The sequence below is a fragment of the Microtus pennsylvanicus genome, chromosome 11 (genome assembly GCF_037038515.1).
Source record: "Microtus pennsylvanicus isolate mMicPen1 chromosome 11, mMicPen1.hap1, whole genome shotgun sequence".
Taxonomy (NCBI): Eukaryota; Metazoa; Chordata; class Mammalia; order Rodentia; family Cricetidae; genus Microtus; species Microtus pennsylvanicus.
The window spans coordinates 62182497-62251049 of record NC_134589.1 but is presented as its reverse complement, the minus strand read 5'-3'; the positions used below and the strand labels follow the sequence as shown (position 1 = coordinate 62251049).

Sequence of the window (68553 nt, the reverse complement as noted above, 5' to 3'; positions counted from 1 at the left end):
ATTGGGTTCTACTTAAACACCCCAGATGACCTTGAGCTCACTGCTTTGCAGAAAAGTTCTTCCTCATCTGCATCCTCACCTTACGTGCTAAGGATGGGGACAGAGCATCTCCCACTAACAACTGCTCCAGCCCTTCCTGTCTTCTCTTTCCCAAAGCTCCCGAAGAAAGTACCAATTTGTGGAATGTGCACCTCTGTCCCAGGACCCTAAAGCCATAGAGCCTGTGTGCTGCCTTTATTGGCAGAGGGGAAAAACAGGGCAGTGCCAGCCCAGCTCAGCCCCAGATTGGATGCCACTCTCTTAGGGCTTACCTGAAGCCTACTAGCCACTCAGACCTTCACAACCTACTCCCCAGCTCTTGTGGTCAGAACAGCCCCCATAGTCCTGAGGCTCCATCATCCCCCAGCCCCAAACACCTAAACCATACACACCTTTTGGGCCCCAGCCCTCTCCAATACTTTAGCTTCCAACCATCCAGCAGCCTCAACCTTTCTCCTTCCACAATCCGCAAGCAGTTCTCGAAGTCCCTTCCATAAAGGACCCTCATCCTCCCCAAGGCCCTGCTAGTCCTGCAGCACTTAGCCAGCCAGCTACCACACCCACTGCTCAGGGACCAGCCAGGGCTCTTTATCCAGTCCCAGTCCTAAATCCCTGGACAGTCCCAGATCTGTCCAGGAAGGACCATGTCTGGTGAGGCTACAGATGATACACAGCCACACTTGGGCACCTGTGAGCCTCAGGGATGGCAACATTCTGACCACCTCAGACTAGAACAGATATGTGACAGAGAAGGGCTCTGTAGTTCACTGATGCCCACCCTCCCTCCTCACAGCTACCACAGAGTTAGTACCTGCTCCTGGGAAGCTTTGAGGCAGGAGTCCCCCAAGCATTCAGCACTGACACTCCAGACTAGGGCCTAGGAGGTAGCAGCAGCAGGCATGGACCACCATCAGGAGTGGCGGCTCCAGGCCTCTTTATGTAGCGAGGGCCTCTCCCCTCAGGGCAGGAAGAGGGGGCAGCCAGCAGGACAACAGGGTTCCTGAGGAAATGCCCCCACATCCTCACATCTGTGAATTCCCTCTTGGGACTACATGTATGCAATCAGAGACACACACCCTCATGTGCATACACGCATGCACACATGTCTATGTGTGTGTTATATATGCAAACATTCACTTGCACATACAACATACCCTCATATGCATATGCACACAGGTGTACATTCATAGACATTTTTATACCCATATGCATACACATGCATTTAGATACAAATGTATATACAATGATGTGTACACTCATGAATACGTGCACACATGCTGGCACACATATATTCATATATACTAACACTCATATACACTTATTTACCAACTCAACCACACATGCAAAGAATCAAGACGTAGACAGAAGAGCTCAAGCACATGTGATCCCTTACACATGCACACTCCCACGTCAAGAACGAACACATCCACACAAGCATATTCACAGGCTGCTACACCTCAGGGGCCACTCCTTCTACTTCTCTGCCTCAGACATGGACACGCAGTTGGGCTACATGGTGCCTTCTCAGGCGTGGATTCAACTCTCTTACCTCAACTGCAATCTTAGCCCCTACTTGAAACCTCAATCATAGGAGCCTAAGGCAGGATCTGGAACCAGGAGTTCCCCAGTAGAGCTGCTTAGCAGTATGTGGTATTTAATAACAGATCTGTGGTAAAGCTTTGGTTGGCAACTTGCCATTTCTCTGGTATACCTACTCCTGTCATTGTAAGATGAGTACAGGCAACAACAAAGACACTGTAGTTTAACCCTGGGCTGACTTTGGCCCTGGACAGACAGTGGGACTTTGCTTTGGAATGACCTATCACTTGGTGCATGCATGCAAGCACAGCTATTAACTCTCAGGCACAGCACTAAGTGCTATGGTTGAAGAGCTGACCTGGAAAAACCAGGACCCTGTGCTCAGGCCGGGGGGGGGGCAGACAACTTCTAAACTTGAACCTCTAGCCTGTAATTTTCCTGCCTAGCCCTGGCGCTGGAACACAGCAGGCACCTCAAACTACAGAGGGTCAGACCTCTATGTCAATCTCTCCCCCAGTGTGACCTCTCCACCCTTGGATTACTTTATCTGAGTTGCTGTCTCCTGCACATCTTGGGTTTAGCAGTAAACCCTGAACCACCCACACTTGCCACCTGCACCACCACTGTCTCTCTGGTCCCAGCTGCTTCACTCTTCTTATAAACCTGGCTCCATGCCCACTGAGTACCTTAGAATGCACACTGAACAGATTGTCCCTGCTGCCCTTCAATGGCTTTGGAGCCTGTCGTGAAACTCGCCCTGTAGACCAGGCTGGCCTGGAACTCACCAACATCCGCCTGCCTCTGCCTCCCAAGTGCTGGGATTAAATGCATGCACAATGGCTATTTATTTATTTTGGGTTTTTCAAGACAGGGTTTCTCTGTAGCTTTGGAGCCTGTACTGGAACTCACTCTTGCAGACCAGGCTGGCCTCAAACTCACAGAGATTCACCTACCTCTGCCTCCCCATTGCTGGGATTAAAGGCGTGCTCTACCACCGCCCAGCCTAGATTTATTCATTATGTATACAGTGTTCTGCCTGCATGTGTGCCTGCAAGCCAGAAGAGGGCACCAGATCTCATTATGGATGGTTGTGAGCCACCATATAAGGTTGCTGGAAGAGCAGTCAGTGCTCTTAACTGCGGAGCCATCTCGCCAGCCCTCAATGGCTTTTTTTTTTTTAAGACAATGTTTCATGTGGAACAGACTCCTTATTCATTGACTTGTAAGAGTTAAGGTGACCTTGAACTCTTCAGCCTCCTCTATCTGCCTGCAACGTGTTGGGATTTTTAGGCGTGTACAATGCTCAGCTCCTTCAGTAACTTCTGGCTAGGGCACTTATCAGGGTCTCACTTAGCCACTGTGCCAAGTGCCCTGCCCTTTCCTCAGTTGGCTCCTGCTATACTCTCTGCTGTGCTAGTGCCCATACCTGCTGCCTTTCCCTGGTTGTACAATCACCTGGCCATACAAGTTTTATAAACACACACACACACACACACACATTTGCACCTATGCACACTCATTACTCCAGTCTGCCTATCAGAGGTTTCCCAGTCACTATAGGGGTTAATTTTCTGATATATCTATGTGCTGGGGACTCCAGGATGCATCTGTGTTTAGCTTGGTGAAGGCGGGCTCTCACAGCGAATACTCACAGATACACCATGAAAAGCTGTGATGTGCGTACGTGCTCTGGTTGGTCCTCTGATGGGCCCTGGCTGCAGAAACACCTGAGTAAAGCACTTTCTTAGATGGGTAGGATCATGCTGCCTATAATTCTAGTACTTGGGAAGCATAGGTAGAAAGACCAGGATTTCAAGGTTACCCTCTGCTACATGGTGAGTTTGATGCCAGCCTAGACTACACTGAAACCCTTTCTCAAACCGCAGTCATAAAATAAACAAAGAACGTATCTAGGTCCCAGGCTCTAACTTCTCATCCAATAAGAGGAAGTGGGAATCCCTGGGGAAGTGGCTGATCAGATGGCTAGGTAAGGGGATGAAGACTGTGGGGCAAGCTCACACACTCATGAACATTGGTAAGTGGATTGTGGTTATAGATACCCTGGATGACAGCAACTGCATCCATGTATCCAACACAACCATCAGGCTGAGGAGAGGAGAAACATCCCCTGCTTCTGTGCAGAGGAACTGCCAACCACTCTCAGAGAGTCTCCACAGGAGTAGGAAGCGCACACCCCACTCCAGGGGTTGCAGCCTTGTATCAGATGACAGCATGAAAGAGGGACCTGTGCCTTTGCAGTGACACCTGAGGGCATCATGGCGTGAGTCCTGTTGATACCATCTAGAAAGACAGCCCATCACTCTCAGTGTTCTTTCCAAAACCCATAACCCAACAAGAGCAAGAGAAAACACTGAGCAACTTCCAAGAGGGACACCCTACAAAATACCCAGGTGGTATTCAAGTAGCCGTGGGCAGCTAAGACAAGGAGGCTGTCTTCCAAGAGGTGGCCCACTGTTGGGAAGGGCCAAGCGACTGTAGCAAACACCTGGCCTGTGGTCTGTGGCTAGCACAGAGGCAGCACCAGTTTATTATGGTGACATGCTTCATATTAATGGGGCCTGGGATACAAGGTCCTCTGGGAACGTTTCTGTACTGTTATCCTCTCTGTTGTGAATTTAAACATGAAGACACGAGGCTTCAACAGAGGTGTGGAGCCATCTCCAGCACTCACAGCTTGTTGAAGGGGTTCATTCAAGCAACTCCTGCTCCAAAGCAGCTCCTACATCTTGATCCAGAATTAGACTCTGTGGTGGTGGTGATGTGCTTCACCTTGAGCAGGGGGTGGCCCCGCCACACACACACACTACATAGCTCATTCAGCCCGTCTCTCTTGGGAAGTCTCTCTAGAATAGAAGTGGTACCCTCTACTGTAAGCAGTCCTTTCACACATCCAGCCCTTGGTCCTGAACTGACCAGAGCCCTGAAGCCAGCATGGTATGTGGCCCAGGGTGTTAGTAAACATATGGCCAGTAATTTGGTGTATGTGTGTTGGGGAGAGGTCCTCGATTGTACCCTAGGACTATCAGGAGATGCAAATGAGGAGTGGGTACAGTGATAATTACTGTGGCTAACAAGCATTAGGACCTGGCATACCAGGTTTCAAGTCCTGGGTATCTAGTATAAACTACCTATCTCCCCCTATGACCTATGGGGTCTCACCTGCCACCTTTCCTCACTGGCATCCAAGACACCCTCCTAGGAGCTCAAGCAGACAGAACTACTGGGGGCAGGGGGGATGATATCCAGAAAAATACAAGGGCCTGCATGGGCCTAGTATGAGAGCCACAACTCTGAGTCTGGATAAATCTTACAGGTTAATAGCTGCCTTCAGCTAAACTGCATTCCAGAAACAGAGATGCTGGCCTGGGTAGGCACCACCAAAATCTACATGCCTTCCTTTGGAATTGCCCAGGGAGTACACCTGTGCCCAACTCCTTGTAGAAAGTCCACACTCACCCTGACCCTTGTCCTTCAGTCCTCCTGCCTCACCCACCAGTCCCTCCCACAGCTGGGCCAGGTTCCCCTGCCCACCTCTAGAACTTAATTCCCAGCAGGGTCTATTGAGGCTTCCCCATACAACAGCAACTCCAGCCAGCAGGCAGCAGGCCTTCCTGGGCAAGAGCTCCCCTTCATCCTTGGACTTGGTTACCCACCCTCACATCTCCCTCTGCAGTCCCTGGACATAGCAGGCAGGTAGGAAAACACTTAGAAGGAACTTCTGTGCCAATTACAGGGCCACACTAAACCATCAGCAGTTGTGCAGGTCCAGCTGCTGAGAGGTTCTGCTTGGCAGAAGGCAAGTGGATAAAGAAAGTTTGTTTAGTTTGAGTACACTGGGCCTGGGGCCCATACTGATCCCCTGGACACACTGCAACTAGCTGGCGTGGACTGGCCCATCTTAGAACAGCCTGAAGGGCCTCAGCTGCTGGGGGAGGTACTGAGTACACCCTCAGCTCACCAGTTAGTTCCCATCTCCCCCACCATGGGTCTAGTTACCCAAGAAGAGCCAAGAAGTCAGCTGGACCCAAGCTGATGGACACCCCGAGGGTCCCTTAATGCAACAAGACAAGGTCTGGCCAGAGCTCCAGTGAGTCTTCCAGACTGGAACTGCCTGTGCCTGTGAACTGCCAGTGAGGATACAGGAGCCTGGAAAACTCCACATTAGCCATGAGAGTACAGACCAACCAAGACCCTGCCTGTCTGCAGCCCCATCGGTGCCCTCCCTACCTTCTCCAAGCTGGGAATGCAAGCCTCTGGCTGAGCCCTTCCACCTGCCGGAGGGATGCTGGTCCTCTCTAAGGGCATACTGCCGGCTAGGGCTAGGGCCACCTCTCGCCACCAAGCACAATGGGGGGTGGAGGAGGGGCCCTCAAGGGCTCCATTGTTCCCCCCCAGGGTCTGAATCCATGATTGTCCCTGGGGGTGGAGCAGCGAGGAGCTAGACAGGCCTGCTAGGGGCCCAGGCAGGTCCTGGCCCTCTCTTCCCCAGCCTCCACTTGAGGTCCAGGAAGTTCTGGCTCACCGTTCTTGAGGAACATCTGTACTTTTGGAGGCATCCCAGGGCTCCCCGGTCTCTCTGGCTCCTTCTGCCTGGGTACCTGCCTGCCCTCTTCATACCCACATCCATCGAATCTGCCCAAGTCCTGTCCCAGGAGCGGCCTCACCTGGAGATGCACAAGGGAGAGCTGTAGCTGGCCACCGGGTGGGGGTAGCTGGCAACAGCCACTGCCCTCACCGCAGGGACTGCTCTCCTGGGCGGAGTCAGGCAGCCTGGGCTGAGAGCCCAGAGGAAGAAGGGAGGACAGCAGGACCCAGACAATCAGAATGTCTCATCTTGGGCAGAAGGGGAGGGACAGCCTCCCTCAACTTACAGACATCTCTCTCAGGAATGCTGCACCCGCTACAAGCTCTAGGGCTCAGAATCTGGAATCTCTACAAAGGTCCAAGGCTCTGCCCCTCTTCTACCCCAGAAAGCTTCACTGCCCTGCCTTGGGGCTTGGAAGGCTCTACATAAAGGCAAGAGAACATAGTACCCACAGGTCCCAGGGCCAGCACTATGTCCTCATTTTCACGCTCTTTCCTGGTGGCTGGGCACTTTCCTTCCTGGCCAGTTATTCTTGTCACTATGTATCCCTAAATGGCTCAGAAACAGCTCAAAAAGGCAGCAGTACCAGGTTCTCCAGGACTGAGCCCCATTCCAACCCATGCTGGCTGTCCCAGTTGACTGGTTCCAAGGGGAAGAAGTGATCACAATCAACCCAGCTAGCATTCTGATGACTGGTGGACCCTGGAACCCCCTTGGCAGCTTTCATACGGGTTGACCAGGTAGAGGTAGGCAACCAGGGGTCATAGGCCCAGTGTGGATGGCTGTGACACTCCAACCCAATAGTTACTTTATTAGGGTGTCAGTCCTGCTCCAGCAGGAGCGACAGGGACAGCCCAGGGAGAATAGAAGTGAGTACATTTCCGAGTCCTTCAGCCTCAGCAAGCCAGCACAGGGTGAAGAGCCACCATGTGGCCAGACAAGGGGCAGCTCCTCCTATTCCACAGTAGAAGTCTATACAAGTCCTTGGTGCCCTGGCAAAGACCACCCCACCTCATAACCCAGATGTATTTGGGGCACAGGCATCACTCTGTGGAATGAAGCAGACCCTCAGGCATGGCCAGTTCCCTGAGCTTTCTTGATTTCCTGCCAAGGAAAAAGGAAAACAGAAAGTCAGGAGAGGCAGGGAACAGGGAGGGATGGGTCTCAGATCCTCCCCTGGCCCCCAGGGACTCTTGGACTTTGCGCTTGGACTTGATCAGCTGGCAGTTGGCAGAGCCTCAGCTGCTTACAGTGCAGCAAGGGTGTGAGCCCTGGCCTCATCAGGGTTTACTGGACTCACAGGGTGGCTTGAGCAGGGGACTATGCCAGGACAGGGTAGGTGGGGAGGGGCCCACCTCAGACAGTGCCTGCTTCAATGTTGCATAGGCTTTATCCAAGTTGTCATTGATGATCACCAGGTCAAACAAGCCAGGCTCCCTGCCTGGGAATGAGACAAGACAAAAGTCAGGAACACAGGGAATCTGGCCCCTTCCCACTGCAACAACCTCTACGACTACTCTTGCCTGTCACCGTAATAGGACAGTCAGGACTAGATGGAACTCTGCCTTCCCCTCTAGAGAACCTCAGCTGGGGCTTGCTCATCAAGTTGAGTACTAGAGTATGGACCACTGACCCCTTCCCAGGCCTCTATTTAGAACTGGCACTACCTGTGACGGGCTCCCATATGCACATAGAGAAACAGTAAAAGGTCGCAGTGACAGTGTCTGAATGAGGGCCAAACTCAGACCCAGAAACAAGAGCACAGCTTGCAAGAAGATGTCTATGACACACTCAAGTCCGTAAGACAAGTGTGGCCCCTCAAAGGCTCTGCAGACAAAGAAGTCTCGAACTCCTCCATCTTTGCCCTTGGTCCTCCCTGTCTCCTGGTGAATGGGCTGGCCACATGCTCATAAGGTATAAATGACCTGACCACACTCACTGCTCTCCATGTCAGCCTGTGCAGCTGCCAGCCGCTTTGCCAAGCTCTCCTCAGTCTCAGTGTTGCGCAGCCGCAGTCGCTGCTCCTGAAATGCAGGCCTTTGTTGAGTCAGTACTCTCCAAGTCTCAGGGACTGCCCTGCGGGTCTCCCATACCAGGTACCTACCAGCACAGCCAGCGAGGGGGGCTGCACAGAGATGTAGATGGGATGCAGATCAGTCTTCTTGATGTTGCGCACACCCTGTAGGTCAATGTCTAGCACGCAGATGCGGTTCATGGCCTGCACAGCCCGAACAGCCGCCTTGCTGGGAGCAGGGAAGGGCAGTGAACAGACGTTCAATGGGACCCAAGGCAAGACCCTAGCCCTTAAGCCCACAAGAGTGCTTGCCTGCTGGCCACCCTCTCAGGAATACACACATTGGCTGCTAAACTTCAACCTTGGTAGTCTCTTAAAGCTTCCAAGAGCTTCAGAGAAACTCAGCCCCTTCCTCCCCAAGGCCCATCCTAGGTAGGCCTAGCATGGAAAAGAAGAGGCTCACTGAACCCAGCACCATCCGTACTTCCCAGAACATCCAAGCATACCCTCGGCCTTGTCAAGTCCTCTGAAAGCACAGTCCTTTTTGTCCTGCAGCCAAATGCCAAAAAAGTTTGGGCTTTTGGTTGGGCCTGAGCTGCCTGTCACTGCCTACCTCTTCCTGTGTGAGGTACTCATGTGGCTCCTGCCACACAGGATGTATTAAGACAGATGAGCCTAGGGCATGACTGGGCCTGCCTGCTCCCTGGAGTCTATCAGCTAAGCCATCCCAGCCTAGGCGGGAGACTGGGAGGACATCATATGACAGAGGGGAGAGGTGGAAGAGTTTCCTTCTGCCAATTCTGGGGTCACCTTGATCCACACCAAACTCAGCCCACCTTGTCCCATACAGGTTCCCCGAGAACTCAGCATGCTCAATGAAGTCCCCTGCTGCAATATCACGCTGCATCATCTCCCTGGTCACAAAGTAGTAATCTGGAAAGGAAGAGGGCTTTTCAGAGGATACCCAAAACCCAGACCTGCCTGGCCTGGCCCCTCTCCATCCTACACAGGACTGTTATAGATAGATCCAGACTGGAACAGACACCACTGTTCTCACAGTCCTTGCTGGGGAACTAGAAATAGTCAAGTTCCACAGAAAAGAGGGATACCCCTGCCCTCACTCTGATGATGCACAGACTCTAATCAAGCTACTAATCCAAAGGCAAGAGATACTCTACTGCTGGGGACTGAGTTCTGTTATAGCCAAGGGACAGAGCAAACCCTCATGCCCTCCCACTGTCCCCTTCCCTCCACAGTAAGTCATGCCTGAGACCCTTGGATTAGCAGGTCAGCTCACCTTTGCCATTTTCCTCACCAGGTCGTGGATTCCTTGTAGTATCTAGAAAAAAGACCTATCACACACTGAAGAGATGGGTGTACAACCCTTCCACCCTACCCAGGGTCTTCCCTTGCAGGCCTGCTCAGTTCTCTGGTTGTATAGCAGCAGGTGGTGCTCACAGCCAGTGGAAAGCCCAGACCAGATCTCAAGAGGTCACTGGGGCCAAGATGCTTACTCTAGATGAAGGCCCTGGGAAGGGAGAGGGTAATGGGGTTGAGGGGGTAAGGATAGCATCTCCTAGGCTGGGGGTGTATATTTGGAACTCTAGTAGTCCAGTGCTGGGATAGCCTCTGAGCTCCTTGCCCTTCAGGGTCCTGGGGCACTCACGGGACACACTGAAGCCAAAGATGCTGCCATGTTCTTGGAACAACTTCTTGAGCAGGGTGCTCTTCCCTGCTCCTGACGGTCCACTCAGCACCACTGGCCTAGGTCCTGCCATGCCTGTGAGAGGAGGGGCATCACAGACATGAGAGGTTTTGCCCTTGCTGGTACCCTGGCATTTTTCTAAGAGGCAGGGGTATGAGTAACTCCCAAGGGCAACATCCCCCTATAATGCGAACCCTCCTCTCAACAGTAGTCAACTGGTAAGATAGTAAACACAGGCAGGAAGGCCAACAGGATTCCAACATCCAGCCTCACACACACCCAACAGGATGTCCACAGGCATGTGACCCAGAAACAGACAATGCAGCACTCACTGGTCCCACCCCATATAGGCTACCCTCCAGAACCTGACCTCACACTGCAGTGCCCATAAATGGCACTACCCACTGGAAGGTCCAAGTCTGAAAACAGAAATTCCCTGGCACTACAAACATGGCATCCTCAAGTCTATTCAGTTCAAACCTGTTTGGGAAACTTCCCACTAGACATGCAACCATCCCTAACTTCTCTGAGAAAGGCAATCTGTAGCTGGCCGGCCAAGAGTTAGAATAGCACCCCTAGCCTCCCAAGGGGAAAGTGAATGCAGCTCAGCTCAGGCATCCGGATCTGCCACAGGTAGGGGCTGCCAACAGAGGAGCAACTGCTGTGGTAGGCATGAAAGCACAGAAACCTCCTCCATCACAGTCTGATCTAGGACCTGAGCCTCCTTCCCTTACCCTAGGACCATCTTATCTCACTGGTTCCCAAACTCATGCCTAAGCACCCAGCTCCACCTCACCCTCAGCCCTAATCCTCCCTCCAGCCTGGCCTCTGAGCAGGTCATCATTTACACAACCAGGACCCTGTTTATGAAGGCCTTCCTGCCTCCCCAGGATGGAAATCACCTACTTGATGTGCTGCAGCCTCCGTGGTTAACCTGGGAAGAGTCAATGGCTGCTCTACACCTAGGGACAGGGGACTAATCTCTGCCAAGCCCATACCCCGCCCTTCAATAAATCCCTGGGGCACCGAGCCCTGCCTGCACTGGCTGCAAAGAGATCAGCCCCGTTCTTCCACTGTGCAAGAAGGAAAAGGAATTACTTGTCCTTCTCCTGAGACTACACCTGTCCAAATAACCAGGGCTGCATCTGACACACTGACAGATGTGGAAGAGCCACCACAGGGGCTGAGAGACATGAGCTGCTGCTCTCTACTGAGGTTGAGGAAAAGAGAGATCAGGGAGGGTATTTGGGAGCTGGAGGGGCTGTCTGCCAACCCAAGCACCTTTGGCCTTTAAGGGTGAGGCCCACACAGCTTTTGGTCCAAAAGGCATAGGCTGCAGGAAGGGCATCAGTTTAGGGAAGTCTTGTGTTCTTAATCCCTGATGTAGGCCATGAGGTAATCTTACAAAAGCACTGGTGCTGGTACTCTATCACCCACAGGAGCACAAGCACTGTGAGTATGGTACATGTGCATGCACATCACACATGCATACTCAAAACACACACATGCACATGTCCCTGAGAAGCACATAGGACCACCTATCAAAAAGACATAGTTAAGGGGTCCTAGAGAAACTCACTCAGTGTCACCAGTGGTGCCTCTCAATGACACTGCTCCCTTCTGGCTCTCCCCAATCACACTGACTACTGTATGCTAATTTCCTGTCTGGGCTCCAGGCTTCCCCTGATCCACATCTCATCACCACCTTTTCACAGGTATCCTCTTCCCTAGTCATTGAGCCCTGCTGCTTCCACCAAGGCCTGGCCCTAAGAGTATATGCTACAAACCACCCAACCCAGCTCCTACAAAGCTGCCTTCCTTCTGCCTGCTGTATCAGGCACTCCGGATGAGAGTTCCTCAAGGTGCTGCACTGGCTCCAAATTCCCTTGATGGCCACAGGCTGTGATCTGCAGCTGCCAATATGGGTTCTACATTTGCACATTCCAAATGACCCATTTCTGGAGCTCTAGGTTCCCTTGAGCTTAAAAGGAGCTTAAGGCAGCGCTCACCGTGGGGCTGCGTAACTCACTGCACAGCTGTATTCCAGAGACTGAGAACACAGGATCTAACACTCAAAGAAGAACAAGTACAACAACAGAGGAGAACCACAGCTAAGAGAGATGCTCCAAAGTGCGTGAGGTAAGAAGCTTCTGAGAAAAGGATCTCAGGTCGGATAGTCAAGAGGACATGCATCAGGGACAGGCATGGGTGAAACACATGATCTGTAATCCCATCAGACAATGGAGCAGCCTATACCCATCCCCCACTCTGTTCCCTGCTTCCAAATTTAAGTAACGATGAGCTGGTATCACCCAGATTCCAGTCTCAAATCCTCATTTCTGGCATTGTGGGAGCCCTCTTGACCCTAACCCTGTACCTTGCAGGCCATGACCAGACAGGGGGGAGGAAGGACACTGGCGTGCATGCACATGTGGACACATGCGACAGCTGAATCCAACCCAGCTCTGCACTCCCTAAGGCACCCCTGCTGAGCCGCTTAACCTCTCTCTCAAGGCCAGCCTTTCAGGAGTCACAGTGTGTAACTTCTGTCCTCCTGGGGCTGAATCACAAGGGACAGGAAGACGCAGGGCACCAGCTCCATCTGTTGGCACCTTGGCTCTGAAGAGTGCCAGTAGGTGTCACCCGGCACTGGCACGTGCAGCCCATGGACCTTTGACAGTTCTTGGTGAGCCTCGATGACACTACACTTGCTTGGATCTACACAGACCCTACCAGATGACCCTGACTGTGTGGTACAGTGGCACTGGGGCCTGGCAAGGGGAGCACAGAGGACTCTAGTCAGCAGCTAGGTGACCAGGCGTTCGCTACGTCTCCACAGAGCCACAGCTAACGGCAGAAACTACAGATTGTCTCTGCTCTAGCATTTACAGACATGTGTGCTACTCAAAGGCAACTTCCTTTGGGGAGACCACTGGAGAAACTCTGGACCCCAATCTCTTCAGCTCTTCTAGCCCCAGACTTCAACTGCCTGACAAAGAGCCCCAAGACCTTAACTCTTAAGACGAGCTAAGATACAAGTGATTTCCACAGGAGCATTGGGAGAGAACATGCTCTCCTGGAACGCTCCCTAGACACAACTTCCTGCACAACCTCTTCCTGTCTCTACCTTAGGGCCCAGAAATCTGTCACAACCACCACATCCCTCCTGTCCACTGAAGCTACAAGCAGCACTAGGCAGACATGAGTGACACATTCCAGCCCCGAAGCCCCCAGAATTGAGGAGCCTCTTCCAACGGCAGCACCAAGAGTAGCCAAAGCATTTTCATGCTCATTCCTCTACCTGAACCAGACGGACATACCACAGCCTCCCACGGAAGGAAGGGTGGAGTAGCAGCCAACCACGAACAGGCTGCTGCTGGACCTTCCTGGTGCTACCCATCTCTGTTTGTGACGCTTCCCATCAAGGACAAAAAAGAACAGGCTGAATCTTGAATGGGGTCCTGGATGCCACAATCATGAGGCAAAACGAACATGAAAGAAAAAAAGGGTTCAGAATCCAAGGAGAGCAAAATAGAAAGACCCAGGATGTTGCCGGGCTTGTCAACTGCTCACTTGTGTAGAAGGGAAAGTAAGGAAACAGGGTCAGGCAAGACTGAGGGGTGGATGAGGCCCACCCAGCAGGACCAGGGAGAATGAGGGGCAGGTATGGCAAAGGACACTAAGGCCCAATACATGCAGGCAAGGAATGGATAGGGCAGGGCAGAAACTGGGGACCAGTACAAGCAGAGTCAGGGAGGATGGGAGATAGGACAGGGGAGACTGAGGTCTACTGCAGGCAAGGCCGGTGGAAACCGAGGACCACCACATTCTGGATCAGAGAGAATGGGGACAGGGTGGGGCAGGGAAGACCAGGGATGCTGCAAGCAGCCTGCCTCTATCTACAGCTGCCTACCAAGAGCTCACCCTCATTTTACCTCTCCTTTGATGCCTGGGCTATCTCCTCCCACACCTCCTTCTGCCTCTTCCTTCAAATTACCTCAACATGTTTCCTGGATATTTTGTATGTGTCAAGACAAAAAGAAAGTTTAAGTGTGGCTGAACAGAAGTATACTGCCTCAAATTTACTACTCCAGAAAATTACTAGTCTCCCCGCTACCCCTCCTAGACAGAGATCCAGCGCTGAATCAAGGAAGGCCAGGCAAACAGCAGCAATGGCTGATTTAGCATCTACGGGAACATAAAAGCCTAATAGGTGAAGGCAAGGGTAACGTGGGCAGACAGGCTAAAGTAGCAGGAAATTCTGCTCCTTAGTGCCAAACTGGAAACCGCCTTAATGGTAGCTCTCATAACTAACCTATGATCCCCAAAAAGTAAACTGGAGGAGTACCCACAGAAACAAATCTTCCTCTCCTTGGACCCTATCCAAGGCTGACCAGCCATTTATTCGCTTTCTCCCAATCTCTTCAGGTAGCTAATGTCACCTGCTCCTCCTCCAGCTGCCACCTAAAGGAACCTTCTCACTCACCGCTTCCCTGCCCACTTCTACGTTGGATAAAATGATGCCTGGGAATATTAAGCCCAAAGGCGGCACCAGAAACCTCAACCTGGGTCAGGCCGAATCCCAATACCCACACCCAGGCGTCAGCGGGGGCCTGCACCACCTGCAGACACCGAAGTCCTGCAATGGCGAAGGGGGAAAGCCAGGTGCTTGAGCCTGTCCAGGATGCCGGGTGGGCAGGGCGCCGAGGAAGAGCGTCAGCTAGGCTCAGGCTGCGCGGGCTTGCGGGTGGCTGCGACTCCGCGTGCCTGTCCCTGTCGTTCTGAGGACCCGGAAAACACGTTAACCAGGCGTCCTCACAAGAACAGGGGTCATTGGAGGCAGCGCGCAAGGGACGCACGCGGCCAAGTCCCGCTCCTGAGGCAGTCAGTCGTCAGCAGCAAAGCGCACTCACCGTCCGCAGGGACGCGAGCCAGAGCGGCCACTGCCAGCCCGACCAGCGGGCGCCGCAGCATCAGGGACCGCCCGCAGGACTACGTCACAGCGGTGCGCCGGCCCATGAGGGCATACCGGAGCGCAGCACGACTGCGCACACGGACTGCGCAAAATCGCCAGTGCGGGTGCCCTCCCTCTACCGTCCGCCGACATTACGTCACCCTCTCTGGCTCCACTCACTCCGAATCACCTAGCCTGGTCACAGCCGCAGGGCTACGTCACAGCAGCGCGTCGGTCTGCGAGGGCCAGCGGGAAGGGGAGTGCGGCACTGCTGCGCAGGCGTATTGCGTGGCACTCCCCGAAGACCACGCCCACTTTACTCCTAGTCCTCGCGTCTTCAGGGATGGTTTTATTCCATGTTCGCTTTTTTTTTTTCTAGGTTCACACCCTGAAGAGGAGCACTTTAAAAATCAAGTGGCCGGGAGAGATGACTCAGCGTTTAAGAGCACTGACGCTCTTCGAGAGAGGGCCTGGGTTCAATTCCCAGTTCTCACATGGCGGGTGACAACTGTCTAATTCCGGTCTTAGGAGTTACATAGACAAACATCCAGGCAAAGCACCAATGCACATTAAATTTTAAAAAAAAAAAGTGAAATCAGCATCGAGTCCCTTGAGTCACTTCTTTGCATTATCCGGTTACCCTTTAGGAACCAGGTTCCGTTCAGTTCCCAGACTCAAACCGTGTATGATCTCACCTGGCCTCCTCAGGCACCTGCCCCTCACTCGGGCCCTTGTAGACTATGTAGTCCTGACAGGCTCCAGAGAGCCACCTGCCTCTACCATACCAAATGGTAGATTAGAAAACATGCTTTTCGCTGGATGGTGGCGGCGCACACCTTTAATCGCAGCACAGGGAGGCAGAGGCAGGTGGATCTCTGTGAGTTCGAGCCCAGCCTGGTCTACAAGAACTAGTTCCGGGGGACAGGCTCCAAAGCTACAGAGGAAACCCGTCTCTAAATACCAAAAAGATAAAAAGTAAATAAATAAATAAATAAATAAATAAATAAATAAATAAATAAATAAATGTCTTTAATCCCAGCACTCCAGACAGGCAAAAGGCAAGTTCAAGGCCGGCCTGGTCTACAACATGAGTTCCAGAATAACCAGGGCAAACCTTGTCTTGAAAGAAGCTAATTAATTAATTTAAAAGGTGTGCACCAGCTGAGCAGTGATGGCTCACATCTTTAATCCCAGCACTCAAGCGGGAGAGGCAGGAGGATCTCTGAGTTCTAGGCTATCTTGGTCTACTGAGCGAGTTCCAAGACAGGCTCCAAAGCTACACAGAGAAACCCTGTCTCAAAAAACAACAACAAAAAAGGTACTCACTGAAGAACCAAAGTTCCTCTGTTTTGCCCTCCTCCTCTGCCTAACGTCTGGTGTAAGCTATTTTCTATAAAACATTCCAGTTCTCAGAAATGGCTAGGGCAAAAGTAGCAGGGTAGCCACCTGGAAAGCACAGATAACCACAGAATGTCCCCACCCAAAGGTCAGCCGACGAGAAAACTTGACAAGCACCGAGGGAGGGGGAGGTTCGAAAATAAAAATTTGTGAAAAGTCCCTACGCACGAGCCATCAGTATTCAACCCATCACCCCAAACCCTGCTAATGTAACTTTCCTGGCTTTTGCCTTTAAATGATGCTCTCTAGAAGGGTGGGACACCTCTTCCCATTGCTGTGCTGATGAGGTCCAGGCCGGCCTGCAATTGTGATAATAAATGTTGCTTATGCATTTCAGCGAGTTGGTCTTCCTGGTGGTCTTTTGGGGTCCCCACAGACTGGGCACAACAGTAACAAGCTATGTGGCAAAATGTAGATTAATATCAACAGGTTAATTTAAGTTTCAAGAGTTACTTGGGAAGAAGCCTAAGCTAAGGCCAAAACTTTTGTAATTAATAAGAAGTCTCAGTGTCATTATTCGGGAGCTGGAACACCAAGGAAAGCTTGATTACAGCTGAGTCGGGGGGGGCAGGCGGTGAGGGCACCACACATCTGCTGGCAGGTTGACCTTGAGTTTATGAGGCTCTGGGAACTTAGCTGTGTCTTCCACTCTTCACTGAACCTATCACTAAATCCTGAGACTCATTTCCACCATCTGAGCTTCTGTCTGCTGCCTCAATTTGGGAATCAAAAATTGCTTTACATACAATGACAAAAAAGAGATTTTTGGATATGTCTTAAATGTCTTAACTTTGTTACAGGCTGGAGAGTGGAGGGGAAAAAGGATAGGGCTATTTATTTATCTATCTGTTTACTTATCTATTTTTGTGACAAGGTCTTACTCTGTAGACCAAGCTGACCTTGAACTCACAGAAATCTGCCTGCCTCTGCCTCTGGGATTTCAGAGGTGAACCACCAAGTCCAGCATATAAGGCCATTTTTAAAAAAAAGTTTATTTATTTATTTAGTATACAGTGTTCTGCCTGTGTGTATGCTTGCACGTGAGAAGAGGGAACCAGATCCCATTATAGATGTTGTGAGCCACCTTGTTAGTGGGAATTGAACTCAGAACTTCTGGAAGAGCTGCCAGTGCTCTTAACCTCTGAGCCATCTCTCCAGCCCCTACAAGACAATTTGTTTTTGTTTTGTTTGGTTTTTTTTTAAAGATAGGGTTTCCCAGTAGCTATAAAGCCAATCCTGGAACTCACTCTGTAGACCAGGCTGGCCTCGAACTCACAGAGATCTCCATGCCTCTGCCTCCCAAGTGCTGGGATTCAAGGTGTGCACTGCCACCACCCAGCAAGACTATTTTTTAAAAAAACCTCACAGCTTTAAACCAGAAAAGAAGGAGGGGGGCATCCTCTGCTCTTCACTCTTTTCTTTGTGCTGAACTTCACCCATCACGACCCCAGCCACAGCCTGCTTTTCAAAAGAACCAGCCAAGAAGTAACAAGACTTGGTGGCTCACACCTATAATCCCAGCACTCAGGAATCTGAACCAGGAATATTGTCAGAAAGGCAAGGCCAGGCGCAGACGCGGCGGACACCGGCACGCAGACGCAGCGGACACCGGCGCGCAGATGCAGCGGATGCGGGATAGTCCAAGCATGAAACAGTGAAGCCCACACTGAGAGCAGATCGCCACACTACAACTAAATCAAGTAGGTTTTTGGGCACCTGGCCTGCAGAGTGGTAGACCTTTTATTGGCGAGGTCCACGGGCGAATGGGGAGCCTGGTCCTGTCCCTGAAGACCACCCTGAGTGGGGAGAGTGTTCTTGGCCTGCGGGACAAAGGAAAAGGAGCAGGGGCATTGCCCGACCCCCTTGACACCCCCCCCCCTGTTAGCCTGTGAGAGCTGGTACCCTCTGCTGGGGCTGCTCCTTCTCTGCTGCGACCTCTCTCTCCCTGGCATATCCCAGCTTGTGCCCAGGGACCTCCTTCACTCCCCCCCCCCTTCCGCAGGGCCGCGGGATCACCCAGTTTAGCCTGTTTGGGCGCTGGATAGGGAGCTCGGGGCAGAGGGCAGTAGGAGTTCGTCTGTTTTGGTGGCTGGCCTGCAGAGGGGTAGGCCTTCTGTTGGCGAGGTCCCTGGCGAACAGAGACTGGTCCTGGTCCTGAAGACCCTTCTGAGTGGTGAAAGAGATCTTGGCCAGCCACGCGACCCAGGAAACAGAGAGAAGGCATTTTGTAAGCGGGGCCCCTGGCCAGCAGGAAAACCTGTTCCTGTTTTAAAAGTCCCATTAGATAGCATCGATAGGAGGAGATGGGCAGGCACCAAGGCAAGAATTCACCCAACAATCTGAAAAACAACATGAAAACACCAGAACCCAATGATCTTACACCCTTGACTTGAACACCCTAACACAGAAGAAGTGGAAAAAATTGACTTTATGAAAGCAATAGAGTCCCTTAAACAACATGTAAAAAACGCCCTTATAGAAATGGATGAAAAGTATAACAAAAAGTTTGAAGAAATGAGTAAATGCGTAAATGATACCCTGGGAAGCCAAGAAAAAAACGATCAAACAGGTAATGGAAACAGTTCAAGAATTGAAAACTGAAATGGAAGCAAGGAAGAAAACACAAACTGAAGAACAGCTGGATATGGAAAATCTAGGTCAACGAGCAGAGACTACAGAAACAAGCATAATCAATAGAATAGAAGAGATAGAAGAAAGAATCTCAGATGCTGAAGAGAACATAGAGAAAATAAACACACTGATCAAAGAAAACAGCAAAGTCAACAAATTCTCATCACAAAACATTCAGGAAATATGGGACACAATAAAAAGACCAAACCTAAGAGTAATAGGGATAGAAGAAGAAGAGTCACAGTTCAAAGGCCCAGAAAATATTTTTAACAAAATTATGGAAGAAAACTTTCCCAACATAAAGAAAGATATTCCTTTGAATATTCAAGAAGCATACAGAACACCAAACAGACTGGATCAAAGAAAAACATCCCCTCGCCATATAATAATCAAAACACAAAATATACAGATTAAAGAAAGAATATTAAGAGCTGCAAAGAAAAAAGGGCAAGTAACTTATAAAAGTAAACCAATCAGACTTACACCTGACTTCTCTATGGAAACCATGAAAGCCAGAAGGTCCTGGATAGAGGTACTGCAGAAACTAAGAGACCATGAATGCAAACCCAAACTACTATACCCAGCCAAGCTATCATTCACTATCAATGGAGAAAACAAGACATTCCAGGATAAGAACAAATTTAAACAATACGTAGCCACAAATCCAGCACTACAGAAAGTAATAGAAGGAAAATCACAACCCAAGGAATCCAACATAGCCAACACTGCCTACAATAACTCAGGCAACTAGAGACCCTTTAACAGCACAACTCAAAGAAGGGAGATACACAAACTTTACTATCAAAAACAATAAGAATAACCGGAGTAAACAACCACTGGTCATTAACATCACTTAATATTAATGGTCTCAATTCATCTATAAAAAGGCACAGGCTAAGAGATTGGATACGAAAACAGGATCCAACATTCTGCCGTTTGCAAGAAACACATCTCAGGGCTGGAGAGATGGCTCAGAGGTTAAGAGCATTGCCTGCTCTTCCAAAGGTCCTGAGTTCAATTCCCAGCAACCACATGGTGGCTCACAACCATCTGTAATGGGGTCTGGTGCCCTCTTCTGGCCTGTAGGCATGCACACAGACAGAATATTGTATACATAATAAATAAATAACTATTTAAAAAAAAAAGAAACACATCTCAACCACAAAGACAGGCATCTACTCAGAGTAAAGGGTTGGGAAAAGGTTTTTCAAGCAAACGGTCCTAAGAAAAAAGCAGGTGTGGCCATACTAATTTCTAACAAAATTGACTTCAAACTAAAATCAATCAGAAGAGATCGAGATGGACACTTTATACTCATAACAGGAACATTTCATCAATCCTGAATATCTACGCCCCTAATACAAAAGCACCCACTTAGCCGGGCGGTGGTGGCACACGCCTGTAATCCCAGCACTTGGGAGGCAGAGACAGGCGGATCTCTGTGAGTTCGAGGCCAGCCTGGTCTACCAAGGGAGTTCCAGGACAGGCTCCAAAGCTACAGAGAAACCCTGTCTCGAAAAACCAAAAAAAAAGCACCCACTTATGTAAAATAAATATTACTAAAACTCAAGGCAGACATCAAACCACACACACTAGTAGTAGGAGACTTCAACACACCTCTCTCACCAATGGACAGGTCAATCAGACAGAAACCTAATAGAGAAGTAAGAGAATTGTTGGAGGTAATGAAGCAAATGGACTTAACAGACATCTATAGAACATTCCACCCAAATAGGAAAGAATATACCTTCTTCTCTGCAGCTCATGGAACCTTCTCGAAAATTGACCACATACTCGGAAACAAAGGAAACCTCCACAGATACAAAAAAATATCAGTGTCCACCTGTGTCTTATCAGATCACCACGGACTAAAGTTAGAAGGCAACAACAATGCTACCCCCAGAAAGCTGACAAACTTATGGAAACTGAACAGTCAACTACTGAATCACACCTGGGTCAAGGAAGAAATTAAGAAAGAAATTAAAGTCTTCCTGGAATTTAATGAAAATAAAGAGACAATATACTCAAACCTATGGGACATGATGAAAGCAGTGCTAAGAGGAAAGTTCATAGCACTGAGTGCCCACTTAAAGAAAACGGAGAAAGCATACATTGGGGACTTGACAGCACACCTGAAAGCTCTAGAAAAAAAAGAAGCTGACACGCCCAGGAGGAGTAGAAGACTGGAAATAATCAAACTGAGGGCGGAAATCGACAAAATAGAAACACAGAAAACAGTCCAAAGAATCAATGAAACAAAAAGTTGGTTCTTGGAGAAAATCAACAAGATCAACAAACCCCTATCCAAACTAATTAAACGACAGAGAGAGAACACGCAAATAAATAAGATCAGAAATGAAAAGGGGGACATAACCACAGACACAGAGGAAATTCAGAGAATCATTAGATCTTACTACAAAAGCCTGTATGCCGCAAAACTGGAAAATGCAAAAAAAAATGGACATTTTTTTTAGATAAGTACCATATACCAAAGCTAAACCAAGACCAGGTGAACGATCTAAATAGACCTGTTAGTCGTGAAGAATTAGAAACTGTTATCAAAAATCTCCCTTCCAAAAAAAGCCCAGGACCAGATGGTTTCAATGCAGAATTCTACCAGAACTTCCAAGAAGAGCTAATACCTATACTCCTAAATGTATTTCACAATATAGTAACAGAAGAGTCACTGCCAAATTCCTTTTATGAAGCTACAATTACCCTGATACCAAAACCACACAAAGACCCAACCAAGAAAGAGAATTACAGGCCTATCTCACTCATGAACATTGATGCAAAAATTCTCAATAAAATACTGGCAAACCGAATCCAAGAACACATTAGAAAAATTATCCATTATGATCAAGTAGGCTTCATCCCAGAGATGCAGGGCTGGTTCAACATACGCAAATCTATCAATGTAACCCACCATATAAATAAATTGAAAGAAAAAACCATATGATCATTTCATTAGATGCTGAAAAAGCATTCGTCAAAATTCAACACCCCTTTATGATAAAGGTCTTGAAGAGATTAGGGATACAAGGGTCATACCTAAATATAATAAAAGCTATTTACAGCAAGCCGACAGCTAACATTAAATTAAACGCAGAAAAACTCAAAGCCATACCACTAAAATCAGGAACACGACAAGGATGTCCACTCTCTCCATACCTCTTCAATATAGTGCTTGAAGTTCTAGCAATAGCAATAAGACAACATAAGGGGATCAAGGGGATTCGTATTGGAAAGGAAGAAGTTAAGCTTTCGTTATTTGCAGATGATATGATAGTATACATAAGCGACCCCAAAAACTCTACCAAAGAACTCCTACAGCTGATAAACACCTTTAGTAATGTGGCAGGATACAAGATCAACTCCAAAAAATCAGTTGCCTTCCTATATACTAAGGATAAGGAAGCAGAGAGGGAAATCAGAGAAGCATCACCTTTCACGATAGCCACAAATAGCATAAAATATCTTGGGGTAACTCTGACCAAGGAAGTGAAAGATCTATTTGACAAGAACTTTAAGTCTTTGAAGAAAGAAATTGAAGAGGACACCAGAAAATGGAAAGATCTCCCTTGCTCTTGGATTGGGAGGATCAACATAGTAAAAATGGCAATTCTACCAAAAGCAATCTATAGATTCAATGCAATCCCCATCAAAATCCCATCAAAATTCTTCACAGATCTGGAGAAGACAATAATCAATTTATATGGAAAAACAAAAAACCCAGGATAGCCAAAACAATCTTATACAATAAAGGATTGTCTGGAGGCATTACCATCCCTGACTTCAAACTCTATTACAGAGCTACAATATTGAAAACAGCTTGGTATTGGCATAAAAACAGAGAAGTCAACCAATGGAATCGAATAGAAGACCCTGACATTAACCCACAAACATATGATCACCTGATTTTGTATAAAGGAGCTAAAAGTATACAATGGAAAAAAAAGAGAGCATCTTCAACAAATTGTGCTGGCAAAACTGGATGTCAATCTGTAGAAAAATGAAAATAGATCCATATCTATCACCATGCACAAAACTCAAGTCCAAATGGATTAAAGACCTCAATATCAGTCCAAACACACTGAACCTGATAGAAGAGAAAGTAGGAAGTACTCTACAACACATGGGCACAGGAGACCACTTCCTACGTATAACCCCAGGAGCACAGACATTAAGGGCCTCATTGAATAAATGGGACCTCCTGAGACTGAGAAGCTTCTGTAAAGCAAAGGACACTGTCACTAAGACAAAAAGGCAACCCACTGACTGGGAGAAGATCTTCACCAACCCCGCAATGGACAAAGGTCTGATCTCCAAAATAAATAAAGAACTCAAGAAACTAAACCGTAAAAGGCTAATCAACCCAATTATAAAATGGGGCACTGAGCTGAACAGAGAATTCTCAACAGAAGAAGTTCAAATGGCCAAAAGACACTTAAGGTCATGCTCAACTTCCTTAGCGACCAGGGAAATGCAAATCAAGACAACTTTAAGATACCATCTTTCACCTGTCAGAATGGCTAAAATAAAAAGCACCAATGATAGCCTTTGCTGGAGAGGATGTGGAGAAAGGGGTACACTCATCCATTGCTGGTGGGAATGCAAACTTGTGCAACCACTCTGGAAAGCAGTGTGGTGGTTTCTCAGGAAATTTGGGATCAACCTACCCCTGGACCCAGCAATACCACTCTTGGGAATATACCCAAGAGAGGCCCTATCATACAACAAAAGTATATGCTCAACTATGTTCATAGCAGCATTGTTTGTAATAGCCAGAACCTGGAAACAACCTAGATGCCCTTCAATGGAAGAATGGATGAAGAAAGTATGGAATATATACATATTAGAGTACTACTCAGCAGTAAAAAACAAGGACTTCTTGAATTTTACATACAAATGTATGGAAATAGAAAACACTATCCTGAGTGAGGTAAGCCAGACCCAAAAAGAGGAACATGGGATGTACTCACTCATATTTGGTTTCTAGCCATAAGTAAAGGACATTGAGCCTATAATTCGCGATCCTAGAGAAACTAAATAAGAAGGTGAACCCAAAGAAAAACATATAGGCACCCTCCTGAATATTAACCTTCATCAGGCGATGAAAGGAGACAGAGACAGAGACCCACATTGGAGCACCAGACTGAAATCTCAAGGTCCAAATCAGAGCAGAAGGAGAGAGAGCACAAGCAAGGAACTCAGGACCGCGAGGGGTGCACCCATACACTGAGACAATGGGGATGTTCTATCGGGAACTCACCAAGGCCAGCTGGCCTGGGTCTGAAAAAGCATGGGATAAAACCGGACTTGCTGAACATAGTGGACAATGAGGACTACTGAGAACTCAAGAACAATGGCAATGGGTTTTTGATCCTACTGCACGTACTGGCTTTGTGGGAGCCTAGGAAGTTGGGATGCTCACCTTACTAGACCTGGATGGAGGTGGGTGGTCCTTGGACTTCCCACAGGTCAGGGAACCCTGATTGCTCTTCGGGCTGATGAGGGAGGGGGACTTGATCGGGGGAGGGGGAGGGAAATGGGAGGCAGTGGCGGGGAGGAGGCAGAAATCTTTAATAAATAAATAAATTAAAAAAAAGAAAGGATATTTCAGACTGGAGGATGTGAAACAGGAGTGAGAAATAGGAATATGAAACAAATTTAAAAGCAATAGTTTCTTCCAAAATAAATTTGAACAGAAAATAAAAAAAGAAAGGCAAGGCCAGCCTAGGCTACATAGTGAGTTCCTATCTAGCTTTGTCTATGTAGCAACTTCCAGAATAGCCAAGGCTACATAGAGAGACCCTCTCTGAAAAAAGAAAAACAAAACAGCAAAAACTGAAAGAAATAAATAAAAATTGAGGAGCCAAGGATATTTCTGGAAGGGATATAGGTGCCTGCTGCAAGGCTTGACTACCTGCTTTTGCTCCCAGAAACCCACACGATGGAAGGAGAGAGCTCATCCTGCAGACTAGCCTCTGATAGTCACGTGTGCATCATGGTACATGGGCACCCCACACAGACACACACAGAGAATAAATAAATACAATGCAACTTAAAAATAAAACCCAAACCCTTCTTTTCATGGACTGGTGTCTTTCCACATTGGCAATGAACATATTGCCTTTTTGCAGCTGTAATTTTGCCTCTAACTTGAACCCCTTGCCCACAGTAGACATAACCAATCCCCATACTCGCACCCGAGCTTCCTTACTGGTCAACTGCAATTTCAAAACCTGCTCCAGGTCGAGACAGCCTACTGGAGCTCACTGGAATGTTTGTTTGCTTCCAGAGAGACCACAAGCAAGCAACAGGAATAGTGTCATGAGAGAGGAAGTTAGAATGTGGAGTTTATGTGAGGATTGAATGAATGTGGCTTGGGCCTGGGTCACTTCTCTTCCACACTCTGGACAAAACCTGAACACCTTTATCAGGACCTGGGCATATTTATGGCCTTGAGGTATCATAGAGGACCTGAAGTCAGGTCCCGTGACTCTGTCTCAAAGGATGAGTAAAGGAGGTTGATGGAGGAGACTCGATTGATCCTTATCTGTCATTTATATAAACATAGACATGGGTGTATGAGGGCCCACTCACACACTGAGAGGGGGATTAGGGAGGGAGGGAGAAGGTGAATATCTGTCTCCAAATAAGTAGCCTACAGAAAGGCAAGTGGATACTAGGAAAGGTCATCACCACAATGGGCCACCAGTTCCAAGTGAATGCTCATGCAACCAAGGCCCCTGTTGGTGGGTAGGACAACTGAGGCAGGGCCCTTCCCCCAAGCAAAATTAGTACACAGAAGGGCACACTTGTAAAGACAGCATCCTGCCACCATGCCCCATTTCCACAGGGGACACACAAGGTTCTTTGTGCTGAGAGGTTGACAAGTTCTAGAGCAGATACTCCAAGTCACAAGATGTGCTAGGATAGGGACTCTGTTTAGGCCCTCCAGTGTGAAAACTGGCTTCTCGTGTTTTTAACCAGTGCTGAGTTCCAATGAGGGTTGCTGTGCTGGCTGGTTTCGGTGTCAGCTTGATGCAGGCTGGAGGAAGGGAAGGAAGGAATTGAGGAAATGCCTCCCTAAGTTCAGGCTGTAGGCAAGCTCATGGGGTATTCTCTTAATTAGTGATTGATGGGGGAGGAATGGAGCCATCCCTGGGCTGGTGGTTCTGGGTTCTATTAGAAAGCAGAATTAGCAAGTCTCGAGAAACAAGTCAGTAGGCAGCACCACCCCCTCACTCCTCCCACTCTCCCGCCTCCAGGTTCTGGCCCTGTTTTGAGTTCCTGTCTTGGTCCCTTCAGTGATGGACTACAATGTCGAAGTGTAGGCCAAATAAACCCTTTCCAACCCATCTTGGTTTTGGTCTTGGTGTTTCATCATAGTAATACTAACCCTAAGCAAGACATTGTTCAAAAAAGTCCAAGTCCAAATTCTCCCCCTAGATTGAAGGCTCCTGTAAACAAGTTACATACCCCCCTCTATACAATGGTGAGGCAGGCACAAGTCAAACACTCCCACACCAGGAGGAAGAATGCTTTGTCCTAAGGACAGCCTGAGGAGCATCAGGGCAACTGCTAAATCCTCTGGGTGTGGCATCACGTGCTCACCAGGGTGGGGGTGGCCCTAGGCTCTCCTCCGCACACAGTGTGACTGGTTGCAGTCCCTGTGGGGCCATGGCTGGCTGGCATCACACACGCTGATGTTGGCTCTACTTTTCTGGCATTCTAGCTGTGGCCCAACTCTAGGGGCCATCTAGGAGTTCAGGAACAGGTTAATTTTCTCTGTCAATTAAAGAACTAAAAGGCAGGGGTGGGACCTGGAAAAATGACTTAGTTGTTAAGAGCGTTGCCTGGCAGAGGACCCAGGTTCAATTCCTAGCACCCATACGGTGTTGCAGAACCATGTATTATCCCAGTATCAGGACATCCAAGGGCACCAGGCACACCCATGGTGCACAGACTCACATGCAGACAAAACACTCATATACATACATAATTTTAAGAAGAATTTAAAAGTTGGAAAGATGTGTTACTAGAAATACTGAGGAGTCTTAGGAGAACCATCTTGTGGTACCTGGGACATCAGCATCCTACTGACATTCTTATCTTTATTAATAAAAGGTGAAGACTAGCACAAACAGGCGCAAAGACAAGGAACTGGCCTCAAACAGAAGCTCAAGGACAATTTATCACAGTTTAGAAGGGATTTCCAGGGCGGGCAAGGTGTAAATTTGAGTTTCCCAGTGAATAAAAATGACATGACCGTATGGTTGAAGAGAAGGGTTTTATTATAGATATGAGGGAGAGTACAGCTAGAGGCATCTGGAAGATTCCAGAACAGAGAGAGAAAGAAGTAGACTCAACACAATCAGCAGACTGAACCAGGCCATGAGAAGGGTGGTGGTGGGGTGTCAAGAGGGAAAGAGCGGAGAAAGCAACAGAGAAGACCAGAAGCCAGGAGCAGAAGACCAAGAGGAACCAAGAGAGATGATTAAGGAGATGGTTTTTATTGTATACACGTGGGAGAGTAAAGCCAGAGGCATCTGGAAGGGTCCAGAGCAGGGAAAGGAGTAGTAGACTATAAACATGACCAGCAGAATGAATCAGGCCATGAGAGGGGTGGGGAGAGGGGAGTAAGAGGGAAAGAGAAAAGAAAGGGGCAAGAGAGAGAACAAAGAGTCAAGAGCAGAAGACCAAGAGAAACTGTGACCAAAATGGGAGGTTTTTATAGGACAGAGACGAGAGCCCCAGGGCTGGAGAGGACAGGGGTAAGGAGAGCAGGCAGGAGCCAGGGTGCCAGCACTGGGAATTCTGTCACAGGTACTTGTAATGCTGAGACAGTGTGACGCCAGAATGCATTTTGTATGACAATAGGCACCACAGGGAACCTTTTGTCCTGTGTGTCTGTGGGACCTGAAACTTGGGAGGAAGAAGAGTTGTGCTGCTTGAGATAAGGCAGCTTGGAGGGCAGCTCCTGAACCTTGGTCTCCATTATCCTGACGCACAGCTCTCCCGTGCCTTTTACCCATGCTTATCTCGGTTCTTTCCTTGCTCAGACCAAGAATTTTCCCTATCTTTCCAAATCCTTTAGAATTCCTCTTGTTGCCAGGCGGTGGTGGCGCATGCCTTTAATCCCAGCACTAGGAAGGCAGAGGCAGGTGGATCTCGGTGAGTTCGAGGCCAGCCTGGTCTACACAGGACAGACTCCAAAGCTACAGAGAAACCCTGCTTCTGCACCATTGCTGCTTGGTGAAATAATTTATTTTGGCAAGGTACAATGGTGAGTATTGTGCCCAGTCCATGGGGACCCCAAAAGACCACCAGGAGACTGACTCACAGATATGAAGAAGCAAGGTTTATTATTGCAATTGTAGCGGGCCTGGACCTCATCAGCAGAGCAATGGGAGGAGGTGTCCCACCCTTCTAGAGAGCATCACTTAAAGGCAAAAGGCAGTAAAGTTGTATTAGCAGGGTTTGGGGTGATGGGTTGAATCCTGATTGGCTCATGCGTAGGGACTTTTCACAGATTTTTAGTTTCAAACCTCACCATCACCCCTTGCTTGTCAAGTTTTCTTATCGGCTGACCTTTGGGTGGGGACATTCTGTGTTTTATCTGTGCTTTCCAGGTGGCTACCCTGCTACTTTTGTCCCTAGCCATTTCTGAGAACTGGAATGTTTTATAGAAAATAGCTTACACAAGATGGAGGCAGAGGACAAAATGGAGGAACTTTGGTTCTTCAGTTACCTTTCCTCGATCCTGCACAAATAACTTCCTCCAAGCCTTGCTGGTGAATCTCCCATGCCTCAGATTCTTTCCAGAAGTTCCTATGTCTCCCTGGAAGTCCTGCCTATCCTCTCCTGCCAAGCTATTGGCCAGTTGGTTCTTTATTAACCAATCAGAATGTGCCCTAGGCAAGAGAGGAAGGACACCGTGTACAAAAAGGTTATCCAACACTTAGTACACTCGCTGGTCTATAAGTTTAGACACTTTCAGCAGCGCCCAGGAGTCCTTGCCAGCTGTTGTGACAGCAAGACTACAGAACAAGAGGGCTACTGGGAACAGCTGGCTAGAGAAGCCGGAAAGCCTAACAGCCCTTTCCTCAGACAATGCCCATGTGGCTCACCTGGCCTTTGTAAGGCGGCTGGAGCTTCCTGTTGGGGATCCTATGGGCACCAGTTTACAGTTGCATGGATTGGCAGTGAGGGCAGTTCTGTGGCCCATGCTTCCTAGGCCCTGATAACGACACTTGTAGGCCAGCGCGTGTGATTAGCTCCGAGGCTGGCTGCCAGGCTGCAAAACCAAACCGAAACAAAACACGACTTCTCATTTTGTGTCCCTTGGCAGACTTCTGCCTATACGCAGGACAGCTCCAGGAGGAGGCAGGGAAATACTGACCAGTGCAACCTAAAGAGGGATGATAAAAGACAAGGAACTCAGGAAGAAACAAGAAAGGGTAAGGAAAAAGTTCTAGGACACTGACACCAGGGGCCCAATGTGGCAAAAAGCCTCTAAAGGCAGCATAGGGAGTAAAATAGACAACCTTCTGTAGTCCTTCCGAGAAACTACGGAGAGTCCTGCAGCCTGCACTGCAGCACACCTCCAGGGCTCGCAATAACTGCTGCCACAAGTTCAAGACGACGGAGAGCTGCAGGACCCCTTAGTGTTGAGTTACTCAGGAGATACCAGTCCGATACTTGAAAGTCGTGTAGTTTGGCTCTGGAGAACTGATTGTTTTCTAATAATCCTCCTTCACGTTGGCTGTTTGGTCATCCCGACTTGGCGCTTGAATGTCCGTCTTCCAGACATGGGTCCACCACGCACCCCCAGACAAGCCATATACTTGCTGAGAGAAAGGGGTCTAAGTGCGACCATCGGATCCGGAGCAAACCTGGAAAACAACCAGGCGTGAAAACTTAGATGTCAAAGACGCACAGCAGCAATGCTGTCCTGCTTCCATTCACGAACTGCACAGCGCCATGCAGCCTGCACCCCAGAAAGTCCCAGAGTCCCGACCGCCTTCCACCCAGTGCAAAGCGCCAGCCTTGCCTACAGCGGCTTTGCCACACATAGCAATGCTGGGTAAGCCCCATCCGATGTACCTGGATCACTCACCAGGCAGGCTTCAGTCAGTCTCAACCACGCCCACCTGGTCTTACTCCGCCCTTAACGGATGACGTCAGCCCGCGCTACGTGACATCATCGCTGCGCGCCGCGGCGCCTGCAGGAGAACTGGTGGTCACAGACAAGGGTCGATCATCGTGTACAGAGACACCGCATGGTTTCCCACGTTCTGAGTAAAGTTCTGCAGGGCGGGTCTACGAGGTCCCTCCAACGCTAAGGTGGCGGCCGCAGGTTGGAGTCTCTTGGGCGCTGGCAGCAACCGGCCCCATCACTGACGAGGGAAAGGGAGGGGGACATACACCGTCGTGTAGGGCGAATAGAAAGGGGCTTCTCCACAGATGACCCCGAGCCTTGTCGCCGTGGCTGGAGAGCAGGCGGTCCCGAACTTGGGACACCGACCAGCGGGATCGCTTCTTCCGTGGCAGTGGGAACCTCCAATTCTATGCACTCTCCCACTGGTTTAATCTTGCTGAGTGTTGGACACTCGACTTCCCACCTGCCTAGACTACTTTGGGAGTTTCTGGCATTGGAGAAAGTTAGCACGAACTTCTTTTCCTGTCTGTAATTAGACTTTATAATAATCTGATAAGCGTCCTGTCATAACCGTATTATTATGAAAACTAAAACGATGTTAATAAGAAAGAACCAAGCACCACACACACACCGCACAGGGTGAGTCTCTGACTCCATAACCTTCAGAAATGGGTGGGCGTTGGTCTTGCTGAAACGAACTCAGTCTTTGGAGGATAGGACGCTGGTAGCAACTTTTATGAAAAGCCACCGCAAGCTGTTCTAATCTGAGGCCGGAGAGCTGGTAGGATAGACTGGCAAGTGGCACCGTGCTCTCACACCTGACCATTCGCAGAGAATTCAAACCACGGATCGAAGATAACTTTTTAAATAGAGTTTCCACTGAACATAGGGTTTTCCTGGAAACAAAACCACTTAATAACTGTTATATGGGTTGTGTATATGCTCAGGTTGCTTGCTTCAGTTTTTTGAGACAGTCTCGACACAGTCTGACCTTTAACTCCCAGTGTAACAGGATAATCTTGAACTCCTGATCCTCCTGCCTGTCTCCTGAGTGTTGGAAATGCATGTAGTCCACACCTGGCTTTGTATTCTTTTAGGTATTCTAAGTGATTTAAGGCACAAGGGAACCAGTGACAGGTCATATGCAAATACTGCGCCATTGTACAGCAAAGTGCTGACAGTGTGTCAGTGTATTTATAGGGAACTCCGGGACCAATGAACGCGGAGCCACAGTAGATGTGCTGCCAGAGGTGCACCTGGCTCTGATGTAGCTCCAGGCAAGGATTTTAGAACAATAATCAAGTGGAAAAATCAGGGTTTTTTTTTTCCCTTGCCTAGCAGATCCTACATCTGGGCCAGTGACTGTTTCCTCCTGCCACCACAGCTCCAAGGAAAAACAATGCCTTTGGGCAGCCTGCTTGGGAAAGCATGGAATTCCAGTCCCCTCAGGTACGTCCCTGTCCTCGGTGCTAGGAGGCTTGTGCCCTGAGCCACCCACTGTAGACAGCTTCAATGATGCTAATAGCTCAGCAGAGGCCCTTCTCGATGTGAATCTGCAATCTTCACTGATTGTTGGGCAGTTCTCTGTTCTATCCTGACAGTGGCTGGCTGGCTGGCTGGGTACTCGGTGCCATCTGGCTCAGCACCACCCATCAACCAATGTTTGCATGTCTTGTCTGTAGCCTGCTGAGGCACTGTGCCGTGAGGGCAGCCACTCCTGCACCCTGCCACCTACACACCTCCTCGTGGAGAGCTGACAGCAGCAGGGCCTCACTTACTCGACTGCGCCGCCAGGCCTATGCTCGCCTCTACCCTGTGCTACTGGTGAAGCAGGACGGTTCCACCATCCATATCCGATACCGGGAGCCACGGCGCATGCTAGCGGTAAGCGTCCTTCAGTAGGTGTTTGCTGAGCCATAGTGTTGGGGCTCAGTGCCCGAACTTGGAACTGAGGTTGCATACATAGCTAAAGTGGAGGAGAAGGAGAACAGGTTGTTGGAGGAATTTACACCAAAAACTCCAATCATCAAAATTAGAACAAACAAATGAGTCATTTCTTTTTTTTTTTTTTTATTTATTTATTATGTATACTATACAATAGTCTGTCTGTGTGTATGCCTGAAGGCCAGAAGAGGGCGCCAGACCTCTTTACAGATGGTTGTGAGCCACCATGTGGTTGCTGGGAATCGAACTCAGGACCTTTGGAAGAGCAGGCAATGCTCTTAACCACTGAGCCATCTCTCCAGCCCCCAAATGAGTCATTTCTTGTTTGGGTTTTGTCCTTGTTTTATTTGTACAGGGTCTTATGAAAACCAGGTTGGCTTTGAACTTACATACTGAGGCTGACCTTGACCTCCAATCTTCCTGCCTCTTTAAATGCTTAAATTATAGGCCTGTTGGCTGGGAGGTGGTGGCGCACGCCTTTAATCCCAGCACTCGGGAGGCAGAGGCAGGCGGATCTCTGAGTTCGAGGCCAGCCTGGTCTGGTAGAGCTAGTTCCAGGACAGGAACCAAAAAGCTACGGAGAAACCCTGTCTCGAAAATAAAAAAAAAATAAATAAATAAATTATAGGGCTGTGTCACCATGTCAGGCTTAAGAAGTCTGTTTAAAAAAACAATCAACAGGGTTGGAGAAGATAGCTCAGAGGTTAAGAGCATGGCTGCTTCTCCAGAGATTCTGAGTTCAATTCCTAGCAACCACATGGTGGCTCACAACCATCTCTAATGAAATCTGGTGCCCTCTTCTGGCCCGCAGACAGAGCACTGTGTAAATAATAAATAAATCTAAAAAACAAACAAACAAACAAAAGCCAAACAACAAAACCCACCAAATCTGGGCTGGAGTGTATCATAGTTGGTAGAGTGCTTGCCTAAGAGGCATAAAGCCTTTGGTTCCAGGACCACATAAACCAGGCATGGTGGCACAGAGCTGCTGCAGCACTCTGGGGGCTGAGAATGGTTGCTGTGAGTCTGATGCTCTTTTGTACAAATTAAAACTCTGTCTTAAACAAAAATACACTAAACCTAGGGGAAAGGAGTAGAAAAACATTTCCCTTCCAAACAGGAGTTACAGATTTGACTAACCAATTAGTAGGCCAGCACAGGATAGAAGGCACAGCCGTGTAAAAGAGGTCCAGGTGTCTTCCCGGTCACTTTCCTGACTCTCCCCAATAGCGAGTACATGCCTTCACTTCTCCCCATGCAGATGCCCCTAGACCTGGATGCCCTATCTCCAGAAGAGCGCCGGGCCCGGTTCCGAAGACGTGAGGCTCAGCTCCTGCAGAAGAAGGAAGAAGAGCCAGAGATGACTGACAGTTTTGACACTGAACGATACAAACGGTTTTGGACCAAGACCAAGAAGTAACCATGTCAGGGCGTTACATCAGAGACATTTTGTAAGGATGGGAGGCATCTGTCTGTAAACCATACCTTCTTGAAACCATAGCCTCCTGTCACTGTCTTCTGTGTGTAAGTCCCGCCCTGAAGTTCATCATTTCGGGAAAGTATGTGCCAGCTCAAAGCCAGATTGAAAGGCCCTGGAGTTAGAACGGATTAGTCGGTTTAGGATCCATTTTGTCAGACCTGTGAATTTTTTATTTGTGTTTAAGACAAAGTTTCACCCTGATTGGTCTATAACTCCTACGTAGACCAGGCCTGACACTGCCTCCTGAGTACTGGGATTAAAGGTATATGCTATCACACTTAGCTTCAAACCTCTGGGTTTTAAACACGGTTAAAAGATTAGCTGTGAAGTATATGGACAGTGGACAGGAAGCTCTACCTGCCTACCCCTAGGAACCTCCAAGTTTAACTCGTAGATCACACATGTTCTGCAGTGATTATCCTCAGCCCCAGCCTTTATAGGTCCTTCCCTGAAAGGCTTCCCAGGGAGAAACACTTTCCTGCCCTTGGGTACCCAGGAATGTGGCCAAGCTGTGTGTCTTTGTTTCTGAGGCAGGCTTTCTCTTTGTATCTGGCTGTCTTGGAACTTCCTCTGTAGACCAGGCTAGCCTCACACTCAGAGATCCATCTGCCTCTTCCTCCTGGATTAAAGAAGTGTGCCACCACCACTGGCCAGGCTGTGTCTTAAACCCCTAGTCTACTCCAGTCTGCAGAATAACTGGCCACACAAACCAAAGCCTATAAACAGCTGCTTGAACCTTTGTACATCTTAATGATGATGTAAAATTCCATTGGCTGCCTCCAGATGCAAGAGTGCACATAGTACCTAACTTCAAGAAAAGCAGGCCTGTGACCATCCAGCCTTTCACGGCTGTAGTCAGTTGCTTCAGATTCCGGTTCTCACAGGCTGCACAGGCTTGGAACTGGTCTGGACACTTGTCCCATAGCCATGTTCCTCTTAGCTTCACCTAGTATGCATTCTGTGCTCAGACAGTGCAACTCAGCCTTCTATGTCCTTAGCATACTTGGTCAGCAGTGAGGGCCTCAGAAGCTGCTATCTTGCTTTCTGAAGAGCTTCTCTGGGAGATGACTGGTTTCCTCTTCTTTCACTGTGGCCCACATGTCTGTCAGCTGCTCCCTTATTGTGCAGCTCCCCTTAGGTCCATCCATGCCATCCATCCAGTCCTTGTGTGATCCTGTTCTGAGGGATCTGGTTCCAATTGTTTCCTCCAAAGCCAGGACATGAACTCGGGGCTTGTACTAGTTGCTTCACAAGCTGTTTGTAGGTACTCACCATGTATTCAGAATAAAGACACGAGCAAAAATGGGGCCGTCCAGGTCTCTCTGGGATGCCAGAGAGTGACAGGTTATGTTGAGGCAGGGCCTTGCTAAATTGCCCAGACTACCTTTCAAATCTCTTTGTAAGCTTAGGCAGCCCTTGAACTTCCAGACTTCCTGCTTTACCCTTCTAGGGAACTGGGATTACACTCTCACCACCACGCCTAGCTCAGATGGGGTACTTTCATTAACAGGGTGGGATACACTCTATGGTATGTGTGTGTTCAGAGGACAAATTGTGGGAGTTGGTTCTCTCCACCATGTGGGTCCTGGGGATCAAACTTGCTTCACGAGGCTTGGCTCATACCCTCTGAGCCATCTCACCAGCCCTGGGTACTTTATAAATAGTAATTCTCACAGCTGCAGATTTTATACATGTGTTGTCTTGTAGAATATGTGAAGTTTCTCCAAAAGCGGTGACAAAGGAGTTCTCACAAGGGATTGATCCAACTGCTCTCTAGATAGATCCCTAAAGAAATACTAGGGTGAGCAGTGTGGTGGCCACACCTTTAATCCCAGCACTTGGGAGGCAGAGGCAGGTGGATCTCTGTGAGGCCAGCAGGGGTACACAGTTAAACCTTATCTCAAAAACAAACTGGAAGACATTAGCCAAGTTGCCTCTCCTGATTAATACTGGAAGAACTGGAAACCAGGGGGCAAGGCTTGCTTTTTTTCCCACCTCCTTTGATAACAAGAGTTACAAATTTGCAGCTTGGAGGAGCCTGCTTCACAGGCCAATATGTTCAAGGCTATCGAAATCACAACAATGATTGTCTTCAGAAGAATATCCGAGGTATAGGAACATCATTTACCTTGTTCTGTAGAAGCTGAGGAAGGGCCTAGGCATTTCTGTGTTCCTTTCCACATTTGTTGACATTCCAAATTCCCTTTTTGAGAAATAACAACATGGGATGTTTCCATCTTCATGTCAAATTCATTGTATCCTCACTTAACCTTATTAAAACCCCAACACAAACAAAAGAACCTCACCGCCCTTAAGTAATCCAGATGCCAGCACTATTGAGTTCAGACAAAGGATCTGTTCTGGGTTCTCGACAGTCGACATCTCATTTTATACTCGAGTGACAGAAAGCAAGAGAGTTCTCCAGGGCTCCCTTCATATGAGCACTAGTCTGTGAGGCTCTATCTCGTTACCTCAATGGCCTATCCTTCAAGAACAAGCCTAGTGGATGATTTAAACATGACAATGGGAGCTGGGTGATGGTGGCACACGCCTTTAATACCAGCACCAGGGAGGCAGAGGCAGGTGGATCTCTGATTTCGAGACCAACTTGTAAGGGTGTAGTTTGCCACACAGTCTATTACGGGCAGTTAGGGCTGACACTATAATACAGAATAATTCATCATTTAAGCTTTAGTCCAGACATCGACTTGATCGTTCATTGTCTGCCAGTTTCAACTAATGATTTAGGGTCAAATGACAGCTAAATCTATCTTCAACGAACTTTAGTTACTCTTGACTTTTGTCTTGGTCATGCCCCATCAAAACATAATGCAATTAGCTCTGTTCTTCGTACTTCTCAGTAAAGTCTCACCTGCAGAGAACACAGGTTGCTCTGGTTTAGGGCTGATTGCTTGGACTTTATGGCCTTTAACTTGTTCGTGCCACAGAGGAGTTGATTTGTGTTTCTTTGGCGACTTTATCCGTCCCTCAGTGTTCCCGGGAGTTTTGCCACTATTTCACTTGCCACTTTCATTTTACCTGGGATCCCAGTCCTTTAGGGTTAGTACGCCTCACTCTCCAGGAGGAGGAAAGGCTCCAAGCACAAGACCCGCGGCGCCCGTCCCCGGTCCCTCCTGGTGTCACCAAGGTTTGTTGACATCCCAATTCACCGAAGATCGACGTGTGAGGTGGCACAGCAGCCCTTTTTTCGAGAAGCTAGTGCGCAGCTGCACGTCGTAATGGGATAAAGGATGTGCCTATGGGTGAAGTACTGACTTAACACCGGGTGGAAAGACGGACCTCCTCTGAGGCGGCCCGAATCAAGCAGTGCGCAGGCGCGCGTACTTAGTGAGAGGCGCAGGCGCACGTGTGACGTCACGGCGGGCATCCGGAGGCCGAGGGGTGCGGGAGTCCGGCAGCTCGGGGCTGCGGGTACTGGAGATTGTGCAGCGGCCCCGACGCCATGTTCGGCTCCAGTCGCGGCGGCGTGCGTGGCGGGCAGGACCAGTTCAACTGGGAGGATGTGAAGACCGACAAGCAGAGGGAGAACTACCTAGGCAACTCTCTGATGGCGCCAGTGGGCCGCTGGCAGAAGGGCCGCGACCTCACCTGGTACGCGAAGGACCGCGCGCCGTGTGCCGGCCCGAGCCGTGAGGAAGAGCTGGCGGCTGTGCGTGAGGCGGAGCGCGAGGCGCTGCTAGCCGCACTGTGAGTGCCTGGGCTGCGGGGCGACTGCGAGCTCCAGGGAGGGATCTGGGAGGCCCCGGGGCGGGGCTAGATGTGGGCAGGGCAGGGGCGGAAGGCCACAGGGGCGCATGCCCCTTGACGTGCACCCTCGACCCTCGCAGCGGTTACAAGAACGTGAGGAAACAGCCCACCGGCCTGAGCAAGGAGGTGAGTCTGGGCTGCGGGTTCGGGGTCCGCAGGGCGGGCGGGGCTCCATCTGTACCTGCCTAGAACTCCACCCCCTCCGCCTGGTTTCCTCAGGACTTCGTGGAGATCTGCAAACGGGAAGGAGGTGACCCTGAAGAGAAGGGCGTGGACCGGCTGCTGGGTCTGGGCAGTGCCAGGTGCGGCGGGTTGGGGAAAAGGGGGCAAGACTGGGCGGTAGTCCAGAACTGTCCTCACCGCTCTGTCTTCTGCAGTGGCTCCGCAGGCCGTGTGGCACTATCCCGGGAAGACAAAGAGGCTGCCAAGCTCGGGCTGTCAGTGTTCACGGTAAACCCTGTAAATCCCAATGCTCAGGATCCTGGGCTTTGGGGTGTCTGGGGAGATGTGGGGTGGGACTCCCTGGGTGCTGGGTGTCCCTCCCCACAGCTGCGCTTCTCATATAGCACCACCGCGTGGACAGCGAAGGCCCAAGCACCGCCCCATCTGCTGCCAGGAAGAAGCCTCGTGCTGAGGACAAGGCTCCACTGGAGTGAGTCTGAGTGCCTGTTCTACCTGTGTTACGCACTGATGAGTTTCTTGCTGGCATCCTATGTGAGCTGTGCCAAGCGTGGGTATGGGGACACTTCAGAAACAGTGTACTCACAGAAGAGAATGATGTCCAGACCCATAGGTGTCGTACTGGGAGGCTGAGTACTGGGTCTTTTTTTGAAGGAGCCAAGCACAGCCTTAGTTCTTTTGGCTTTACTGAAATTGTTGGGCCTCCACCTCCAGGCTGGATATGCCTGTCCATTAAGATGCCCGGGAACCTGAAAGTGGGATGGAGTTTCAATAGCTGCCATTGGTGACCCAACAGGCAGCTGCCACTTAGACAGGGCCCTGATGCCAGCCAGTTTGATGGAAGGTGGAGCAGTTAAAGTGTGATGCTAGGAGCGGTGGTGCTTTTCTTTAATCCTAGCACTTGGTGGACGGAGAGGCAGGCTGACCTGAGAGTTCCCACCAGCTGGCTTCCAGGCCTTGGGATTTAGCTGTGTGTGACTGTCTGGTTACTTCTACTTTTGTGACAACTCAACTTTGTATTTATGTAAAATAGAGAGTTCCAGATCAGACAAGGCTTTATAGTGAGAAGCTGGCTCTCCCCCCCGGGGGGGGGCACCTAGGTTGGCAACATTCCAAAAGGAAGCTTAGCCTTGTGGATTGGATGAGGAGCCTAATATTAGGCACACTTACAGAACATGTAGACATTATCAGTGTACAGTGCTATGGTACAGACCCTGCGCTATCCTATCCTTGCCTTGCCCTGCCCTCAGCTTTCAGCTGCTACAATCCAGTTCTTCACACTTAGACCCTTTATGTTCTTTCTTACAGTACAGAGAGCCATAAGAAAAGCAAGAAAGAAAAAAAGAAAAAGAAGAAGAAACACAAGAAACACAAGAAGAAGAAAGACAAAGAACACAAAAGGGAGACTGACAGCTGCTCATCTTCTCCCTCTCCTGCTCGGTAGGCTAGGCCCAACTCTATTGCGGGGGGGGGGGGGGCACTAAGGAAGTGGGGGAAGAGAGCTGGCCAGGCCTGTTGGGATCCTTGGCAGAGTGAGAGATGCTTCAAGTGTCTGGTTGTCCTTGTCTTCCTAGGCCCAGACACCAGAGACATGATTCTGACATCTCCCCCTGCTCTAAGAGGAAGCGGGGACATAGCCAGGACAGTGGAAGGAGCCCATCTCGCAGACGACAAGACAGAGGCTCTGATGACTGAGAATTGGCTAGACCAAAGGACACCAGAGCCCTGGTTGCCCTGAGCTGGGACCCTGCCCATCACCAAGCTCTGTGGGGTCTATAAAGAGTAGTCGTTGGATGCTAAGTGGCTACCAGCCCCCTTCCTACTTGCCCAAACTAACCAAGTCACATCCCTATCTGGGATAAGGCAGGTGGCTACTCCCTGGTAGGATTCTGAGCCAAGCTTGCTGGACCTTGGGATATCTTATCTTGCCTTTTGGAGGCAGCTTGTGGCAACAACTCCAGGTTGCTGAGGAGTAGGTCCTGGGTGACCAGAGCCTAGTGATTCTGAGGGTAGTGCCCTTGCTTGCCCTCATGCCAAGGAAGATATTTGCCCAGTAGACTAAGGTCAGACTCCTGTCTCTGCTGCCACAGTCCAGGCTCTTGAGGTTTAGGGGTGTGTCTGTGTGTACATCTGGTTACTTCTACTTTTTGTATCAACCCACTTTGTATATAAGTAAATGTATTTTAAAAGTAGAGTGTATCATCTCACTGAGGGCAGGCAGGTTAGGCTGGGAGCCTGTGGCCCCAGCATGGGGTATCCATCCAGTATACCTGAGGACACTGGGTCTAGGAACCAGAATCCTGTGTTTGAGGCTGCCTTAAGACCATACAAATGGCCAAGAAGTTAGAAGAACAAACTTGTGGATATGAATGCATCTGCTGTCTGTCCAAAAAGTGCAATCTTGCTGGGAGAGTTCCTGCAGCAGGTTTGATTCCAGAGTATCAGCACCTAGCTTTAATCTGCCTTTCGTCTCTGGTACCTTCATCTGAAATATGTAAATTTTGTCTGAGAGTTTATTTCTGTAGGAAGTCCCCCAACACAGTTTGGTTCCTACCTAAGCAGAAACAGTGTTCAGCAGACAAATAACAGCAATTTTAGAGCCTGTGTGAACATATGGGCAGACAGTAGAAATCGGGCTGAATCTATATAGCAAGTTGTTCTCTTCTGACTGTAAAGCTATACTGGGTGTGTGTACTGTTGGGCTGACCTCAAAGTGTTCTGAGACTCAAGCTGTGGCTTGTATGTTGACCTGTATCCTGCAGGTGGCCACCTAAGCACGAGTGAAGATTAGTTATCTAAAACACCACTCAAAGGGGGCGAAGGTCTGTCCACTTAGGCAGAGGGCCCATTCATGATGGTAGACCTTGGATCTCCTAGTAGCCACACCCACCCAGAGATATGTACCACACCAAGACTGGCTGCCTACTAAAGGGGACAAGAGGCACACCTCAGTTGTCACAAGCATGGAGGCTGGTAGTGACCCTGAGATGTGAGGGGAGCCAAGGCATCCAGGTCTCACTGACTTCTACCATGATTCAGAGAGTACCTGCTTTCTCTCGCATTAAAAAGGCTCTCTTAGGAGGCAGCCTGGCAGTGGTGACACTGACACACAAGCCCATCAAATAGTTAAGAGACTTTATTCTAATAGCTATAATTACAGTGCTTGTCGAAATGAAAACTGAAAACAAGTATACAAAACAGTTGATTACTAATTGTGTATTGAAAGCAGTAAGAGGTTCCACAACACCAAATAAACCAGTTCTGAGATTTCCCCAAGATAAATTTAACAGCTCCAGCTTCTTCAGTGTTTATCAAAATACAAAAGAAAAAAGTAGAGGTCGTCTTTCGATGGCAAATCGGACCCTTGCAGGCTGAGGGAGAAAGCTACTTCACACATGGAGATGGGGGTGCTCCAGGATGTGGGTCTGGAATGGATCGACCCTCCCAGCTTGCACGCGCTCCTGCTGGTGAGACCCAGGCCTCCTGCCAGCGCGTCCAAGTGGGCCCAAGAGTAAGCTGGGTATGTAGACTGCCACCTGGCCCGGCCGCACACCAAATACAAGCCGGGCCCTGCACCCCACAATGGCTCCCAGCCCACCCCTAGGTGACCACGTGAGCACAAGTACAAGCACAATGCTATGGAATGCAGGTGACCCAAAGACAGGCGAGTCACGGGGGCTCTACTGTGACCATGCAGCGGATGGTGGTTTGTCCACCTTCTCTTCTGTTTCCACGGGGGAACAGGTGATCCAGTGGACTAGCATTCAGGCCATTACTGCAAAACCTACACTAGGCATAGTCTCCGTTCTGTGTGTTCAAGTGTTCTTGTCCTGTATTTTTTTTTTAAACTATTTTAAAAAATGCACTGAGTTTGGGTAAAAACCAACCACCAAATGGATACTGACACCAGTCTACAGCCCAATGGCTCCCGGAGGCCAGGTGCCCCTACACCCAAATCCCTTCTCAGTACTGACAGTGAGTTGATTCTCTTTTTACAATAAAAAAGCTAAGTAATATTGCATAGGAGTACCAGAAACTGCCTCAGTGGAAACAGAAACTATTTACATTAAATAAAAACCTGGCTGCAGGCTGCGTCTGCACATGTACAGCACGGTGCGATGCACACTGTGACCAACCCATGGAGACAGCTTCTGGCACTCAGGACCACAGAGTCGCACGTTTGCCACATGAGAGGAAAGCGGAGGGCGGAGAAGAGGAAGTGAGGGGGAGGGAGGGGTCTGGTTCACTTCTGGTTCCGGAGCTGATTGGACAGCCAGTCTAGTCCTTCATAGAGCCCGTCCCCGCTGGTGGCACAGGTGGCCTGAATGTACCAGTTCCTGTGGCGTAGAGAGTGCAGCCCCAGCTTGTCTGTGATTTCGGCCGCATTCATGGCATTGGGAAGGTCCTGAGGGAAAGGAGGAATTAGTGGCAGGGACTCACAGCAGCCAGTCACCCAGGGCAGCCTCTCACCCACCCTCTCTCTTCCCTGACACAGGCTCTCCATCAGGGAAGGAACTTGCTGGTGCCTACCTGCTTATTGGCAAACACCAAGAGAACGGCATCCCGGAGCTCATCCTCAGCTAGCATCCTCATGAGCTCTTCACGGGCCTCATTCACACGCTCTCTGTCATTGCTGTCCACTACGAAGATCAAGCCTGCAACACAGCTACATTACTGTACATACCAAACACCCCCTCACCTGATCCACCCACAGGCCAGGGATCCAGTCCTCCCACTGGCCATGATACTTAGTGTGGCACTATGCCCTGAGACTGGCAAGGCCATGAGGCTCAGTGAACAAGTGCATCCCTTTGAGGCAAACAAGAGGAATCCAGGAAAAGAAATGGCCCCTCACCTTGGGTGTTCTGGAAGTAGTGGCGCCACAGTGGCCGGATCTTGTCCTGGCCGCCCACATCCCACACAGTGAAGCTGATATTCTTGTACTCAACTGTCTCCACGTTGAAACCTGAGGGCAAGGTTATAGCTGAGTGCCCTCTGTATTCCAGAACCCCAAACCCAACCCCCACCCTGGTCCTGGCCCAACTTCTCACCAATGGTAGGAATGGTGGTCACAATTTCACCCAGCTTCAGTTTGTATAGAATTGTTGTCTTCCCTGCAGCATCCAGGCCCACCATGAGAATGCGCATTTCTTTTTTGCCAAAAAGGCCCTTGAAGAGGTTTGCAAAGATATTCCCCATGCTTGTGGACAGGTGGAAGCAATACTGGCCAGAGACCTGAGGAAGCAAGTTGTTACAGTCCTGTTATGTGCTGCCAGTTTAGGCCCTGGGGCAGGACAGAGACACACCTACCCAGGAGTCCCACACCCCACAGCTTCTCCCATCATCCCTCCTGAGAAATCTCATGGGGGAGGGGAGACAATTCAATCTCAGGTGGCAGAAAAAGAACTTTGTCCACCAGATAGATGTCCTAGGTCATCTAAAGGCCATATACTAGCCTAGGAAGGCACAGATAGCAGAACAACCCCTTGTTTCCCAAGTCTGTTCACCTATCCGAACATCTAACTAGAGCTGTGCACACTCACACTTGGGAGCTGGCATGCTTGCTCTCCAAAAAGAGTGTTTTGAGAGACACACGAGGCCTCTTACAGCCTAACAGAGTTCTTGACAAGATCGGAAAGAACCATCTTACATCTCTATCTTACTTCAAAGTGTCAAAAGTACTACAAATTACTAGAGAGCTGGTCACATTCTAGGCTCTATACTACAGGCTGTATATTTCATCACCCCTTAGTGACAGCAGGACAAGCCCAGAAAGACTGTGGTGTCATTCAGGTCATGGGAGACAGTTGTTAAGGCAATGTTCTATCCATCTCAAACAGCCCAAGAAGGTAGAGACCGAAACAGTAAAATGATGGAAAACATTCCTTTGAAGACCTATACAAAAGGATGCTCCTATGAGGACAGGCAAATGTGAGAATGTGTTGCTGCAAGGGCATGTATACATTCAGTAGGGCCCACTGGCAAAAAAATAAACACTAGGGGTGCCAATCAAGTAAGCTGGCACCAATTTACCAGAGCCCATCAGATGTTAAGGGCTTTTGCAAAGGATAGTAAGGCTTCCAGGGCTCTGGTCTCATCATCTGGTGGCCACTATTATTCTTCACTTGTTTTCCATTCAAATGTATTTTACTGCTTATTTAAACGCTGATTGTTAGCTCCTAATAGTAAAAGCAAATAGAAGGCCAAGGAGCCTTCAGAAAGAGATATGTTTATGGACTATCCAAGGCTGCTAACCACAAGAAAATGAACAAGCATGGTGTAAGACAGGATGACAACACTTCTCTATATATTGTCCCTCTGTACTACTATAACAGAACACCACAAGCTGAGTAACTTAGTAACAACTTATGTGCTGGACATCTTAAATCATGGCCTAGCAAGTTAAATGTTTGGCTCTAAGATATAGCCTTCAGCTGTATAAGCCAGAGAGGAACGGCATATGGGTCTTATATGGTAAAGTGAATGTGAACCTATTTTCAAAGCCCATTTCATTACAGTCCTTATCCATTCTTGGGGATGGAACTTTAAGAACCAAACACCTGCCCAACAGAGAGGTTCAATTTCCTATATATGAACTTCAGGGTATATTAAAAATGAAGGCTTCCGCCGGGTGGTAATGGTGCACGCCTTTAATCCCAGCACTCGGGAAGCAGAAGCAGGTGGATCTCTGTATATTCGAGGCCAGCCTGGTTTACAAGAGCTAGTTCCAGGACAGGTTCCAAAGCTACAGAAAACCCTGTCTTGAAAAACCAAAAAGAGAAAAAAAAAAAGGCTCCCAGAAAGAATAATTAAAAAAATATATAAACACATAAGACACAAGAAGATGGCTGTAATTCAAATACTTGGGAGGCAGAGGCAGGAGGACAGAAAGTACGAGGCTAGAACATCTAGTGAGATTGTCAAAGAAAAAAAAAGAAGAAAAATCTGGGCATGTTGAGTCACGCCTGTAATCCCAGCACTAGGCTGAAAAGCTGGCAGATTTCAAGTTTGATGCCCACCTGAACTAGCGTGAGACCTTGCTTTACAAAAACTAAAAAAATGAAACTGGGCCAAGAAGAGAGAGGGTTTGGGGGGACAGGAAGACAAGATGAGAGAGGAGAGTGGAAGGAAGTGAGAAGAAAAGACAGATGGACAGGACAGATTGACAAAACTACATAGAGAAGATTCTTAGCTAGGCAGGAGGAACACATGCCCTAAGAGCTGAGGCCTGCTGCCAAAACACTCTGGCAATGCAGTATTGGTGGGAGGACAATTCTCAGGCAATATTCTTTAAAAGTTCTGAGATTATGGCTCTTGACCTTTAACTGCTATCAATTACAGATAGGGAAGAACAACTAATTTCAACATGGCAAAGCGTCTCCTGAGAATTCAAACCAGGCAGAAGGAAATGAGCCCAAGATGAATTAAGAAGAGAGTCACTAGTTGTCATAGAGCAGGGAGCACATCACTTAGCTGTTTCTATCAGGAGGTCTGGTGATGCTGGGGAATTGGGGGAGCGAACAAGTACAGGCAAAAATCTAAGGAGGCAACACACAATTTACTTTAAGCAAAAAAGCCCTACAGAAGCAGATGGCTATCTATTTGTCCATGCAAAAAATTCCACCTTCGGGCTGGAGAGATGGCTCAGCAGTTAAGAGTATTGCCTGCTCTTCCAAAGGTCCTGAGTTCAATTCCCAGCATCCACATGGTGGCTCATAACCATTTATTATGAGGTCTGGTGCCCTCTTCTGGCCTTCAGGCATACACGCAGAAAGAATATTGTATACATAATAAATAAATTTTTTTAAAAAAAATTCCACCTTCTAGCCAGATGGTGGTGGTGCACGCCTCTAATTCCAGCTGAGACAGGCAGACCTCTGTAAGTTCAAGGCCAGCCTGGTATACAAAGTGAGTTCCAGGACAACCAGAACTGTTAGAAAGAGAAACCCCACCTCAAACAACAATCACAAAAAAAAATTCCACCTTCCTTCCAAATCACAAGTGATTATCAATGGACAAACAGTGGTGCCCAGGGTGTGCATGGGAGGCTGGTGAGGCAGAGGGAGTATATAAGACAGTTCTTTATGTTCAGGTGCTATGTAGAAACCAATAGTATCTGCTATATGTGATAGTGCTCACCTATGATCACAGCACATGTAAGATTGAGGCAGAGTTCAAGAATAATCAATCTTTGGTAATAAATAGTGGGATGGCTAGTCAAGGGTAAGCTGAACTACATGAGACCTTGTCTCAAAAAGAAACACCTCCCCCAAACAACAACAAAACCCACAAGAACACAGAGGGGAGGGGTACCCGTACTCTAAGTCCCTACAGTAGCAGGCAGACACCCTGAATAACTGATTCCAGTGGCAGGGATCTCAGCCAAGTTTGATTGCACAGATGCATGACTACTGGCGATCCAGTGCTGCTTTCTTACACGTGATCTGGCATGGTCCACAGCTGACTGAGTGTGCTCTGCCTAACCTGCCTTTTCTACAGATGAGCTATGGAATCAACAGCAAACATTTTCCTTTTTTTCTTTCTGACAAGAATCACTGAAGGGAAAAGCAGTCACACAATTCAATGATGAGATGAGCTCCTGATTTAAGACACTCAACAAACAAGCCTGTAGATCCATCCCCACCCCCACCCCCGGCAGCCTTATCAGCACTTATGCATGCATCAGCATTTTTAGTGTCCTCGTGATGCCACATCTACAGCTTTTAGAACAAACCCCAAACCAAGAAAGCCCCCACAGAGAGAAAAGCACAGTGGCTACATGGGCCAATCACCACAAGGGGCTCTGGGCACAGGCCCTCACTGTGTGTGCACAGGCAAGATCCTGTCACCTTCCCTCCACAATCCCACGAACAAGCCAAACCTGCTTTTCAAGTTCCTCTGCATTACTCCATTAGCAGGCAGTGAAAACAGACTTCCCAGAGAGCTCTTGCTGGTTTATTCTGCCTCCCAAGTCACCAAAGCGACTGTCTTAGGAAGGCAGACCCACAACCACCAAGTTGGAATGGGATCAAGAAAGTTCATTATTCTTTAGGGAGGAGAGGACAGTGGCAACCACACTCCCCACACCACTCTATCAGTAGCAGGGTCTTCCTGGCCTCTTGAATGCAGGTGAGAAAACAGGAGTGAGTCCACACCTACTCCACAACGATGAATGAATGCAACCTGACTGGCTTGGCAGCCAGGAGGGTCCACCATCCTCACCAGACTTAGGGAGGCCCAAGCACAAGTCAGACAATCTTCTCTAAACCAGACTGTGTAGGCTTTGCCGTTTCTAACTGTTGACACTATTTCTCTGGGCTGCACAATGTTCTTTCCTGAAAAGGACTCATACTACCTGAATGAAAAGTTGGTGACATTTTAAAAGTCAGTTCCTTTTAGGGAGCTAGAGAGACGGCTCAGTGGGTAAAAGCATTTACCACTGTTGCAGGACACCAATTCCATTCCCAACACCCACATGACAGATTACAACTGTCTTAACTCTAGTTCCAGATGTGGAACCCTCTTCTGGCCTCTGCAGGCACTGTGTGATACATGTAAGCAAAACATACATTAAAAAAAAAAAAAGGACAAGATCTCTCACTAATTCAGCTGGAATGGCTTAGTCACAAAGTTCTTGGGTAATAAGTATTTCCTGACTCAGTCAACTCCTTAGTTTCTCCCTGCTTTAAGACAAATTCACTGCAGAATAAATTACATATATTTAGCTAGGCATGGTGGCATATATCTTTCATCTTAGCACTTGGGAATAAGAGGCAGAAGGATCTCTGTAAGCTCAAGGCTAGCTTACTTAGTGAGCTCCAGGGCAGTCAATGCTACACAGTGAGATTCTGTCTCAAAATTAATTACATATGTTCAACCACACAGATCAATATTGTATACTCAGCTGTCATATGAGGAAAACTACCAAATCTGAAATTTTGAAAGAACCTGACCACACTATAGAACACTTTAGCTAAAGTTTTTAGTAATGAATACCAGTATTCCAACAATGACAAAATCAGATACATGAAAACCTGAACCATCTCCAAAACTGGATGCCTGTAACAAAAAGCAGGCTTCTTTAGTGTCATATGCAATACGGCCACATGTTAACATCTGTGTATAGTGCTTTCTGTACATCAACGGGGATTGAGTATTTCTGTTCCTAAAGCCTCAGGTCTTCCCGTTCCCCTCAGTAAAACATTTCAGGCAGGCTTGTATGTAGGTCTAGTATGTTCATACAATTCAATACTGTTCTACATTTTGTCATTATTTCATAAAGTTTGCTTAAGAGGAAAACTGAATGTGCTGATACTAGGACAGGCAGGCACTCCTATAAGGGCAAAACTGTGACTCAATAGCATGTGCCAGGACAGGAGCTGGAACACATGCCTGTTCTGCACACTGCCTCCCTGAAGCTTCTTGTCTTCTGAGTTAAGGGAAGGGGAAACCTACCTGGTCTGATGTGGATAGTTGGGGTGAGGAGTGAAAATGAAGTTAGATCCACATTCATGCAAATCTCTCTGAGCTGAGTTTTTGAATTATAGTAACAAGGACACTAAACCTTGTCTTTATGTCGCTTCTCCCTTTATTCTACTTTTAAGCATTACCATTTCTTAACATAACTACCCTCAAAATATGTCATCAAATATTCACAGCCACATTAACTCTATATATTAGCAGCTCTAAGTAAATACTAACAACTGGGCTACCACATGGCCTGTAACTAGAGCTACAATAAGGAATTCATGAAATACAATTTTTGGAACTTGTAAAGGCTCCAATGGGGAAACATCTTGCCATGTATCTGTGCACATGTTCTTATAGCAGATTGTTGTTCTTTGTGTCTTGTCTTCCTCTCAGCAACTAATACTGACTTGTAACTAGGAGTCGGGGCTTCCAGAATAAAATCCACATTTTCTAGACTTTCCTGCAGCACTGTATGCTCAAAGCACCTACTCAGGAGTAACAGAACCCACACCCTAACACAGGAGTTCAACCTGTAGGTCAAGACCCCTTTAGGGGTCTTATACCAGATATCTTGCTTATCAGATATTTATAATTCAAAATTACAGTTATAAAGTAGCAACAAAATAATTTTATGGTTGGAGGATCACCACAACACGAGGAACAGTATAATATTAAAGGGTCCAGCATTAGGAAGGTTGAGAACCACTGCCTAACATATACTGCTACCATATTTCTACTTTGGCAGGGGTATTTATCTCATTGGAAAAACTCCAAAACCACAGATCTGGACTTGGAAACAGCTCAGCAGCAGAGCATTAGGTTTGCTCCCCCAAACTCTAGACAAAACAAAGCAAGAAACAGAAACAAGCACCATCCCAGAAACACATCTAAAATGGTAGAAAGTACAGTAATAATAGGACAACACAAGATGCAAGTGAAAAACCAGCATGACTGAAGTCAGGAGACAAGGTTCAGTCCAGCCCTCCCTAGTGACCCTGCAGCCACTGTTCTGACTAGCAGTCTTCATACCTTAGCCTACTCAACATGGCCACAAGACTACCAGCCTGGGATCAGTCTGGTGTTTCCAGGGAAGACCCCACCCTGACTCTTAGTAAGGTCCAGACCCTAGCCTTAACCTTCTTGAGCACATGGATGGAGCATGCACTTGTTTACAGGAGACAGTACCTGTAGACTGGAACTAAGGGGAAATGACCCAAGATCATACCCTGATCTCCTACCTTGAGATCCACAGAGGACTTATTTGTTAACATGCACTTTCTTTCTTTCTTTCTTTCTTTCTTTCTTTCTTTCTTTCTTTCTTTCTTTTTTTTTTTTTTTTTTTGGTTTTTCGAGACAGGGTTTCTCTGTAGCTTTGGTGCCTGTCCCGGAACTTGCTCTTGTAGACCAGGCTGGCCTCGAACTCCCAGAGATCCGCCTGCCTCTACCACCGCCCGGCAACATGTACTTTCTCAAACCACTGAGGGCTCCTGCTAAAGCAATGAGCCTGAGCCTCAGGATGGCTGTGGCTTCTCCATGGCACCCTGCTCCTCTGTTCCTCACAGAGGCAGAATAGGCACAAAGCCAAGACAAATATCACACCCAATTTAAATATCACCACTCCTGTGCTCAGGAGGAGCAGAAGGACCCGGAAGAGCTGGTAACCAGGACTCCAATTTCTGTTGCAAGGCAAATCAAAATAATGCAACAACCTTACCAACTTACCTCTTTCTTTATGAGCTCCCTACCCCCAATACTAAGGAACAAACAAACGAACACACATTCTCCACCCCCCTCCCCCCAGGCTCTTTTCATACTGAAGAAAAAGGGAACTGGAACAACCAAAAGCTAGTTTATGGTGCTTTCTTAAAACAAGCTCTTCCTCAAATCAGTTACAGTGGGCAGGGCACCCTTCTACTAAAACTCAACTTTAATGCTCTGTCTATCCCTACTTCAGACAAAGAGGCTGATTGCTACTGGGGAATGTATTGAGTAAGTCAATCTTCAAAACTTGACTTTTGGTGCCATGAAGGCTCAAATCTGTAACCCTAGCACTCTGGAAACTGAGGTAGGACTGTGCTGAGTTTCAGGGACAGCCTGAGCTATAGCTTGAGATAGTCTCATGACAACAAAAACGAGGGGCTAGAGATAGCTCAGCTGTCAAATATTACTCTTGCAGAAGGCCAGAGTTCATTCTCAGCACTTATGTCAGGCCGCTTACAACTGTCTGTAATACAGCTCCAGAAGCTTCTGATATACCTCCACCTGCTTCAATATTCCACTCTCACACACATACACACAATTAAAAAATTAAAAACATTAATAAAATGTATTTTTTATTAAAACAAAAACCTTTATTTCTACCTTCAGGGAACTTTGATTCAGAGGGTAGGGAGTGCCCTACCCTTCTTCTGAACACTTGTTCTTCAGGAGGAAACAAAAGAATGAAGTGTACAGGAAGGCTGAGCTGTCACTAGGCTCCCTCAGCTTGACTGCAGTCTTGCCCCACCCAGCTGGAGTGAGGCACACACACAGGACAAAGACCACATCCCCCAGGTCCACTGTTCTCACTTAGCCAGTCACTGCTGACCACACACTACTCAACTTCTATTTCTCCACTATCCCAACGTCAGAAAAGCTTTTCTCTGAAACACATATCTGTTGATGCCTCCTTGCCTTAGTTTTCAGTCCTCCTCTCATGTGACCAGCACCTAGCGCATTTTCTAACAATTGGCCACATTCTCTGGGTAAGGATCCTCCATGTTGTCATATCCAGCTTTTCCACCAAAATCTCCCTCCTCCCCAAATTTCCACCCAGTTCTTCAGACTCAAACCATGGAGACTTGCTACTACCCCGAACTAACTCAACAACTGAATTAATCAGGTGCTAAGTGACACCAGTGATGTTAGGACCCTCATCCCTCACATTCAGTAGCCATGGGACTGTTTGGTACTCACTACACCCCCATCCTTTTCTTTTCTTTTCTTTTCTTTTGAGTTTTTCAAGACAGGGTTTCTCTGTAGCTTTGGAGCCTGTCCTGGAACTAGCTCTTGTAGACCAGGCTGGCCTCAAACTCAGAGATTTGCCTGCCTCTGCCTCCCGAGTGCTGGGATTAAAGGCGTGCGCCACCACCGCCCGGCTCCCACCACACCCTTTAATCCACTAAATTTGTCATATGGAAAAGAAGCCAATAGACAACCTGACATTTGCACAAGACTGAAGATCCCCGTAAGTCTGCCCCAACAATGACATCACAGGGATACAAAGGGAAGTTAATATCTAGTGAAACTCAGCTTTAACGCTAGGCTCAGCCATTCTTATACACAGGACAAAGGGAGGTGGCTAGCTACTGAGGCACTAAATGCCAAGCACAGTAATCTCAAGGACATGCCACCTTAACTTTTTTCCTAAATGGAGAACAACTTTTTGTGAGGCGCTGAAGAAAACAAAATTCACTGCCCTTGAACTTACAAGGTGGTTAAAGCTGGGGTTCCTGGAAGACTTGGAACATCTGTTAAAATTATGCCAAAGAACTGCTTTATCTTTCTTGTGATCAAGCTTAGGCTATCACAGAGGGATTTTCCACCTACACGAAAACCACACAAGTGGCTAAGTGCCAGAAAGCGTTGCCTTCCTCCTGAGAGAACCAAAGAGTTCCTACAGATTTGAAAATATCCTTTCTGAGGACTGCAAAAAGCTGCTCCAGAGACCAGGACCACTCTCTCTCTAGTCCTACCCTCCCACAATGCTCCCTCTGGTTTCCAAACTCAGAGTACATTTACCCAGCTCAGAGCCCTTGTGTCAGTTGTCCTGGGCTACTACTAAGAGGCCTCTAGTTCCTGCCTCAAACTTGCCAAACTTTTTCTATCACGTCTCTGCATAAATATCACCTGTGAGATGACATTTCTGCCTCCTTGGATCAGCTCCAGGGGCCTGCCATGTCACTCGTAGGAGTGTCAGGATGAACACAAGAACATGCTTGGCAAGCAGCTTTGTGTCCGTCCAATGCTAAGGTCACCTCCTCCACTAGACCCCTCACAGGTGACTCCTTATTAGAGAGAAAGCAATGTTGTTGTTTTTTTCCTTAAAAAAAAAAAAGAGGTTTATCAAGGCTCTGGAATTGAAATAAAGATCACACACTAGCAGAGAGAATAATCCTAATGACTGTCAGGAAACTACACAGTCAACAAGCAATGTTGCACTATTTTAAACTATGCTCAGTTGTGCATCTGTGTGAAAATCCCTACACCAGTAACATCTAGAGACTCGGGTGTGTAGAGACCTGGGAGCTGAAGGCAAAACTATAGAGGAAGCAAGGTATGTATCAAACCTACCCCAAGAACTGCTAGCTCTAAGCACACATTTCAGCTGATCACCTCAGTCTGTCCAAAGTCTGATATGACCTTAACAAAAGACAACTGTTAAAAGCTGAAAATAATGCCAAGCAAAATTTCACCACCAAAGTCATTAGAAGATGAAATATTTTAAATACAAGCTGTTGGACTCAAACAAAGAAAGAGTGCATTCTTATCTACAGAACAGGAGGCTTCAGAGGAAAACACACTTCAGGCCATCTAGTACTCTTCACTTTCCTTCTTCAGCAATGAGTCTCACCAAAATCTAGAAACCCTTTTCTTGGCCACAAGCACCTAAATCATACCAACAGAACTTAGAAGGAGGGGAGAGAAAGAAAAACTTGTCAGAGGACACCTACAGATCTGGGCCACAAACTTCCCTGTTTCAGTATATGACACTGAAAAAAAGAAAGAAAAAAAGTATGGGGGAGTTCAAGACACGGTTTCTCTGTATAACAGCCCTAGCTGCCCTAGAACTAACTCTGTAGACCAGGCTAGCCTCAAACTCACAGAGATCTGCCTGCCTCTGCCTCCCGAGTGCTGGTATTAAAGGCGTGTGCCATCCCTGCCAGGCGGACAAAAATATTTCGACAACTGATACTAACAAAAAGTTATTGTTTAACACACAGTCATCAAGCACAAAGAGCCTTTTGGAAAGAGCTCTAGCTTGCCAGCATCCTTTAACAGGTATACTTACCTTTATAGATAGATATTAAGAAGGTTTTCTATCACACACTTCCCACTTCCTGAAATGTGCAGCAATAATAACCAAGTCCCACTTTACTCATTCTATACAGCAGCAATTCCCAGATTCTCAGAAATATGGTGAGCTGCTCGCCATATAAACTTAATCACCCCATCTGCTGTCTGTAAAAATATTCTGCCTAACATGGGGGCACACACCTGTAATCCCAGCAGGCTTTTATCTCCAGGGGCTGAGGCAGGAGCATCAAGTTTAGAGCAAAACTCTACTACACTGTTAAACTTTTCCCCATGAACAGTACCAATAAAATATAGGCCTAGCATCCTATTTTCTGTCAATTCCCCTTATCACTTAAAACTTTCCCTATTATCAGGGCCTGCAGGGAGTGATGCTCTTCCGAATTACCAATGTTGAATAAAAAAAAAAATCAGGAAACAGAATCAAATAAGAATGTAGTGGAGGCTGGGCCCTAAACAGTCTTACTACTTCTTTATATCTGACGCAGGACGGGTGGTGAACATCTAAAAGGTCCTCCTGGAAATAAAGAGCTTGGATGTGCCCACAATAACAAGTTTTCCAGCCAGGCCATTTGACCCACCTAGGAAGGCTGAGTTACCTTTCAGGACATTGACAAGCAACACCACAAGCTATTATTACCTGTAATCTCCAATACTGGACACAAATCTCAGTGTGTAGTGACAACACTAATGTGCACACACACACCAGCTATCCTGTACTTCTCAGCAGGCAGTGTCAAATCTTTTCAATAATAGATACAACACACACACACACAAAAGCACTCTTAGTGTCAGATCTCAACACAAAGGAATTTTCCTATTTCGCTCCTCACCATCTCTGACAATTTCGTGAAGATCAAAAGTCAAAGAAATTCATAAGAGGCAACAGGGACAGACCATGAATGCAATGCAACCCTACAGCAGGCTGAGGTCTGATGGGCTCCTCAGTGCAAATGACATACAAAGGCCCTGTGATTAAGAGTAGATTTAAAGCTGCACATCAAGCTGGGCAGTGGTGGCACACACCTTTAATCCCAGCACTCGGGAGACAGAAGCAGCCAGATCTCTGAGTTTGAGACCAGCCTGGTCTACAGAGAGAGAGAGAGAGAGTTAGTTCCAGGACAGCCAGGACTACATAGAGAAACCTTGTCTCAAAAAAACCCTGCACATCAAGGTAACATTTAATTCAAAGAATCTGAAAAACATTGACCCAACACTCTCAAACCATTCTTAACAAGCTATTGCATGAACCTGCACAACAAGTTTTTTCTCTTGGTTAGGCTGCCTGACACTGGGTCGCCATAGTTGCTACAGGCCTAATTTACCTTTACCTTAAAAAAGTTGTAGTTTGAAGCCTGCCTGATCCTGGGCAGAGGTAGCAACCCAGTGGAGCAAAGATTTTAAACACTCTCTCTACAAGGCACTATTGTGCAAGAGGCATAGTGGGCATCACAGCTCCATGACTTACAATCAGAACTGTGTGTGAGGGGCATAGAACTAGTTACTGCTCCTTTCCTTTCAGGATGAGTAGACCGAGTATGAGTCAGCTGTTATTCACAGTTAAACCTTGTGTGTGCTGTGCTGGAGATCCAAACCAAGGGCTTCATGCAGGCCAAGAAAAGCATTCTACCCCCAGCTCTTAAACCTTTTTGAAGTAGCAATCCTGCACATTTGCCTCACAAGCAAGAGAGCAGGGTGGTGATTAGTGACTCGTGTTCAACAGATACCTAAGGATAAGTGATAGACAGTCCACTAAGAGAAACCTTTATGACAAGGAGACAAGGCAGTTCCAACAATGTAGCTCACACATCTGTGACCGGCCCTTCCCACACTCAACTCTGGAGAAACAGAGAAACCAGGTAGTAACACTGTTCATCAAATCTCGGTCTAGGCCGTTAGTGACACTGCTACTGAAAGCTCAAAAGTAAGGACATTACAGCCAGTCACCCATGGTAGATGCTGTCGACACTGACTACAGAGGAAGGACATGGAACCAGCACCAAAGCACCACAGCATCCCAGCCTTCTTCTTTCTGACCAACACTGCAGGAAACACCAGAATCAGCCTGCGGGGAAAACTGCTGACCACTAGATGTGAAACAAGAACAGCAACGGACTACTCCAACATTGGCTGTGGCATCAACTACTGGGCTCTCCGGTGACTTCTGGGACCAAGAGCAGCTGCCCCTTCCTTGCCTCGCAAAACAGCCACTTGTCGGATGGCGAATTCCCCCTTGACGAGAAGAGCTGGTTCCCTGGCACTTAGGTACCATACAACGGCTCAGCTCCACCAGCTCCATTCAGTCCGGCATGGCATGACCACCCTGATTGGACAGTCAGACCGGGGTACTGGATCTGGCCTCTGTTAGCTGCAGATTGCTCAGGGACTGGAAGCAGACTGTCCCACGGCCAGGCTAAAGACTCCTCAACTCAGAAGGGCCCTTCTAACCCACCCAAAACAGCAGCAAGGGGGTCCGTCAAGAGGCGAAACGAGGCTCAATTCCTCCAGAGGCCACCAAGCCCCGGAGTGCAAACCTCAATGAAGATCTGGCCGGTAAAGTGTGGGGCCCAAATCACGGCTCACAGGGGGGCAGAGTGGGCACCCCGGGATCCCTTGAGATCCACATATGCGCTTGCTAGATCCCAGCACCGGGTTCAGCAGTCCCGGGCCCCTATCCACCTGCCCCATCCCGTCCCCTCCTAAAGCTCCGATCCTCCAGGCCGACGGAAACAGGGCTCGAGAAACAGAGGAGGAAGACCTCGGTACCTGAGTGACCTTGACGCCGTCTCAGGGCCACCCAAGCCTCAGTTTCCCCCGCCCCAAGGCCCGGGCCGTCTCTGACGCCGCCGATCAGCCCTTCTAGCAGGCAGACCCCCTTAGCCGGGCTCCCGGGCCGCGGAACCTAGGAGAGGCGCAGAGAGTAACAGCAGGAAACCTGGCTTCCTGGAGAAGAGCCGGCGTCCAGGCCGGACTTCCGGGCTGCGGCCCGCGGCGGGCGGCCAGGCGTGTGGGCCGCGGAGTGGGGGAGGGCCGAGCGGCCGTGGGCGACGCGGGACTGGGGGAGCCCCGATCCTCTGCCCGGCTTGTCGCCAGGTCCACTGGACACAGATCCAGGCCCGCCTGACCAGACCCGGCCCTTAGCAGCCTGCACTGAGCGCCCCTCGACGCCCACGATGGTCAGCCCGTGGCCTCCCCAACCTCGGCCCCAGCGCTCCCCGCGCCTCACCTCCGCGGCGGCTGCTCCCAGCCAGGCGTTGGTTTCGCTCCCACAAGATGGCGGCGCTGACGGCAGCCACGTCAGCGCCTGCCGCGGGGCACGCCGGGGGAAAAGGGCGGGCACTGCCGAAGCCCCGCCCCGAGGTAAATGGCGCTTGCGCGTCCGCACCGAGTAGCCTTCACGGGGCGGAGCCAAAGTCGCTTTGCTTCCGGATCGCGGCCGGGACTAGCATACCGGCTCCCCGGACTGGAACGCACAAGGGTGTGGTGTGTGGATTTCCGTGTCCAGCGACGCGTGCGCACGCGCGTCTTCCTGCGCAATTCCAGCCCATTCCGCGGATGCGGGGTTGAGGACAGTAAGCGTTCTGTTGTGGAGCGCCAAGGTCAGCGTGGGAAGGTCGTGTCAGCGCTGAGGGGATGTGATGTCCCTCTCAGAGGTCTCCAGAGTCTGATGTTTCAGCTGGCCCTGAGCACTGAAGATAATGATGTGACTGACGGGTGCTAAAGCGGAAAGAGGCGCAGGCCAAGTGTCAGATACTCGCCATGTCTCTCCACTGGCTTTGGACTTTTGTGCACGCTCAGAGCTGACCCAGAGAACCAGAGACTTGCATGGGGTTAGCGCTGCCTGAGAGGGTACTCTAGGTTGGCCCTGATGTGGAGAGGGGACTCCTGGAGGGTGCAGGTGAGGAAGAGCCTGTTCCATTGCCCTGGGAAGCCTTCCCTGCCTGATCAGAAGCAGCAGCATTCTGCGCCTCCCCCATCTCTGCAGGACTCAGACCCAGGCTCTGTCCACCCTGTCCAGTTCTTCACCCCATTTGTTGTGAAGAGTCCCACAGGCAAGAGATGTTGAGGGACCTAGGACTTTTTTAAAAAATCATTATTATTATTTATTTTTTAATCTGTTGAGTTGGCAGGAGACAGTTCTGTTACCTGGGCCTAAATCAGTCACTCCTGTGTCCAGGCACAAGGTGCAGGGCATCCTCACTGTTTTGGGCTACCCTTTTAAGTGCCACGTCTGTAAATTTCTATGGGGGTAGCTGCCTGTTCTTTCCCACCCTCAACACACAAGTATTCATGGATAAAGCCTTGGGCGATGCTGGCTCTTCATGCCCTGGAGAAATTGCAGGATATCCCAGAGACCTGTGATCCCAGCCATATAAGCCTGTCACCCTGGTGGCGCATATCTTTAATCCTACAACTCGGGTGGCAGAGGCGGGCTGATCTCTGTGAGTTCCAGGCCAGCCTGGTCTAGGAGAGCTAGTTCTAGGACAGTTAGGGCTCTGACACAGAGAAGCCTTTTCTGGGGGTGGGGGAACGAAAGGCCAATAGCGAGGCAGGAGCAAGGATAGGTGGGGCTAGCAGGCAGAGATTATAAATAGAAAGTGAGGGGGGCTGGAGAGATGGCTCAGTGGTTGAGAGCATTGCCTGCTCTTCCAAAGGTCCTGAGTTCAATTCCCCGCAACCACATGGTGGCTCACAACCATCTGTAAAGAGGTCTGGTGCCCTCTTCTGGCTGCATACATGCACACAGACAGAATAGTGTATACATAATAAATAAATAAATAAATTTTTTTTTAAAAAAATCTGAAGTGAAATCTGGGAGGAGAGAAGAAGAGAAACAAGAGAAGAAGGAAGACATCAGGGACCAGCTACCCAGCTACACAGCAAGCCACAGAGAAAGAAGTAAAGAAAGGTATACAGAAGAAAAAAAAAGATAAAAGTCCAGAGAAAAAAAGGTAAACAGGTTAACATAAGATAAGAAAAGCTGGCAAGAAGCAAGTCAAACTAAAACCAGGCATTCATAACTAAGAATAAGCCTCTGTGTGTGATTTACTTGGGAGCTGGGTGGTGAGTCCCTCAAAAAGTCAAAAGAGTAAAACATCACACAATAGTTACCAGCCAGGAACCAAATTCTCTTTCTGTTCCTAAAGAGACAAAATTGTGGCAAAATAGGGACAGAATGCTAGTCCCCCCATTTATCCTAACTTGACCACTGTACATTCTAGTCATGCCCAAAAACTTACCATGTACCCCATAATTAATTATTTGTGCCAGTTAAAAACTTAATAGCCATTGTAGATAAATTTGAAGTGGACCCTACTACTAAAACCTAGATAGGCTTTCCTTACCTCATCAGGTCAGGTTAAACCTCCAGTGAAACTTTCATATTGCACATAAATTTTGTTGAATTGTATATTCACTAAGTGTATATATCTTCTTCAAGATTTACTTATTTTACTATTGTATGTGAGTGCCTACAAATATGTGTGTGTACCATGTGGGTGCCTGGTGCCCAAGGATGCCAGAAGAGGGGTCAGATCCATTGGAACTGGGGTTATTGGTGTTTATGAGCTGCCATGCAGGTGCTGGGAACCAAACTTAGGGCTTCTACGAGAGCATCAAGAAGTCTGATGCACAGAACCATCTCTCCAGCCCCAAGTGTGTATTAAAGAGGAAACTGGACAACAGCTGAGGAGATGACTCACCCCTTAAGAGTACAGACTGCTCTCACAGAGAACCCAGGGTCTGTCCCCAGCTCCCAGCTGCTTATAACTCCAGTTCTGGGTTCCACAAGCGCCTGTACTTACACATACACGTACATACATACAATTAAAAGGTATCTTTTAAAAAATGGAGTACAGACCTAAACAGAGAACTCTCAACAGAGGAATCTAAAATGGCTGAAAGACACTTAAGGAAATGCTCAAAATCCCTAGCCATCAGAGAAATGCAAATCAAAACAACTCTGAGATCCCATCTTACACTAGTCAGAATGGCCAAGATCAAAAACACTGATGACAGCTTATGTTGGAGAGGATGTGGGGTAAAGGGAACACTCCTCCATTGCTGGTGGGAGTGCAAGCTGGTACAGCCTCTTTGGATATCAGTATGGTGATTTCTCAGAAAATTAGGAAACAACCTTCCTCAAGACCCAGTAATACCACTTTTGGGTATATACCCAAAGGATGCTCAATCGTACCACAAAGACATGTGCTCAACTATTTTCATAGTAGCATTATTTGTCGTAGCCAGAACCTGAAAACAACTTAAATGCCCCTTGACCGAAGAATGGATAAGGAAAATATGATACATTTACAGAATGGAGTACTACACAGCAGAAAAAATAATGACAACTTGAAATTTGCAGGCAAATGAATGGATCTAGAAAACTCATATTGAGTGAGGTAACCCAGACCCAAAAAGACAGATATTGTGTGTACTCACTCATAAGTGGTTTTTAAACATAAGGCAAAGAAAACCAACCTACAAATCACGATCCAGAGAATCTAGCCAACAATGAGGACCCTAAGACATAAATGGATCTAATCTACATGGGAAGTAGAAAAAGACAAGATCTCCTGAGTAAATTGGGAGCATGGGGACCATGGGAGAGGGCTGAAGGGGAGGAGAGGGGAGCAGAGAAAAATGTATAACTCAATAAAATCAATTTAAAAAGGTATTTAAAAATTTTTTAAAATATTTATTATGTATACAATATTCTGTCTGTGTGTATGCCTGCAGACCAGAAGAGGGCACCAGACCTTGTTACAGATGGTTGTGAGCCACCATGTGGTTGCTGGGAATTGAACTCAAGACCTTTGGAAGAGCAGGCAATGCTCTTAACCTCTGAGCCATCTCTCCAGCCCCTTTAAAATTTGGACTGGAGAGATGGCTCAGTGGTTAAGAGCACTGATTGCTCTTCTAGAGGCCCCAGGTTTAATTCCCAGCACAAGCACCCAACCCACATGGCAGTTTACACCTGGCTGTAACTCTAAGATCTGACACTCTCACACAGACATACATACAGGCAAAACACCAATGCTCATAAAATAAAAACAAAACAAAAAAGCTGCTGGTGGTAACGCACACCTTTAATCCTAGCACTTGGGAGGCAGAGGCAGATGAATCTCTGAATTTAAAGCCAGCCTGGTCAACCAAGTGAGTTCCAGTACAGCCAGGAGTGTTTCACAGAGACACTCTGTCTCACAAAACAAAAGCCAACAACAACAAAGAGGAAATTTTAAATAAAATCTTTACTTTTTAAAAAATAAAACCTCCAAAATTTTTAAAAGAAATAGAAAACCAAAGAAACTTTATTTTGGGGGAAGAGTTTAGCAAAATGAAAAAAAAAGGAGAGACAGGATGGGATTTATGTAAGATGAAGTTTTGAAAATGATAAAACAGATTGCTGTATGCCCACTCCCAAGTTAAGAAACGTACTTCCTTCTTTGTGCTTCTGTTTTAGGCCCTGTCCCGGTGGGCGGGCGGGGGGAGCAGAACGGGCATACATATCTGTGGGAGCCCTGAGTGGGCATGTCTGAGGACAGACCCTACCAGGGAATGTCAGTTGCTTGGGTAAACTGAGGCTAACAAGATTGCTTGGAGACCAGGAGTGCGTTTCCTCTCTGAGGTCCCTGCATGGGCCAGCTCTGGCCAGGAGGGGGCGAAGTGAGCTGACCAAAAGGAGTGCGTCCAAAGGTCCAGGATCCTCAGCTACCTGTACTGGGAAGCTAGGAGTGCCTATGACGGCTCGCCTCCCTTTCAGCTGATCATACACCAGGGCAAAGTCCAGACCGTTCCCTTTAGAGCAACCTGATCCTGAGGACCTAGTCAGGGGCATGGATGCCAAGTGGCCTGGCTTCTCCAGGTTTCTAGAAAGACAACCTTACCTAGTGTAAGGACCAGAGACAGGGATGCCCCCAGGAGGTGAAAGGAACTCTGTGTCTTGAGGACCCCATCCAGTCCCCCAGACAGCTGATGCAGCCTCTGTATGGAAGATGGGTGGCATTCATGTCAGGCTACTGATGCGAGTTTGAGCCCAGTGATAAGGAGTTTAACCTCCACATTTGACTGTTTCCAGCCCAATGGCTCTTTCCTTGGCCTCTTAGGACTCGGGTCCTTTGGTTATTTTACAGACTACAGTGGTCTCTGGGATTCCCATCACGGATTCCCAGGGAGCTCACCACTGCACCGGCAATCTGGCCTGTTGGGAGGTTTTATACACTGGGCAGATTGGAGTGCACCATAGGGTTGCCTGCCCTCAAGCTCTTAAAAGCCCTTTTCATTCTTTTTTTTTTTTTTTTTTTTGGTTTTTTCGAGACAGGGTTTCTCTGTGGTTTTGGAGCCTGTCCTGGAACTAGCTCTGTAGACCAGGCTGGTCTCGAACTCACAGAGATCCGCCTGCCTCTGCCTCCCGAGTGCTGGGATTAAAGGCATGCGCCACCACCGCCCGGCTTAAAAGCCCTTTTCAGCATGGGTCTCTGAGCAGGCTAACCGGCTGAAAAAAGTAACTTCACAGAGCCTTTAGGGAAATTCTGAACAGCACCGAGTCTCACTTGAACTGCACTTGGTATTCTGTCTTATGTTCAACATCCTCATACAATCAAAACCCTGGATCTAGTACCTGGTTGCAAGAGAAACTTTACATCCTTAATGACTTCCCCAGAGGTAGGGATACAGGGAAAGCCCTTCCTTCCCAGATCCTTTGTTTGTTTGCTTTTGTGAGTCAGGGTTTCTTTTGTTAAGCCCTGGCTGTCCTGGAATTTGAGATTTACACCTGGTTGGCCTTGAACTCACAGAGGTCCAGCCTCTTCTGCCTCCCAAGTGCTGGGATTAAAGGCATGGGCTATCGTGCCCAGCTTTTTTTAAAAAAAATATTTATTTATTATGCATACAATATTCTGTCTGTGTGTATACCTGCAGGCCAGAAGAGGGCACCAGACCTCATTACAGATGGTTGTGAGCCCCATGTGGCTGCTGGGAATTGAACTTGGGACCTTTGGAAGAGCAGGCAATGCTCTTCACCACTGAGCCATCTCTCCAGCCCCTCATGCCCAGCATTTTTCCTAATTTTTATCACACTTCTTTCTCCAGGCTTTAGAAACTGAAGGGGGGGGGGGAGAGAAAACAACTTCTATTTTCTAGACTACAGTTCCTAAACTGAGGAATCTGGAAGGGAAGTATATTCCATGTGTTGAAGAGCCCTTTGCTGGCCAGCAACCCCTGGAGAGCTTCCAGGTGGGGCTGGTCACTGAGAGACCAGGGCTACATAAGAGGGTGGGGACCCTCAGCCTCATTTCAGCCCCCAGAGAAGGAAGAAGGGCTGAATGTTGAGGGGATCACTGACAGCCAGTGGTTTAACCAATCACTCCATGTAATGAAGTGTCAATAAAACACCTAGAGACTCTCAGAGCTTCCTAGGAGCTGAACATGCAGAGGATCCTGGGGTAGGGGGTGCCGAGGGAGGACATGGAAGTCCCACTCCTTCCATATACCTGACCTTTTACATATCTTCATCTGTATCCTTGGTAATTATTCTCATGGTAAACCAGCCAACACAAGTTCTTTGAGCTGCTTGATCAGTGCAACCCAAGGAAGGGTAGAGGGAGCCCGGTTTATAAGTACTGGTCATTAGAAGAAAAGGGGATGCAACCTGGGCCTACTTCAGCACTGAAGTGGGGATATCTCAGAGACTAATCCCCCAAGCTTGGGATCTGATGCTCCAGGCAGAGAGCCCCAGGACTGAACTAAATCAGAAGATTCCTGCTGGTGTCCACTACTGAGAACAAACTGCTTTCTGGTGAGCAACAGTCTTCACACTTTTCTGGATCCCAGAAGTCTCCTGTGCTGACTGTGACGTGAGACTGCAGGAGAAACTGCCTTTGTCTTTTCTGTTTAAGACCCTTCTTCAGAGCCTCCTACCGCCAGTCACTCCCCATGCATGCCTTTAATCCCATCCCTTGGGAGGCAGAGGCAGGTGGATCGCTGTGTTAGAGGCCAGCCTGGTCTACAGAGTGAGTTCTAAGCCAGGCAGGCCTACACAGAAAAATCCTGTCTCGAAAAACCAAAAATGAAAAATGAATCTGGGTATTCCAGCTTCGTTGGTTCCATTGGGATAATAAAATACCTATCACCCCACAAACAATGTGTAAGATGCATGTAAGTGTTTGGTAATGGCCTCAATTTGGTTTGGTTTGGGTTTTTCCAGACACAATTTCTCTTGCAACAGCCCTAGCTATCCTGGAACTCGTTCTGCAGACCAGGCTGGCCTTGACCTCACAGAGATGAGCCTGACTCTGCCTCCCGAGCTCTGGGATTAAAGGCCTCTGTTTTCTTTTGTCATGATGTATATGTGTCTTAGGTCCTTACCGACCTCGTCAGCTGGCTGGAGAGGTTCCTGCTGTATGCAGACAAACTTCAACCCTGCTGTGAATATAGACAGTGGTCAGCAGTGGGCTACCTGCAGGAGTGAGATTCTACTCTTCAGGTGGTCAGTGGTGTGTGTTCCAGCTTCAATCTGGAGCTGCTCTGCACCCAGATATCCAGGCTACAGACACTCTGGGCCTCAAACCTGGAGCTTCATGTTCATCACATCCAAGAACTTGTGTTTCTGTCTATTCTGGGGTAATCAGGATGTTGCCCACTCCAGGGAACATTCTTAGTGGACAACCTGTCTTTCAGATCTATAACCTAGCATTCCAGGACCCCAGTGTTTGACCAGAGAGGACCCAAGGGGAATGAAACTGTGGACCTGGGGAGTGTACACACAGGCTACACCATACTCCTACAGTATACACTCTGGGAATAGGATAGACTCCATGATGTACCCATCAACATCTGAGCCTGAGCTCATTGGTACCCAGCTCAGGTAGCATGGGCTTCACTTTGGATAGCCAGCTCGGTTAATAGAGAGTAGCCTCACCTGTAGCTCAGCCACTGACCTTAGCCCAGGCCTCTAGGGGTGCAGCCCCTGGGAAGTTCTATGCTAACAGTCTCCTAATTCCTGTCCACTGGGGACAGTCAATCTTCTAGAGTCCTAGGGCCAACTATCACCTAAAGAAGAAAACAAGAGGACAAAGGAAGCTGACTCTGTAAGAAGAGTCCCTGTGAGGGGTTTCTTTTATAAAGGGAGGGACAATGTGCTCATTTCCTCATAAGGAAATGCATGTGTGTACACATACACATGTGTTACTGTATATCCAGTGTGCAAAACTGAACTTTAGAATATGTATACACACATTATATGTACATATATGTGTGAGTGTGTGTGTGTGTATTGATGTAACCTACTGGACCCAAGAAATATTTAAAACATTTCTTAAATTTACCCTGCACCTCAGGACCCTGTCCTCCAAGCCTCAATCTGGATCTGTTGTCCACAAGGGTATCTTTCCTGTGTCCCTGAATTATTTGACAGGAGCAACTGATTCTGGTTCTTTCCCATGATCCCCAACTGTCCTTTTACCTGCAGTAATCCAGTTTGTTTAAGATGGTCTTATGTAACCCAGGCTAGCCTCCTGTCTCTATCTCCTAAATGTGGGGATTACAATCACATGCCACCACCTCCAGCTCTGTATATCTGATTTTCCTTCTGGGTGGACCAGGGCTGCCAGCCTAGACTTCTGGGATTTCAGGAGCCCAGGGTGAGAAAGGACCCATTGTCTTTTTCTAGAGCAGATGTCTACTAGCTAGGACCTTCAGAAGTCAAAAGAATACTCCCACAGATTCCATGGAGACACCAACTTGATACAGGGCCTGACATTCTCGGCCACCTGCAGGGTACCCAAGGGACAAAGACCAAGTAAACTCAGACCTCTCTCTTCCTCTCCTGCTAAAGCAGCTCACACTGCCATGAGTCTCCATCCTCACTACCTCTCCTGACCCAAATTACCTTCCTAGCGCACTGCCTTCAGACACGATCAATATATGATTCAAGGGGCGAGTTTCCAGTACACTTCCAAACCACATCTGCCCTGTCTGATTCTTGCTGCTTACTAGCCGGCTTAAAATGACAATCACGCTTACTCAGGGCTTAAAATGACCATCATGCTTGATCACCAATATCCTGTCTTTGGAGTCACTCCTTGGGGTGTCCCGGGAGCATGCTTCTTGCTTCTCCCTGTATCCCCTATCCACAGTAGCCACAGAGTAACAGACTGCTCCCAGCCATCTGCTCATCTGGGCATTGCCCGTTAACTGGGCAGCTGGGAGCCTCATTCTGAATGTGAACTGTTTTCAGGGACTAGTGCAGGGGGCCAAAGCCGGTTTCCTCTGAGAAACTCCTACCTGGAACCTCAGCTGAACCAAAAGAGCATCACCTGGCACAAGGCTTTTTGGTGACTGGTACTCGGGCATTCAGGTTTGGCAGGGCTGAGTTGGGGGAACATGAGTCTCTCAGGAAGGTGAGGCTCACAGTGGCTCTGGAGAAGCGCCCCCCCCCCTATTCCTCATCCCTCATTCATTACTCTCCAAAGTCCCATGTCTGGAGGAAGCCAGGCGTGGAGAATGTTGGCCCATAGCCGCAGTTACTCAAAGCAGTTACTCAAAGTGAGGCTGTGGGGGCAGGACATGCAAACCTGCCTGGCAGCCCCCGGCCTGAGAGTGTTCTCAGAGGCATGGTTAGGCTCAATCTCATCAGGATGTACTGATGCTCAGGACCTGCGCTTGGGCCAAGGTACTAGAGGACTTCCTGTCTTCCTAGCCAGTGAGATTTGTAGAGAGTCAGATGCGTAGCTAATGTTTCTCCTTGCAAGAAACCCCATGAAACCCAAAAGCCCTTATCCCCCTTGGTGTTTCTCTCCCCTCCCTCCCTCCCCCCTCCCCCTGTATATGTGTGTGTGTATTAAAACACCCATAGCATTTTCTTACGTCAGCTTTTTTCACAGAAAGAATGCTAAGACAGATCTTCATTAGGGCCATTGTAACAGGTGAGGGAACAACTGCGTGGAATTTGCAGAAGGAAGGAGGCTGGAACTCTGCTTTCACCTCAGCATCCAATTTTGTTCTTGCTGCTGTTGCTTTGAAACAGGATCTCATGTAGCTCAGGCAGGCCCCAAATCCGTATGTAGCTGAGGATGTCTTTGAACTTCTAATGCTCCTGCCTTCACTTCCAAGTTCTGGGATCACAGGCGTGTGCAACCATCCCCTGTTGCTTTGCTGGTATATCAGGCATCCTAGGAGGCAAGAGATGGTAGCTCCTCACGTTTAACTTTTATTGCATTGGTTGATTGTGTGTGTGTGTGCATGTGTGCACGCGTGTATAAGCATGTGCAAGCATGTCATGGGCAGAAATCAGAGGATAAGTGGTGGAAGTCAGCTCTCTCCTCTCACTGTGTGGGTTCCAGGTTTTCAGACTTAATGGCAAAGCATCCTTTATACTTGCTGAGCTATCTCACCAACACTCTCTTGTGGTTTGTCCTTACATTTCCCGGGGAGCTGATTATGTTGAGAGTCCTCAGCAGGCTTCTGGTCATTTGGAGAAAAGTCTGGCTTTCCCTTTAACTTTTGCTCGTAGACTTTGTCCTTGCTGATTCCCAAGCAACTCAGTCCTGCTCAGGTACTGCTTTGGATTTGACTAGGCTCTGCCCTCTCCAGGGGAGCTCTCTCTTCTTCCTGCTGCTTTCTGCTCCTTTACAAGGCTGTCCTCCACCCCTCCCTGTCTGGCTCAATTCCACTGCCCATGTACATTGGATGTGATTATTTGTTTTATTCTTTCTGCTGCTCCTGAAGTAGACATACCACAGATGCTTATTATACCAGGGACCTGCTTATTGAATGGGTAGCAGATGGTTATTTCAGGTCAGGTGACGAATGAGAAGAGGTCAGAGGGGACAAGGTGGCTCAGAGAGGGGCTGCCTGGCAGTGGCCACACAGGCTAGACAAGGCAGCCCTTGGTTCTGTTGTTATCTAGTGGGATCTCAGCCAGACGAGACTGCAGAGTTCTGTCATCTACCTGTCACATGACTGCCTTTGAGCTGGGTAGGACCTGTTGAGGAGGCGGTCAGGCGGGGGCGCTCCTGCCCAGGCCACTGCACTTTAATTAAAACCAGCTCCTCTCTTTGACCCCACTCTGCCATTGCATTCTGTACTTAATTGGGGCCCTTCTGAGCAGCCAGCAGAGGTTAATTAAAAAGCCCAGCTGAGGCATCTGCACCCAGCACTCCCGCCAACGTGAGCCCCACCCCTAACACCTGTGCCCCAGGCTGGGTCTGTGGTGAAGTCTGGACTGTGCCCAGGGGCTGGCCTTCCCATGTCTCCTCAGGTGGTCTCCGAGCTTGGAGCTGTCCAGTACCCTTGACAACAACATCATACTCACATGTTGGGAGTCTTGAGGAAATTCTTGTCCTAAGATACTCTGATGTTCTAATTGCCTCAGTTTCCCCCACTGTGGCTTACAGATCAGGCTCTGGGGACACAAGACAGGACTTAGGGTCATCACTACTCTGCCTTCCACCTTCAGATTTAACTGAGCCTCCACACCCATAGTCTCTATTGTGAGAGGGGTTTTCAGCATCTACTACACCGTCCTCTCCTGCACCTTCGGGATTTACATCTCCTCATCTGCACTTGCCAGGTCCTCTCCCACACCTTCTCCACCTGCTTCACCCCACCTGCAAGGTCCTCTCCCGCACCTTCTCCACCTGCTTCACCCCACCTGCAAGGTCCTCTCCCGCACCTTCTCCACCTGCTTCACGCCACCTGCAAGGTCCTCTCTTGCACCTTCTCCACCTTTACACTCCTCCCTTCCGTGCTTGCCACATGCATTGTGCACCCATCATATCTGTCAGGCAACCTTCCTTGATATGACAGGAAGGACCTGACAGGGCAGCCCCTTCCTACCATCAAGGATGTGGGTTCCTCTGGCAGCTGGGTCACTTGGAAATGCAACCCTGTGTATGTTTTGAAGCCCCTAGGAATGAGCGAGGTTGCAGTGACATCAGAATCCACCTACCCTCTTTATTTCCACATAGCTCCCTGAGGTCAAGCTGGTACTTCGGATGTCCCCAGGGACAGTGATGGGCAGGGGAAAGTCAAGGGGTTGAAATCAGTTCCAGGGTCAGCAGGAGTCATTGAAAGTTTAGGATCCAGGAGAGAAAAGGCTCAGAGACCGGAGACTTCTTTTAGAAGTGTTGAGAAGAACAGTGCAGGGGTCAAAGAGCATCTGGGGGATTGAAGGATACACTGGGAGTCAACTGCAGTCAGAAGCGGGATGTATGTCACGGCTCCTGGGTGGGACAGCCACTCACTCCATAGGGAAATGACTAAATTTAAAGGACCAGACTGTGAGGTGCATAGGCTGAGGAGTTTAATTTCGTCTGGTAGACACAAGGGAGCCATGGAATATCCTTGAGCAGAGGACACGTGGGATCAGGTCCATGGCATATGGAATGTTGCCTGGGTCATGACGCCCACAAGATTGGTCCCTGGTCCCCGAGGTGCAAGCTGGCACTTCACTTTATTGCCCCAACCCAGACCTGGACAATAAAAACAGTCGGAAGAGAAGCCTGTGTAATCCCCAGGGTCTACTCCAAACTACAGATGTCAAATGGTCTCCTTAGAGTTTCAGGACTCACCCTTCCCGAGCAGTGT

General features: G+C 48.4%; 5 protein-coding genes across 13 annotated transcripts in view; 2 read left to right on the top strand and 3 right to left on the bottom strand.

The window, feature by feature from the left end:
• The window catches only part of Gjc2 (gap junction protein gamma 2), an 8484-nt gene extending 2171 nt beyond the window's left edge, over positions 1–6313 (bottom strand). Inside the window, exon 1 of one of the 3 annotated variants that reach the window (XM_075992395.1) lies at positions 6122–6313. The gene's annotated coding sequence lies outside the window, so the exon portion shown is untranslated. Of the gene's footprint in view, positions 1–5826; positions 5905–6121 lie in introns of those variants that run through there. The other 2 variants (XM_075992396.1, XM_075992394.1) reach the window with 2 other exon arrangements.
• Positions 6314–6963: 650 nt separating this feature from the next.
• Guk1 (guanylate kinase 1) lies at positions 6964–15082 on the bottom strand. 4 transcript variants are annotated; one of them, XM_075992397.1, is made up of 9 exons: positions 14817–14993; positions 13224–13364; positions 9865–9978; positions 9496–9537; positions 9035–9131; positions 8289–8427; positions 8124–8208; positions 7540–7625; positions 6964–7288 (listed from the first exon to the last, which is right to left on the bottom strand). In XM_075992397.1, the coding sequence occupies exons 1-9, from the start codon at positions 14875–14877 to the stop codon at positions 7253–7255; spliced, it is 801 nt and encodes a 266-aa protein (XP_075848512.1). In that variant the 5' UTR covers positions 14878–14993; the 3' UTR covers positions 6964–7252. The 4 variants fall into 4 exon arrangements, with proteins under 4 accessions (XP_075848512.1, XP_075848513.1, XP_075848514.1 ...); XM_075992398.1 differs by lacking the exon at positions 13224–13364 and having other exon boundaries at positions 14817–15082; XM_075992399.1 differs by lacking the exons at positions 13224–13364; positions 14817–14993 and adding an exon at positions 14526–14789.
• A 15007-nt stretch (positions 15083–30089) lies between these two features.
• Mrpl55 (mitochondrial ribosomal protein L55) lies at positions 30090–33497 on the top strand. 2 transcript variants are annotated; one of them, XM_075992392.1, is made up of 4 exons: positions 30090–30251; positions 31395–31502; positions 31736–31937; positions 33259–33497. In XM_075992392.1, the coding sequence occupies exons 2-4, from the start codon at positions 31453–31455 to the stop codon at positions 33415–33417; spliced, it is 411 nt and encodes a 136-aa protein (XP_075848507.1). In that variant the 5' UTR covers positions 30090–30251; positions 31395–31452; the 3' UTR covers positions 33418–33497. The 2 variants fall into 2 exon arrangements, with proteins under 2 accessions (XP_075848507.1, XP_075848508.1); XM_075992393.1 differs by having other exon boundaries at positions 30095–30251; positions 31392–31502.
• A 3339-nt stretch (positions 33498–36836) lies between these two features.
• Positions 36837–39617, top strand: C11H1orf35 (chromosome 11 C1orf35 homolog). Of its 2 annotated transcripts, none has more exons than XM_075992389.1 (7): positions 36837–37185; positions 37326–37371; positions 37465–37547; positions 37623–37695; positions 37812–37897; positions 38734–38865; positions 39000–39617. In XM_075992389.1, exons 1-7 carry the CDS (start codon positions 36941–36943, stop codon positions 39118–39120), a joined length of 786 nt encoding a protein of 261 aa, XP_075848504.1. In that variant the 5' UTR covers positions 36837–36940; the 3' UTR covers positions 39121–39617. The 2 variants fall into 2 exon arrangements, with proteins under 2 accessions (XP_075848504.1, XP_075848503.1); XM_075992388.1 differs by having other exon boundaries at positions 37623–37704; positions 39000–39272.
• Positions 39618–40546: 929 nt separating this feature from the next.
• On the bottom strand, positions 40547–56286 carry Arf1 (ARF GTPase 1). Of its 2 annotated transcripts, none has more exons than XM_075992390.1 (5): positions 56195–56286; positions 42477–42660; positions 42281–42391; positions 41956–42080; positions 40547–41830 (listed from the first exon to the last, which is right to left on the bottom strand). In XM_075992390.1, exons 2-5 carry the CDS (start codon positions 42622–42624, stop codon positions 41669–41671), a joined length of 546 nt encoding a protein of 181 aa, XP_075848505.1. In that variant the 5' UTR covers positions 42625–42660; positions 56195–56286; the 3' UTR covers positions 40547–41668. The 2 variants fall into 2 exon arrangements, with proteins under 2 accessions (XP_075848505.1, XP_075848506.1); XM_075992391.1 differs by lacking the exon at positions 56195–56286 and adding an exon at positions 55735–55936.
• Positions 56287–68553: the final 12267 nt, after the last annotated feature.

What these genes read in the sequence shown, in the direction of transcription:
- Guk1 (XM_075992397.1), bottom strand. Translation starts at nt 14,877, where the DNA reads ATGCTGCGGCGCCCGCTGGTCGGGCTGGCAGTGGCCGCTCTGGCTCGC. An exon ending in TCCTTCCGTGGGAGGCTGTG is followed by an intron (nt 9,979 to 13,223) that starts GTATGTCCGTCT and finishes CTCCTCTCACAG; the next exon opens with GCATGGCAGGACCTAGGCCA. An exon ending in CTTTGGCTTCAGTGTGTCCC is followed by an intron (nt 9,538 to 9,864) that starts GTGAGTGCCCCA and finishes TCTTTTTTCTAG; the next exon opens with ATACTACAAGGAATCCACGA.
- Arf1 (XM_075992390.1), bottom strand. Translation starts at nt 42,624, where the DNA reads ATGGGGAATATCTTTGCAAACCTCTTCAAGGGCCTTTTTGGCAAAAAA. An exon ending in GACCACCATTCCTACCATTG is followed by an intron (nt 42,392 to 42,476) that starts GTGAGAAGTTGG and finishes CCTTGCCCTCAG; the next exon opens with GTTTCAACGTGGAGACAGTT. An exon ending in CTACTTCCAGAACACCCAAG is followed by an intron (nt 42,081 to 42,280) that starts GTGAGGGGCCAT and finishes GCTGTGTTGCAG; the next exon opens with GCTTGATCTTCGTAGTGGAC.
- Mrpl55 (XM_075992392.1), top strand. Translation starts at nt 31,453, where the DNA reads ATGCCTTTGGGCAGCCTGCTTGGGAAAGCATGGAATTCCAGTCCCCTC. An exon ending in TGGAATTCCAGTCCCCTCAG is followed by an intron (nt 31,503 to 31,735) that starts GTACGTCCCTGT and finishes TCTTGTCTGTAG; the next exon opens with CCTGCTGAGGCACTGTGCCG. An exon ending in AGCCACGGCGCATGCTAGCG is followed by an intron (nt 31,938 to 33,258) that starts GTAAGCGTCCTT and finishes CTCCCCATGCAG; the next exon opens with ATGCCCCTAGACCTGGATGC.
- C11H1orf35 (XM_075992388.1), top strand. Translation starts at nt 36,941, where the DNA reads ATGTTCGGCTCCAGTCGCGGCGGCGTGCGTGGCGGGCAGGACCAGTTC. An exon ending in GAGGCGCTGCTAGCCGCACT is followed by an intron (nt 37,186 to 37,325) that starts GTGAGTGCCTGG and finishes CGACCCTCGCAG; the next exon opens with CGGTTACAAGAACGTGAGGA. An exon ending in CAGTGTTCACGGTAAACCCT is followed by an intron (nt 37,705 to 37,811) that starts GTAAATCCCAAT and finishes CTTCTCATATAG; the next exon opens with CACCACCGCGTGGACAGCGA.